The sequence below is a fragment of the Rhipicephalus microplus genome, unplaced genomic scaffold, assembly GCF_043290135.1.
Source record: "Rhipicephalus microplus isolate Deutch F79 unplaced genomic scaffold, USDA_Rmic scaffold_46, whole genome shotgun sequence".
NCBI lineage: Eukaryota > Metazoa > Arthropoda > Arachnida > Ixodida > Ixodidae > Rhipicephalus > Rhipicephalus microplus.
In genome coordinates, this window is record NW_027464619.1 from 2,928,660 (window position 1) to 3,000,748 (window position 72,089).

A 72,089-nucleotide genomic window follows, 5' to 3' on the forward strand; every position below is an offset into this window, starting at 1 on the left:
TGTTGAAAAACACTACATCTTACTAAGTGACATTGTTTAATGCGGTTTTACGATGGTTGATATGTCAACCTAACCTAACATTCGCACTTGTATCTAGAGATGCTCAATTACACTGTTTCGTTCACAATTACGATATTTGCTTGACCTCACAGTTTCTCACCAACTTATTACAGTACAGAACGCTGTATCTCGCTAAATGGCATCGTTCTTTAAGGTTTCACGATACTTGCATGCGCTTTACCGAGAATGTCACAACATAGCAGTTTCGCACTTGTAACGGTACAACACGCAGTATTTGGCTTGTTCATGCCGCTTTGTGTGCTTTCACAACATTTCACCTATTGCAGTTACGTACATGCAATAAAACAACGCTATCTCGTTAGATGACGTTGTTTTTGGTAGTTTCAAGACGCTACCTAGCTTAAACTAACATAACTCAACCTAACATAACCTTCGCACTTCTATCGTTAGAAAACGTTTTACTCGCTACTTTACATTGCTTTCTACAACAATACGACGGTTTCAAGCGCTTTCACAATAGATATCACAGTTCCCAACTTGTAAAGGTGAAAAACACTGCATCTCACTAATTGACATTGTTTAATGAAGTTTTACGACGGTTCATACCTTAACCTAACGTAACTTAACCTAACCTAACCTAACCTTACCTAACCTAACCTAACCTAACCCAACCCAACCCAACCTAACCTAACCTAACCTAACCTAAACTAACCTAACACAACCTAACCTAACCTAACCTAACCCAACCCAACCCAACCCAACCTAACCTAACCTAAGCTAACCTAACCAAACCTAACCTAACTTAACCTAACCTAACGTAACCTAACCTAACCTAACCTATTCTAACGTAACCTAACCTTTCCTGACCTAACCTAACCTAACGTAACCTAACCTAACCTAACCTAACATAACATAACGTAACCTAACCTAACCTAACCTAACCTAACCTAACGTAACCTAACCTAACCTTACCCAACCTAACCCAACCCAACCCAACCCAAACCAACAACACCCAACCCAACCTAACCTAACCTAACCTAACCTTACCTAACCTAACCAAATTATCCTAACCTAACCTAACCTAACCTAACGTAACCTAACCTAACCTAACGTAACCTAACCTAACCTAACGTAACCTAACCTAACCTAACCCAACCTAACATAACCTAACCTAACCTAACCTAACCCAACTCAACCCAACCTAACCTAATCTAACCTAACCTAACCTAACCTAACCTAACAAAACCTAACCTAACCTAACCTAACCTAACCTAACGACGGTTGCAAGCGCTTTCACATTAGATATCGCAGTTCCCGACTTTTAATAGTGAAAAACACTGCATCTCACTAATTGACATTGTTTAATGCGGTTTTACGACGGTTCATATCCTAACTTAACCTAACATTCGCACTTGTATCTAAAAACGCTCTATTACACTGTTTTGTTCACAATTACCATATTTGCATAACCTCACAGTTTTTCACCAACTTATTGCAGTACAGAACGTTGTATCTCGCTAAATGACATTGTTCTTTAAGGTTTCACGATGCTTGCATGCGCTTTAACAAGAATATCACAATATAGCAGTTTCGCACTTGTAACGGTAGAACACGCAGTATTTGGCTTGTTCATGCCGTTTTGTGTGCTTTCACAACATTTCACCTATCGCAGTTTAATACTCGCTATAAAACAACACTATCTCGTTAGATGACGTCGTTTTTAGTAGTTTCACGACGCTACCTAGCTTAAACTAACCTAACCTAACCTAACCTTCGCACTTCTATCGTTAGAAAACGTTTTACTCGCAACTTTACAATGTTTTCTACAAGATTACGACGGTTTCATGCGCTTTCACATTAGATATCGTAGTTCCCGACTTGTAATCTTGAAAAACACTACATCTCACTAAGTGACTGTTTAATGCGGTTTTACGACGGTTGATATGTCAACCTAACCTAACATTCGCACTTGTATCTAAAGACGCTCAATTACACTGTTTCGTTCACAATTACGATATTTGCTTGACCTCACAGTTTCTCACCAACTTATTACAGTACAGAACGCTGTATCTCGCTAAATGACATCGTTTTTTAGGGTTTCACGATACTTGCATGCGCTTTACCGAGAATGTCAAAACATAGCAGTTTCGCACTTGTAACGGTACAACACGCAGTATTTGGCTTGTTCATGCCGTTTTGTGTGCTTTCACATTTTACCTAGCGCAGTTTCGTACTCGCAATAAAACAACACTATCCCGTTAGATGACGTCGTTTTTGGTGGTTTCACGACGCTACCTAGCTTAAACTAACATAACTCAACCTAACATAACCTTCGCACTTCTATCGTTAGAAAACGTTTTACTCGCTACTTTACATTGCTTTCTACAACATTACGACGGTTTCAAGCGCTTTCACATTAGATATCGCAGTTCCCAACTTGTAATGGTGAAAAACACTGCATCTCACTAAGTGACATTGTTTATTGCGGTTTTACGACGGTTCATACCTTAACCTAACGTAACCTAACCTAACCTAACCCAACCTAACCTAACATAACCTAACCTAACCTAACCTAACCAAACCTAACCTAACGTAACCTAACCTAACCTAACCTAACCTAACCTAACGACGTTTGCAAGCGCTTTCACATTAGATATCGCAGTTCCCGACTTGTAATGGTGAAAAACACTGCATCTCACTAAGTGACATTGTTTAATGCGGTTTTACGACGGTTCATATCTTAACCTAACCTAACATTCGTACTTGTATTGAAAAACGCTCTATTACACTGTTTCGTTCACAATTACGATATTTGCATAACCTCACAGTTTTTCACCAACTTATTGCAGTACAGAACGCTGTATCTCGCTAAATGACATTGTTCTTTAAGGTTTCACGATGCTTGCATGCGCTTTAACGAGAATATCACAATATAGCAGTTTCGCACTTGTAACGGTAGAACACGCAGTATTTGGCTTGTTCATGCCGTTTTGTGTGCTTTCACAACATTTCACCTATCGCAGTTTAATACTCGCAATAAAACAACACTATCTCATTAGATGACGTCGTTTTTGGTAGTTTCACGACGCTACCTAGCCTAAACTAACCTAATCTAACCTAACCTTCGCACTTCTATCGTTAGAAAACGTTTTACTCGCAACTTTACAATGTTTTCTACAAGATTACGACGGTTTCATGCGCTTTCACATTAGATATCGTAGTTCCCGACTTGTAATGTTGAAAAACACTACATCTTACTAAGTGACATTGTTTAATGCGGTTTTACGATGGTTGATATGTCAACCTAACCTAACATTCGCACTTGTATCTAGAGATGCTCAATTACACTGTTTCGTTCACAATTACGATATTTGCTTGACCTCACAGTTTCTCACCAACTTATTACAGTACAGAACGCTGTATCTCGCTAAATGACATCGTTCTTTAAGGTTTCACGATACTTGCATGCGCTTTACCGAGAATGTCACAACATAGCAGTTTCGCAGTTGTAACGGTACAACACGCAGTATTTGGCTTGTTCATGCCGTTTTGTGTGCTTTCACAACATTTTACCTATCGCAGTTTCGTACTCGCAATAAACAACACTATCTCGTTAGATGACGTCGTTTTTGGTGGTTTCACGACGCTACCTAGCATAAACTAACATAACTCAACCTAACATAACCTTCGCACTTCTATCGTTAGAAAACGTTTTACTCGCTACTTTACATTGCTTTCTACAACATTACGACGGTTTCAAGCGCTTTCACATTAGATATCGCAGTTCCCAACTTGTAAAGGTGAAAAACACTGCATCTCACTAAGTGACATTGTTTAATGCGGTTTCAGCGCGGTTCATATCTTAACCTAACCTAACCTAACCTAACCTAACCCAACCTAACCTAACCTAACCTAACCTAACCAAACCTAACCTAACCTAACCTAACCTAACCTAACCTAACCTAACCTAACCTAACGACGTTTGCAAGCGCTTTCACATTAGATATCGCAGTTCCCGACTTGTAAAGGTGAAAAACACTGCATCTCACTAAGTGACATTGTTTAATGCGGTTTTACGACGGTTCATATCTTAACCTAACCTAACATTCGTACTTGTATGGAAAAACGCTCTATTACACTGTTTCGTTCACAATTACGATATTTGCATAACCTCACAGTTTTTCACCAACTTATTGCAGTACAGAACGCTGTATCTCGCTAAATGACATCGTTCTTTAAGGTTTCACGATGGTTGCATGCGTTTTAACGAGAATATCACATTATAGCAGTTTCGCACTTGTAACGGTACAACACGCAGTATCTGGCTTGTTCAAGCCGTTTTGTGTGCTTTCACAACATTTCACCTATTGCAGTTACGTACATGCAATAAAACAACGCTATCTCGTTAGATGACGTTGTTTTTGGTAGTTTCAAGACGCTACCTAGCTTAAACTAACATAACTCAACCTAACATAACCTTCGCACTTCTATCGTTAGAAAACGTTTTACTCGCTACTTTACATTGCTTTCTACAACAATACGACGGTTTCAAGCGCTTTCACATTAGATATCACAGTTCCCAACTTGTAAAGGTGAAAAACACTGCATCTCACTAAGTGACATTGTTTAATGCGGTTTTACGACGGTTCATACCTTAACCTAACGTAACCTAACCTAACCTAACCTAACCTTACCTAACCTAACCTAACCTAACCTAACCCAACCCAACCCAACCCAACCTAACCTAACCTAACCTAACCTAAACTAACCTAACCCAACCTAACCTAACCTAACCTAACCCAACCCAACCCAACCCAACCTAACCTAACCTAAGCTAACCTAACCAAACCTAACCTAACTTAACCTAACCTAACGTAACCTAACCTAACCTAACCTATTCTAACGTAACCTAACCTTTCCTGACCTAACCTAACCTAACGTAACCTAACCTAACCTAACCTAACATAACCTAACGTAACCTAACCTAACCTAACGTAACCCAACCTAACCTAACCTAACCTAACCCAACCTAACCCAACCCAACCCAACCCAAACCAACAACACCCAACCCAACCTAACCTAACCTAACCTAACCTTACCTAACCTAACCAAATTATCCTTACCTAACCTAACCTAACCTAACGTAACCTAACCTAACCTAACCTAACCTAACGTAACCTAACCTAACCTAACGTAACCTAACCTAACCTAACGTAACCTAACCTAACCTAACCTAACCCAACCTAACCTAACCTAACCTAACCTAACCCAACTCAACCCAACCTAACCTAATCTAACCTAACCTAACCTAACCTAACAAAACCTAACCTAACCTAACCTAACCTAACGACGGTGTCAAGCGCTTTCACATTAGATATCGCAGTTCCCGACTTTTAATGGTGAAAAACACTGCATCTCACTAATTGACATTGTTTAATGCGGTTTTACGACGGTTCATATCTTAACCTAACCTAACATTCGCACTTGTATCTAAAACCGCTCTATTACACTGTTTTGTTCACAATTACCATATTTGCATAACCTCACAGTTTTTCACCAACTTATTGCAGTACAGAACGTTGTATCTCGCTAAATGACATTGTTCTTTAGGTTTCACGATGCTTGCATGCGCTTTAACGAGAATATCACAATATAGCAGTTTCGCACTTGTAACGGTAGAACACGCAGTATTTGGCTTGTTCATGCCGTTTTGTGTGCTTTCACAACATTTCACCTATCGCAGTTTAATACTCGCTATAAAACAACACTATCTCGTTAGATGACGTCGTTTTCGGTAGTTTCACGACGCTACCTAGCTTAAACTAACCTAACCTAACCTAACCTTCGCACTTCTATCGTTAGAAAACGTTTTACTCGCAACTTTACAATGTTTTCTACAAGATTACGACGGTTTCATGCGCTTTCACATTAGATATCGTAGTTCCCGACTTGTAATGTTGAAAAACACTACATCTCACTAAGTGACATTGTTTAATGCGGTTTTACGACGGTTGATATGTCAACCTAACCTAACATTCGCACTTGTATCAAAAGACGCTCAATTACACTGTTTCGTTCACAATTACGATATTTGCTTGACCTCACAGTTTCTCACCAACTTATTACAGTACAGAACGCTGTATCTCGCTAAATGACATCGTTCTTTAAGGTTTCACGATACTTGCATGCGCTTTACCGAGAATGTCAAAACATAGCAGTTTCGCACTTGTAACGGTACAACACGCAGTATTTGGCTTGTTCATGCCGTTTTGTGTGCTTTCACATTTTACCTATCGCAGTTTCGTACTCGCAATAAAACAACACTATCTCGTTAGATGACGTCGTTTTTGGTGGTTTCCCGACGCTACCTAGCTTAAACTAACATAACTCAACCTAACATAACCTTCGCACTTCTATCGTTAGAAAACGTTTTACTCGCTACTTTACATTGCTTTCTACAACATTACGACGGTTTCAAGCGCTTTCACATTAGATATCGCAGTTCCCAACTTGAAATGGTGAAAAACACTGCATCTCACTAAGTGACATTGTTTAAGGCGGTTTTACGACGGTTCATACCTTAACCTAACGTAACCTAACCTAACCTCACCTAACCTTACCTAACCTAACCTAACCTAACCTAACCCAACCCAACCCAACCTAACCTAACCTAACCTAAACTAACCTAACCCAACCTAACCTAACCTAACCTAACCTAACCCAACCCAACCCAACCCAACCTAACCTAACCTAAGCTAACCTAACCAAACCTAACCAAACCTAACCTAACCTAACTTAACCTAACCTAACGTAACCTAACCTAACCTAACCTATTCTAACGTAACCTAACATTACCTGACATAACCTAACCTAACGTAACCTAACCTAACCTAACCTAACATAACCTAATGTAACCTAACCTAACCTAACCTAACGTAACCTAACCTAACCTAACCCAACCTAACCCAACCCAACCCAACCCAACAACACCCAACCCAACCTAACCTAACCTAACCTAACCTTACCTAACCTAACCAAATTATCCTTACCTAACCTAACCTAACCTAACGTAACCTAACCTAACCTAACCTAACCTAACCCAACCTAACCTAACCTAACCTAACCCAACTCAACCCAACCTAACCTAATCTAACCTAACCTAACCTAACCTAACCTAACAAAACCTAACCTAACCTAACCTAACCTAACGACGGTTGCAAGCGCTTTCACATTAGATATCGCAGTTCCCGACTTTTAATGGTGAAAAACACGGCATCTCACTAATTGACATTGTTTAATGCGGTTTTACGACGGTTCATATCTTAACCTAACCTAACATTCGCACTTGTATCTAAAAACGCTCTATTACACTGTTTTGTTCACAATTACCATATTTGCATAACCTCACAGTTTTTCACCAACTTATTGCAGTACAGAACGTTGTATCTCGCTAAATGACATTGTTCTTTAAGGTTTCACGATGCTTGCATGCGCTTTAACGAGAATATCACAATATAGCAGTTTCGCACTTGTAACGGTAGAACACGCAGTATTTGGCTTGTTCATGCCGTTTTGTGTGCTTTCACAACATTTCACCTATCGCAGTTTAATACTCGCTATAAAACAACACTATCTCGTTAGATGACGTCGTTTTTGGTAGTTTCACGACGCTACCTAGCTTAAACTAACCTAACCTAACCTAACCTTCGCACTTCTATCGTTATAAAACGTTTTACTCGCAACTTTACAATGTTTTCTACAAGATTACGACGGTTTCATGCGCTTTCACATTAGATATCGTAGTTCCGGACTTGTAATGTTGAAAAACACTACATCTCACTAAGTGACATTGTTTACTGCGGTTTTACGACGGTTGATATGTCAACCTAACCTAACACTCGCACTTGTATCTAAAGACGCTCAATTACACTGTTTCGTTCACAATTACGATATTTGCTTGACCTCACAGTTTCTCACCAGCTTATTACAGTACAGAACGCTGTATCTCGCTAAATGACATCGTTCTTTAAGGTTTCACGATACTTGCATGCGCTTTACCGAGAATGTCAAAACATAGCAGTTTCGCACTTGTAAAGGTACAACACGCAGTATTTGGCTTGTTCATGCCGTTTTGTGTGCTTTCACATTTTACCTATCGCAGTTTCGTACTCGCAATAAAACAACACTATCTCGTTAGATGACGTCGTTTTTGGTGGTTTCACGACGCTACCTAGCTTAAACTAACATAACTCAACCTAACATAACCTTCGCACTTCTATCGTTAGAAAACGTTTTACTCGCTACTTTACATTGCTTTCTACAACATTACGACGGTTTCAAGCGCTTTCACATTAGATATCGCAGTTCCCAACTTGTAAAGGTGAAAAACACTGCATCTCACGAAGTGACATTGTTTATTGCGGTTTTACGGCGGTTCATACCTTAACCTAACGTAACCTAACCTAACCTAACCCAACCTAACCTAACATAACCTAACCTAACCTAACCAAACCTAACCTAACGTAACCTAACCTAACCTAACCTAACCTAACCTGACGACGTTTGCAAGCGCTTTCACATTAGATATCGCAGTTCCCGACTTGTAATGGTGAAAAACACTGCATCTCACTAAGTGACATTGTTTAATGCGGTTTTACGACGGTTCATATCTTAACCTAACCTAACATTCGTATTTGTATTGAAAAACGCTCTATTACACTGTTTCGTTCACAATTACGATATTTGCATAACCTCACAGTTTTTCACCAACTTATTGCAGTACAGAACGCTGTATCTCGCTAAATGGCATTGTTCTTTAAGGTTTCACGATGCTTGCATGCGCTTTAACGAGAATATCACAATATAGCAGTTTCGCACTTGTAACGGTAGAACACGCAGTATTTGGCTTGTTCATGCCGTTTTGTGTGCTTTCACAACATTTCACCTATCGCAGTTTAATACTCGCAATAAAACAACACTATCTCTTTAGATGACGTCGTTTTTGGTAGTTTCACGACGCTACCTAGCCTAAACTAACCTAACCTAACCTAACCTAACCTTCGCACTTCTATCGTTAGAAAACGTTTTACTCGCAACTTTACAATGTTTTCTACAAGATTACGATGGTTTCATGCGCTTTCACATTAGATATCGTAGTTCCCGACTTGTAATGTTGAAAAACACTACATCTCACTAAGTGACATTGTTTAATGCGGTTTTACGATGGTTGATATGTCAACCTAACCTAACATTCGCACTCGTATCTGAAGACGCTCAATTACACTGTTTCGTTCACAATTACAATATTTGCTTGACCTCACAGTTTCTCACCAACTTATTACAGTACAGAACGCTGTATCTCGCTAAATGACATCGTTCTTTAAGGTTTCACGATACTTGCATGCGCTTTACTGAGAATGTCACAACATAGCAGTTTCGCACTTGTAACGGTACAACACGCAGTATTTGGCTTGTTCATGCCGTTTTGTGTGCTTTCACAACATTTTACCTATCGCAGTTTCGTACTCGCAATAAACAACACTATCTCGTTAGATGACGTCGTTTTTGGTGGTTTCACGACACTACCTAGCTTAAACTAACATAACTCAACCTAACATAACCTTCGCACTTCTATCGTTAGAAAACGTTTTACTCGCTACTTTACATTGCTTTCTACAACATTACGACGGTTTCAAGCGCTTTCACATTAGATATCGCAGTTCCCAACTTGTAAAGGTGAAAAACACTGCATCTCACTAAGTGACATTGTTTAATGCGGTTTTAGCGCGGTTCATATCTTAACCTAACCTAACCTAACCCAACCTAACCTAACCCAACCTAACCTAACCCAACCTAACCTACATAACCTAACCTAATAACCTAACCAAACCTAACCTAACGTAACCTAACCTAACCTAACCTAACGACGTTTGCAAGCGCTTTCACATTAGATATCGCAGTTCCCGACTTGTAATGGTGAAAAACACTGCATCTCACTAAGTGACATTGTTTAATGCGGTTTTACGACGGTTCATATCTTAACCTAACCTAACATTAGTACTTGTATGGAAAAACGCTCTATTACACTGTTTCGTTCACAATTACGATATTTGCATAACCTCACAGTTTTTCACCAACTTATTGCAGTACAGAACGCTGTATCTCGCTAAATGACATCGTTCTTTAAGGTTTCACGATGCTTGCATGCGCTTTAACAAGAATATCACATTATAGCAGTTTCGCACTTGTAACGGTACAACACGCAGTATCTGGCTTGTTCAAGCCGTTTTGTGTACTTTCACAACATTTCACCTATTGCAGTTACGTACATGCAATAAAACAACACTATCTCGTTAGATGACGTCCTTTTTGGTGGTCTCACGACGCTACATAGCTTAAACTAACATAACTCAAGCTAACCTTCGCACTTCTATCGTTAGAAAACGTTTTACTCGCAACTTTACAATGTTTTCTACAAGATTACGACGGTTTCATGCGCTTTCACATTAGATATCGTAGTTCCCGACTTGTAATGATGAAAAACACTACATCTCACTAAGTGACATTGTTTAATGCGGTTTTACGACGGTTGATATCTCAACCTAACCTAACATTCGCACTTGTATCTAAATACGCTCAATTACACTGTTTCGTTCACAATTACGATATTTGCTTGACCTCACAGTTTCTCACCAACTTATTACAGTTCAGAACGCTGTATCTCGCTAAATGACATCGTTCTTTAAGGTTTCACGATACTTGCATGCGCTTTAACGAGAATATCACATTAAAGCAGTTTCGCACTTGTAACGGCACAAGACGCAGTATCTGGCTAGTTCATGCCATTTTGTGTGCTTTCCCAATATTTCACCTATCGCAGTTTCGTACTCGCAATAAAACAACACTATCTCGTTAGATGACATAGTTTTTGGTGGTTTCACGACGCTACCTAGCTCAAACTAACCAAACCTTCGCACTTCTATCGTTAGAAAACGTTTTATTCACTACTTTACAATGCTTTCTACAAGATTACGACGGTTTCATGCGCTTTCACATTAGATATCGCAAATCCCAACTTGTAAAGGTCAAAAACACTGCATCTCACAAAGTGACATTGTTTATTGCGGTTTTACGACGGTTCATACCTTAACCTAACGTAACCTAACCTAACCTAACCTAACCTTACCTAACCTAACCTAACCTAACCCAACCCAACCCAACCTAACCTAACCTAACCTAACCTAAACTAACCTAACCCAACCTAACCTAACCTAACCTAACCTAACCCAACCCAACCCAACCCAACCTAACCTAACCTAAGCTAACCTAACCAAACCTAACCAAACCTAACCTAACCTAACTTAACCTAACCTAACGTAACCTAACCTAACCTAACCTATTCTAACGTAACCTAACCTTACCTGACCTAACCTAACCTAACGTAACCTAACCTAACCTAACATAACCTAACGTAACCTAACCTAACCTAACCTAACCTAACCTAACGTAACCTAACCTAACCTAACCCAACCTAACCCAACCCAACCCAACCCAACCCAACAACACCCAACCCAACCTAACCTAACCTAACCTAACCTTACCTAACCTAACCTAACCTAACGTAACCTAACCTAACCTAACCTAACGTAACCTAACCTAACCTAACCTAACCTAACCCAACCTAACCTAACCTAACCTAACCCAACTCAACCCAACCTAACCTAATCTAACCTAACCTAACCTAACCTAACCTAACCTAACAAAACCTAACCTAACCTAACCTAACCTAATTTAACCTAACGACGGTTGCAAGCGCTTTCACATTAGATATCGCAGTTCCCGACTTTTAATGGTGAAAAACACTGCATCTCACTAATTGACATTGTTTAATGCGGTTTTACGACGGTTCATATCTTAACCTAACCTAACATTCGCACTTGTATCTAAAAACGCTCTATTGCACTGTTTTGTTCACAATTACCATATTTGCATAACCTCACAGTTTTTCACCAACTTATTGCAGTACAGAACGTTGTATCTCGCTAAATGACATTGTTCTTTAAGGTTTCACGATGCTTGCATGCGCTTTAACGAGAATATCACAATATAGCAGTTTCGCACTTGTAACGGTAGAACACGCAGTATTTGGCTTGTTCATGCCGTTTTGTGTGCTTTCACAACATTTCACCTATCGCAGTTTAATACTCGCTATAAAACAACACTATCTCGTTAGATGACGTCGTTTTTGGTAGTTTCACGACGCTACCTAGCTGAAACTAACCTAACCTAACCTAACCTTCGCACTTCTATCGTTAGAAAACGTTTTACTCGCAACTTTACAATGTTTTCTACAAGATTACGACGGTTTCGAGCGCTTTCACATTAGATATCGTAGTTCCCGACTTGTAATGTTGAAAAACACTACATCTCACTAAGTGACATTGTTTAATGCGGTTTTACGACGGTTGATATGTCAACCTAACCTTACATTCGCACTTGTATCTAAAGACGCTCAATTACACTGTTTCGTTCACAATTACGATATTTGCTTGACCTCACAGTTTCGCACCAACTTATTACAGTACAGAACGCTGTATCTCGCTAAATGACATCGTTCTTTAAGGTTTCACGATACTTGCATGCGCTTTACCGAGAATGTCAAAACATAGCAGTTTCGCACTTGTAACGGTACAACACGCAGTATTTGGCTTGTTCATGCCGTTTTGTGTGCTTTCACATTTTACCTATCGCAGTTTCGTACTCGCAATAAAACAACACTATCTCGTTAGATGACGTCGTTTTTGGTGGTTTCACGACGCTACCTAGCTTAAACTAACATAACTCAACCTAAGATAACCTTCGCACTTCTATCGTTAGAAAACGTTTTACTCGCAACTTTACAATGTTTTCTACAAGATTACGACGGTTTCATGCGTTTTCACATTAGATATCGTAGTTCCCGACTTGTAATGTTGAAAAACACTACATCTCACTAAGTGACATTGTTTAATGCGGTTTTACGATGGTTGATATGTCAACCTAACCTACCATTCGCACTTGTATCTAAAGACGCTCAATTACACTGTTTCGTTCACAATTACGATATTTGCTTGACCTCACAGTTTCTCACCAACTTATTACAGTACAGAACGCTGTATCTCGCTAAATGACATCGTTCTTTAGGTTTCACGATACTTGCATGCGCTTTACCGAGAATGTCACAACATAGCAGTTTCGCACTTGTAACGGTACAACACGCAGTATTTGGCTTGTTCATGCCGTTTTGTGTGCTTTCACAACATTTTACCTATCGCAGTTTCGTACTCGCAATAAACAACACTATCTCGTTGGATGACGTCGTTTTTGGTGGTTTCACGACGCTACCTAGTTCAAACTAACCGAACCTTAGCACTTCTATCGTTAGAAAACGTTTTATTCGCTACTTTACATTGTTTTCTACAAGATTACGACGGTTTCATGCGCTTCACATTAGATATCGCAGTTCCCAACTTGTAAAGGTGAAAAACACTGCATCTCACTAAGTGACATTGTTTATTGCGGTTTTACGACGGTTCATACCTTAACCTAACGTAACCTAACCTAACCTAACCCAACCTAACCTAACATAACCTAACCTAACCTAACCTAACCAAACCTAACCTAACCTAACCTAACCTTACCTAACCTAACCAAATTATCCTTACCTAACCTAACCTAACCTAACGTAACCTAACCTAACCTAACCTAACGTAACCTAACCTAACCTAACGTAACCTAACCTAACCTAACCTAACCTAACCCAACCTAACCTAACCTAACCTAACCTAACCCAACTCAACCCAACCTAACCTAATCTAACCTAACCTAACCTAACCTAACCTAACCTAACTTAACCTAACGACGGTTGCAAGCGCTTTCACATTAGATATCGCAGTTCCCGACTTTTAATGGTGAAAAACACTGCATCTCACTAATTGACATTGTTTAATGCGGTTTTACGACGGTTCATATCTTAACCTAACATTCGCACTTGTATCTAAAAACGCTCTATTACACTGTTTTGTTCACAATTACCATATTTGCATAACCTCACAGTTTTTCACCAACTTATTGCAGTACAGAACGTTGTATCTCGCTAAATGACATTGTTCTTTAAGGTTTCACGATGCTTGCATGCGCTTTAACAAGAATATCACAATATAGCAGTTTCGCACTTGTAACGGTAGAACACGCAGTATTTGGCTTGTTCATGCCGTTTTGTGTGCTTTCACAACATTTCACCTATCGCAGTTTTGTACTCGCAATAAAACAACACTATCTCGTTAGATGACGTCGTTTTTGGTGGTTTCACGACGCTACCTAGCTTAAACTAACATAACTCAACCTAACATAACCTTCGCACTTCTATCGTTAGAAAACGTTTTACTCGCTACTTTACATTGCTTTCTACAACATTACGACGGTTTCAAGCGCTTTCACATTAGATATCGCAGTTCCCAACTTGTAATGGTGAAAAACACTGCATCTCACTAAGTGACATTGTTTATTGCGGTTTTACGACGGTTCATACCTTAACCTAACGTAACCTAACCTAACCTAACCCAACCTAACCTAACATAACCTAACCTAACCTAACCTAACCAAACCTAACCTAACGTAACCTAACCTAACCTAACCTAACCTAACCTAACGACGTTTGCAAGCGCTTTCACATTAGATATCGCAGTTCCCGACTTGTAATGGTGAAAAACACAGCATCTCACTAAGTGACATTGTTTAATGCGGTTTTACGACGGTTCATATCTTAACCTAACCTAACATTCGTACTTGTATTGAAAAACGCTCTATTACACTGTTTCGTTCACAATTACGATATTTGCGTAACCTCGCAGTTTTTCACCAACTTATTGCAGTACAGAACGCTGTATCTCGCTAAATGACATTGTTCTTTAAGGTTTCACGATACTTGCATGCGCTTTACCGAGAATGTCACAACATAGCAGTTTCGCACTTGTAACGGTACAACACGCAGTATTTGGCTTGTTCATGCCGTTTTGTGTGCTTTCACAACATTTTACCTATCGCAGTTTTGTACTCGCAATAAACAACACTATCTCGTTAGATGACGTCGTTTTTGGTGGTTTCACGACGCTACCTAGCTTAAACTAACATAACTCAACCTAACCTTCGCACTTCTATCGTTAGAAAACGTTTTACTCGCTACTTTACATTGCTTTCTACAACATTACGACGGTTTCAAGCGCTTTCACATTAGATATCGCAGTTCCCAACTTGTAAAGGTGAAAAACACTGCATCTCACTAAGTGACATTGTTTAATGCGGTTTTAGCGCGGTTCATACCTTAACCTAACGTAACCTAACCTAACCTAACCTAACCTTACCTAACCTAACCTAACCTAACCCAACCCAACCCAACCCAACCTAACCTAACCTAACCTAAACTAACCTAACCCAACCTAACCTAACCTAACCTAACCCAACCCAACCCAACCCAACCTAACCTAACCTAAGCTAACCTAACCAAACCTAACCTAACCTAACCTAACCTAACGTAACCTAACCTAACCTAACCTATTCTAACGTAACCTAACCTTTCCTGACCTAACCTAACCTAACGTAACCTAACCTAACCTAACCTAACCTAACATAACCTAACGTAAACTAACCTAACCTAACCTAACCTAACCTAACGTAACCTAACCTAACCTAACCCAACCTAACCCAACCCAACCCAACCCAAACCAACAACACCCAACCCAACCTAACCTAACCTAACCTAACCTAACCTACCCTAACCTAACCTAACCCAACCTAACCTAACCTAACCTAACCTAACCCAACTCAACCCAACCTAACCTAATCTAACCTAACCTAACCTAACCTAACCTAACAAAACCTAACCAAACCTAACCTAACCTAACCTAACGACGGTTGCAAGCGCTTTCACGTTAGATATCGCAGTTCCCGACTTTTAATGGTGAAAAACACTGCATCTCACTAATTGACATTGTTTAATGCGGTTTTACGACGGTTCATATCTTAACCTAACCTAACATTCGCACTTGTATCTAAAACCGCTCTATTACACTGTTTTGTTCACAATTACCATATTTGCATAACCTCACAGTTTTTCACCAACTTATTGCAGTACAGAACGTTGTATCTCGCTAAATGACATTGTTCTTTAAGGTTTCACGATGCTTGCATGCGCTTTAACGAGAATATCACAATATAGCAGTTTCGCACTTGTAACGGTAGAACACGCAGTATTTGGCTTGTTCATGCCGTTTTGTGTGCTTTCACAACATTTCACCTATCGCAGTTTAATACTCGCCATAAAACAACACTATCTCGTTAGATGACGTCGTTTTTGGTGGTTTCACGACGCTACCTAGCTTAAACTAACATAACTCAACCTAACCTTCGCACTTCTATCGTTAGAAAACGTTTTACTCGCTACTTTACATTGCTTTCTACAACATTACGACGGTTTCAAGCGCTTTCACATTAGATATCGCAGTTCCCAACTTTTAAAGGTGAAAAACACTGCATCTCACTAAGTGACATTGTTTATTGCGGTTTTACAACGGTTCATACCTTAACCTAACGTAACCTAACCTAACCTAACCCAACCTAACCTAACATAACCTAACCTAACCTAACCTAACCTAACCAAACCTAACCTAACGTAACCTAACCTAACCTAACCTAACCTAACCTAACGACGTTTGCAAGCGCTTTCACATTAGATATCGCAGTTCCCGACTTGTAATGGTGAAAAACACTGCATCTCAATAAGTGACATTGTTTAATGCGGTTTTACGACGGTTCATATCTTAACCTAACCTAACATTCGTACTTGTATTGAAAAACGCTCTATTACACTGTTTCGTTCACAATTACGATATTTGCATAACCTCACAGTTTTTCACCAACTTATTGCAGTACAGAACGCTGTATCTCGCTAAATGACATCGTTCTTTAAGGTTTCACGATGCTTGCATGCGCTTTAACGAGAATATCACATTATAGCAGTTTCGCACTTGTAACGGTACAACACGCAGTATCTGGCTTGTTCAAGCCGTTTTGTGTACTTTCACAACATTTCACCTATTGCAGTTTCGTACATGCAATAAAACAACACTATCTCGTTAGATGACGTCCTTTTTGGTGGTCTCACGACGCTACATAGCTTAAACTAACATAACTCAAGCTAACCTTCGCACTTCTATCGTTAGAAAACGTTTTACTCGCAACTTTACAATGTTTTCTACAAGATTACGACGGTTTCATGCGCTTTCACATTAGATATCGTAGTTCCCGACTTGTAATGTTGAAAAACACTACATCTCACTAAGTGACATTGTTTAATGCGGTTTTACGACGGTGTATATCTCAACCTAACCTAACATTCGCACTTGCATTAAAAACGCTCTATTACACTGTTTCGTTCACAATTAGGATATTTGCATAACCTCACAGTTTTTCACCAACTTATTGCAGTACAGAACGCTGTATCTCGCTAAATGACATCGTTCTTTAAGGTTTCACGATGCTTGCATGAGCTTTAACGAGAATATCACAACATAGCAGTTTCGCACTTGTAACGGTACAACACGCAGTATTTGGCTTGTTCATGCCGTTTTGTGTGCTATCACAACATTTCACCTATCGCAGTTTCGTACTCGCAATAAAACAACACTATCTCGTTAGATGACGTTGTTTTTGGTAGTTTCACGACGCTACCTAGCTTAAACTAACATAACTCAACCTAACATAACCTTCGCACTTCTATCGTTAGAAAACGTTTTACTCGCTACTTTACATTGCTTTCTACAACATTACGACGGTTTCAAGCGCTTTCACTATAGATATCACAGTTCCCAACTTGTAAATGTGAAAAACACTGCATCTCACTAAGTGACATTGTTTAATGCGGTTTTACGACGGTTCATACCTTAACCTAACGTAACCTAACCTAACCTAACCTTACCTAACCTAACCTAACCTAACCTAACCCAACCCAACCCAACCTAACCTAACCTAACCTAACCTAAACTAACCTAACCCAACCTAACCTAACCTAACCTAACCTAACCCAACCCAACCCAACCTAACCTAACCTAAGCTAACCTAACCAAACCTAACCTAACCTAACTTAACCTAACCTAACGTAACCTAACCTAACCTATTCTAACGTAACCTAACCTTACCTGACCTAACCTAACCTAACGTAACCTAACCTAACCTAACATAACCTAACGTAACCTAACCTAACCTAATTTAACGTAACCTAACCTAACCTAACCCAACCTAACCCAACCCAACCCAACAACACCCAACCCAACAACACCCAACCCAACCTAACCTAACCTAACCTTACCTAACCTAACCAAATTATCCTTACCTAACCTAACCTAACCTAACGTAACCTAACCTAACCTAACCTAACGTAACCTAACCTAACCTAACCTAACCTAACCTAACCCAACCTAACCTAACCTAACCTAACCTAACCCAACTCAACCCAACCTAACCTAATCTAACCTAACCTAACCTAACCTAACCTAACAAAACCTAACCTAACCTAACCTAACCTAACGACGTTTGCAAGCGCTTTCACATTATATATCGCAGTTCCCGACTTGTAATGGTGAAAAACACTGCATCTCACTAAGTGACATTGTTTAATGCGGTTTTACGACGGTTCATATCTTAACCTAACCTAACATTCGTACTTGTATTGAAAAACGCTCTATTACACTGTTTCGTTCACAATTACGATATTTGCATAACCTCAACGTTGTGCACCAACTTATTGCAGTACAGAACGCTGTATCTCGCTAAATGACATTGTTCTTTAGGGTTTCACGATGCTTGCATGCGCTTTAACGAGAATATCACAATATAGCAGTTTCGCACTTGTAACGGTAGAACACGCAGTATTTGGCTTGTTCATGCCGTTTTGTGTGCATTCACATTTCACCTATCGCAGTTTAATACTCGCAATAAAACAACACTATCTCGTTAGATGACGTCGTTTTTGGTGGTTTCACGACGCTACCTAGCTTAAACTAACGTAACTCAACCTAACATAACCTTCGCACTTCTATCGTTAGAAAACGTTTTACTCGCTACTTTACATTGCTTTCTGGAACATTACGACGGTTTCAAGCGCTTTCACATTAGATATCGCAGTTCCCAACTTGTAAAGGTGAAAAACACTGCATCTCACTAAGTGACATTGTTTAATGCGGTTTTACGACGGTTCATACCTTAACCTAACGTAACCTAACCTAACCTAACCCAACCTAACCTAACATAACCTAACCTAACCTAACCTAACCAAACCTAACCTAACGTAACCTAACCTAACCTAACCTAACCTAACCTAACGACGTTTGCAAGCGCTTTCACATTAGATATCGCAGTTGCCGACTTGTAATGGTGAAAAACACTGCATCTCACTTAGTGACATTGTTTAATGCGGTTTTACGACGGTTCATATCTTAACCTAACCTAACATTCGTACTTGTATTGAAAAACGCTCTATTACACTGTCTCGTTCACAATTACGATATTTGCATAGCCTCACAGTTTTTCACCAACTTATTGCAGTACAGAACGCTGTATCTCGCTAAATGACATTGTTCTTTAAGGTTTCACGATGCTTGCATGCGCTTTAACGAGAATATCACAATAAAGCAGTTTCGCACTTGTAACGGCACAAGACGCAGTATCTGGCTAGTTCATGCCATTTTGTGTGCTTTCCCAATATTTCACCTATCGCAGTTTCGTACTCGCAATAACACAACACTGTCTCGTTAGATGACATCGTTTTTGGTGGTTTCACGACGCTACCTAGCTCAAACTAACCGAACCTTCGCACTTCTATCGTTAGAAAACGTTTTATTCGCTACTTTACAATGTTTTCTACAAGATTACGACGGTTTCATGCGCTTTCACATTAGATATCGCAGTTCCCGACTTGTAATGGTGAAAAACACAGCATCTCACTAAGTGACATTGTTTAATGCGGTTTTAGCGCGGTTCATATCTTAACCTAACCTAACCTTACCTAACCCGACCTAACCTAACCTACCCTAACCAATCCTTACCTAACATACCCTAACCTGACCTAACCTAACCTAACCTAACCAAACCTAACCTAACCTAACCTAACCTAACGACGGTTTCATGCGCTTTCACATTAGATATCGCAGTTCCCGACTTGTAATGGTGAAAAACACAGCATCTCACTAAGTGACATTGTTTAATGCGGTTTTAGCGCGGTTCATATCTTAACCTAACCTAACCTTACCTAACCCAACCTAACCTAACCTAACCTAACCAAACCTTACCTAACATCCCTAACCTAACCTAACCTAACCTAACCTAACCAAACCTAACCTAACCTAACCTAACGTAACCTAACCTAACCTAACCTAACGACGTTTGCAAGCGCTTTCACATTAGATATCGCAGTTCCCGACTTGTAATGGTGAAAAACACTGCATCTCACTAAGTGACATTGTTTAATGCGGTTTTACGACGGTTCATATCTTAACCTAACCTAACATTCGCACTTCCATTAAAAACGCTCTATTACACTGTTTCGTTCACAATTAGGATATTTGCATAACCTCACAGTTTTTCACCAACTTATTGCAGTACAGAACGCTGTATCTCGCTAAATGACATCGTTCTTTAAGGTTTCACGATGCTTGCATGCGCTTTAACGAGAATATCACAACATAGCAGTTTCGCACTTGTAACGGTACAACACGCAGTATTTGGCTTGTTCATGCCGTTTTGTGTGCTTTCACAACATTTCACCTATCGCAGTTTCGTACTCGCAATAAAACAACACTATCTCGTTAGATGACGTTGTTTTGGTAGTTTCACGACGCTACCTAGCTTAAACTAACATAACTCAACCTAACATAACCTTCGCACTTCTATCGTTAGAAAACGTTTTACTCGCTACTTTACATTGCTTTCTACAACATTACGACGGTTTCAAGCGCTTTCACATTACATATCACAGTTCCCAACTTGTAAAGGTGAAAAACACTGCATCTCACTAAGTGACATTGTTTAATGCGGTTTTACGACGGTTCATACCTTAACCTAACGTAACCTAACCTAACCTAACCTAACCCAACCCAACCCAACCTAACCTAACCTAACCTAACCTAAACTAACCTAACCCAACCTAACCTAACCTAACCTAACCCAACCCAACCCAACCCAACCTAACCTAACCTAAGCTAACCTAACCAAACCTAACCAAACCTAACCTAACCTAACTTAACCTAACCTAACGTAACCTAACCTAACCTAACCTATTCTAACGTAACCTAACCTTACCTGACCTAACCTAACCTAACGTAACCTAACCTAACCTAACATAACCTAACGTAACCTAACCTAACCTAACCTAACCTAACGTAACCTAACCTAACCTAACCCAACCTAACCCAACCCAACCCAACCCAACAACACCCAACCCAACAACACCCAGCCCAACCTAACCTAACCTAACCTTACCTAACCTAACCAAATTATCCTTACCTAACCTAACCTAACCTAACGTAACCTAACCTAACCTAACCTAACCTAACGTAACCTAACCTAACCTAACCTAACCTAACCTAACCCAACCTAACCTAACCTAACCTAACCCAACTCAACCCAACCTAACCTAATCTAACCTAACCTAACCTAACCTAACAAAACCTAACCTAACCTAACCTAACAACGGCTGCAAGCGCTTTCACATTAGATATCGCAGTTGCCGACTTTTAATGGTGAAAAACACTGCATCTCACTAATTGACATTGTTTAATGCGGTTTTACGACGGTTCATATCTTAACCTAACCTAACATTCGCACTTGTATCTAAAAACACATTATTACACTGTTTTGTTCACAATTACGATATTTGCATAACCTCACGGTTTTTCACCAACTTATTGCAGTACAGAACGTTGTATCTCGCTAAATGACATATTTCTTTAAGGTTTCATGATGCTTGCATGCGCTTTAACGAGAATATCATAATATAGCAGTTTCGCACTTGTAACGGTAGAACACGCAGTATTTGGCTTGTTCATGCCGTTTTGTGTGCTTTCACAACATTTCACCTATCGCAGTTTAATACTCGCTATAAAACAACACTATCTCGTTAGATGACGTCGTTTTTGGTAGTTTCACGACGCTACCTAGCTTAAAGTAACCTAACCTAACCTTACCTTCGCACTTCTATCGTTAGAAAACGTTTTACTCGCAACTTTACAATGTTTTCTACAAGATTACGACGGTTTCATGCGCTTTCACATTAGATATCGTAGTTCCCGACTTGTAATGTTGGAAAACACTACATCTCACTAAGTGACATTGTTTAATGCGGTTTTACGACGGTTGATATGTCAACCTAACCTAACATTCGCACTTGTATCTAAAGACGCTCAATTACACTGTTTCGTTCACAATTACGATATTTGCTTGACCTCACAGTTTCTCACCAACTTATTACAGTACAGAACGCTGTATCTCGCTAAATGACATCGTTCTTTAAGGTTTCACGATACTTGCATGCGCTTTACCGAGAATGTCAAAACAGCAGTTTCGCACTTGTAACGGTACAACACGCAGTATTTGGCTTGTTCATGCCGTTTTGTGTGCTTTCACAACATTTTACCTATCGCAGTTTCGTACTCGCAATAAAACAACACTATCTCGTTAGATGACGTCGTTTTTGGTGGTTTCACGACGCTACCTAGCTTAAACTAACATAACCTAACATAAGCTTCGCACTTCTATCGTTAGAAAACGTTTTACTCGCTACTTTACATTGCTTTCTGCAACATTACGACGGTTTCAAGCGCTTTCACATTAGATATCGCAGTTCCCAACTTGTAAAGGTGAAAAACACTGCATCTCACTAAGTGACATTGTTTATTGCGGTTTTACGACGGTTCATACCTTAACCTAACGTAACCTAACCTAACCTAACCTAACCTAACCTAACCTAACCTAACCAAACCTAACCTAACGTAACCTAACCTAACCTAACCTAACCTAACCTAACCTAACCTAACGACGTTTGCAAGCGCTTTCACATTAGATATCGCAGTTCCCGACTTGTAATGGTGAAAAACACTGCATCTCACTAAGTGACATTGTTTAGTGCGGTTTTACGACGGTTCATATCTTAACCTAACCTAACATTCGTACTTGTATTGAAAAACGCTCTATTACACTGTTTCGTTCACAATTACGATATTTGCATAACCTCACAGTTTTTCACCAACTTATTGCAGTACAGAACGCTGTATCTCGCTAAATGACATTGTTCTTTAAGGTTTCACGATGCTTGCATGCGCTTTAACGAGAATATCACAATATAGCAGTTTCGCACTTGTAACGGTAGAACACGCAGTATTTGGCTTGTTCATGCCGTTTTGTGTACTTTCACAACATTTCACCTATTGCAGTTTCGTACATGCAATAAAACAACACTATCTCGTTAGATGACGTCCTTTTTGGTGGTCTCACGACGCTACATAGCTTAAACTAACATAACTCAAGTTAACCTTCGCACTTCTATCGTTAGAAAACGTTTTACTCGCAACTTTACAATGTTTTCTACAAGACTACGACGGTTTCATGCGCTTTCACATTAGATATCGTAGTTCCCGACTTGTAATGTTGAAAAACACTACATCTCACTAAGTGACATTGTTTAATGCGGTTTTACGATGGTTGATATGTCAACCTAACCTAACATTCGTACTTGTATTGAAAAACGCTCTATTACACTGTTTCGTTCACAATTACGATATTTGCATAACCTCACAGTTTTTCACCAACTTATTGCAGTACAGAACGCTGTATCTCGCTAAATGACATCGTTCTTTAAGGTTTCACGATGCTTGCATGCGCTTTAACGAGAATATCACATTATAGCAGTTTCGCACTTGTAACGGTACAACACGCAGTATCTGGCTTGTTCAAGCCGTTTTGTGTACTTTCACAACATTTCACCTATTGCAGTTTCGTACATGCAATAAAACAACACTATCTCGTTAGATGACGTCCTTTTTGGTGGTCTCACGACGCTACATAGCTTAAACTAACATAACTCAAGCTAACCTTCGCACTTCTATCGTTAGAAAACGTTTTACTCGCAACTTTACAATGTTTTCTACAAGATTACGACGGTTTCATGCGCTTTCACATTAGATATCGTAGTTCCCGACTTGTAATGTTGAAAAACACTACATCTCACTAAGTGACATTGTTTAATGCGGTTTTACGACGGTTGATATCTCAACCTAACCTAACATTCGCACTTGTATGTAAATACGCTCAATTACACTGTTTCGTTCACAATTACGATATTTGCTTGACCTCACAGTTTCTCACCAACTTATTACAGTACAGAACGCTGTATCTCGCTAAATGACATCGTTCTTTAAGGTTTCACGATACTTCCATGCGCTTTAACGAGAATATCACAATAAAGCAGTTTCGCACTTGTAACGGCACAAGACGCAGTATCTGGCTAGTTCATGCCATTTTGTGTGCTTTCCCAATATTTCACCTATCGCAGTTTCGTACTCGCAATAAAACAACACTATCTCGTTAGATGACATCGTTTTTGGTGGCTTCACGACGCTACCTAGCTCAAACTAACCGAACCTTCGCACTTCTATCGTTAGAAAACGTTTTATTCGCTACTTTACAATGTTTTCTACAAGATTACGACGGTTTCATGCGCTTTCACATTAGATATCGCAGTTCCCGACTTTTAATGGTGAAAAACACAGCATCTCACTAAGTGACATTGTTTAATGCGGTTTTAGCGCGGTTCATATCTTAACTTAACCTAACCTTACCTAACCCAACCTAACCTAACCTAACCTAACCAAACCTTACCTAACATCCCTAACCTAACCTAACCTAACCTAACCAAACCTAACCTAACCTAACCTAACCTAACTCAACCCAACCCAACCTAACCTAACCTAACCTAAACTAACCTAACCCAACCTAACCTAACCTAACCTAACCTAACCCAACTCAACCCAACCTAACCTAATCTAACCTAACCTAACCAAACCTAACCTGACCTAACCTAACCTAACCTAACCTAACCTAACCTAACCTAACGACGGTTGCAAGCGCTTTCACATTAGATATCGCAGTTCCCCACTTTTAATGGAGAAAAACACTGCATCTCACTAATTGACATTGTTTAATGCGGTTTTACGACGGTTCATATCTTAACCTAACCTAACATTCGCACTTGCACAAAAAAACGCTCTATTACACTGTTTCGTTCACAATTAGGATATTTGCATAACCTCACAGTTTTTCACCAACTTATTGCAGTACAGAACGCTGTATCTCGCTAAATGACATCGTTCTTTAAGGTTTCACGATGCTTGCATGCGCTTTAACGAGAATATCACAACATAGCAGTTTCGCACTTGTAACGGTACAACACGCAGTATTTGGCTTGTTCATGCCGTTTTGTGTGCTTTCACAACATTTCACCTATCGCAGTTTTGTACTCGCGATAAAACAACACTATCTCGTTAGATGACATCGTTTTTGGTGGCTTCACGACGCTACCTAGCTCAAACTAACCGAACCTTCGCACTTCTATCGTTAGAAAACGTTTTATTCGCTACTTTACAATGTTTTCTACAAGATTACGACGGTTTCATGCGCTTTCACATTAGATATCGCAGTTCCCGACTTTTAATGGTGAAAAACACAGCATCTCACTAAGTGACATTGTTTAATGCGGTTTTAGCGCGGTTCATATCTTAACCTAACCTAACCTTACCTAACCCAACCTAACCTAACCTAACCTAACCAAACCTTACCTAACATCCCTAACCTAACCTAACCTAACCTAACCAAACCTAACCTAACCTAACCTAACCTAACTCAACCCAACCCAACCTAACCTAACCTAACCTAACCTAAACTAACCTAACCCAACCTAACCTAACCTAACCTAACCTAACCCAACTCAACCCAACCTAACCTAATCTAACCTAACCTAACCAAACCTAACCTGACCTAACCTAACCTAACCTAACCTAACCTAACGACGGTTGCAAGCGCTTTCACATTAGATATCGCAGTTCCCCACTTTTAATGGTGAAAAACACTGCATCTCACTAATTGACATTGTTTAATGCGGTTTTACGACGGTTCATATCTTAACCTAACCTAACATTCGCACTTGCACAAAAAAACGCTCTATTACACTGTTTCGTTCACAATTAGGATATTTGCATAACCTCACAGTTTTTCACCAACTCATTGCAGTACAGAACGATGTATCTCGCTAAATGACATCGTTCTTTAAGGTTTCACGATGCTTGCATGCGCTTTAACGAGAATATCACAACATAGCAGTTTCGCACTTGTAACGGTACAACACGCAGTATTTGGCTTGTTCATGCCGTTTTGTGTGCTTTCACAACATTTCACCTATCGCAGTTTTGTACTCGCAATAAAACAACACTATCTCGTTAGATGACGTTGTTTTTGGTAGTTTCACGACGCTACCTAGCTTAAACTAACATAACTCAACCTAACATAACCTTCGCACTTCTATCGTTAGAAAACGTTTTACTCGCTACTTTACATTGCTTTCTACAACATTACGACGGTTTCAAGCGCTTTCACATTAGATATCACAGTTCCCAACTTGTAAAGGTGAAAAACACTGCATCTCACTAAGTGACATTGTTAATTGCGGTTTTACGACGGTTCATACCTTAACCTAACGTAACCTAACCTAACCTAACCTTACCAAACCTAACCTAACCTAACCTAACCCAACCCAACCCAACCTAACCTAACCTAACCTAACCTAAACTAACCTAACCCAACCTAACCTAACCTAACCTAACCTAACCCAACCCAACCCAACCCAACCTAACCTAACCTAAGCTAACCAAACCAAACCTAACCTAACCTAACCTAACCTAACTTAACCTAACCTAACGTAACCTAACCTAACCTAACCTATTGTAACGTAACCTAACCTTACCTAACGTAACCTAACCTAACCTAACATAACATAACGTAACCTAACCTAACCTAACCTAACGTAACCTAACCTAACCTAACCCAGCCTAACCCAACCCAACCCAACCCAACAACACCCAACCCAACAACACCCAACCCAACCTAACCTAACCTAACCTTACCTAACCTAACCAAATTATCCTTACCTAACCTAACCTAACCTAACCTAACCTAACGTAACCTAACCTAACCTAACCTAACCTAACCCAACCTAACCTAACCTAACCTAACCCAACTCAACCCAACCTAACCTAATCTAACCTAACCTAACCTAACCTAACCTAACAAAACCTAACCTAACCTAACCTAACGACGGTTGCAAGCGCTTTCACATTAGATATCGCAGTTCCCGACTTTTAATGGTGAAAAACACTGCATCTCACTAAGTGACATTGTTTAGTGCGGTTTTACGACGGTTCATATCTTAACCTAACCTAACATTCGTACTTGTATTGAAAAACGCTCTATTACACTGTTTCGTTCACAATTAGGATATTTGCATAACCTCACAGTTTTTCACCAACTTATTGCAGTACAGAACGCTGTATCTCGCTAAATGACATCGTTCTTTAAGGTTTCACGATGCTTGCATGCGCTTTAACGAGAATATCACAACATAGCAGTTTCGCACTTGTAACGGTACAACACGCAGTATTTGGCTTGTTCATGCCGTTTTGTGTGCTTTCACAACATTTCACCTATCGCAGTTTAATACTCGCAATAAAACAACACTATCTCGTTAGATGACGTTGTTTTTGTTAGTTTCACGACGCTACCTAGCTTAAACTAACATAACTCAACCTAACATAACCTTCGCACTTCTATCGTTAGAAAACGTTTTACTCGCTACTTTACATTGCTTTCTACAACATTACGACGGTTTCAAGCGCTTTCACATTAGATATCACAGTTCCCAACTTGTAAAGGTGAAAAACACTGCATCTCACTAAGTGACATTGTTAATTGCGGTTTTACGACGGTTCATACCTTAACCTAACGTAACCTAACCTAACCTAACCTTACCAAACCTAACCTAACCTAACCTAACCCAACCCAACCCAACCTAACCTAACCTAACCTAACCTAAACTAACCTAACCCAACCTAACCTAACCTAACCTAACCTAACCCAACCCAACCCAACCCAACCTAACCTAACCTAAGCTAACCAAACCAAACCTAACCAAACCTAACCTAACCTAACTTAACCTAACCTAACGTAACCTAACCTAACCTAACCTATTGTAACGTAACCTAACCTTACCTAACGTAACCTAACCTAACCTAACATAACATAACGTAACCTAACCTAACCTAACCTAACGTAACCTAACCTAACCTAACCCAGCCTAACCCAACCCAACCCAACAACACCCAACCCAACAACACCCAACCCAACCTAACCTAACCTAACCTTACCTAACCTAACCAAATTATCCTTACCTAACCTAACCTAACCTAACCTAACGTAACCTAACCTAACCTAACCTAACCTAACCCAACCTAACCTAACCTAACCTAACCCAACTCAACCCAACCTAACCTAATCTAACCTAACCTAACCTAACCTAACAAAACCTAACCTAACCTAACCTAACGACGGTTGCAAGCGCTTTCACATTAGATATCGCAGTTCCCGACTTTTAATGATGAAAAACACTGCATCTCACTAAGTGACATTGTTTAGTGCGGTTTTACGACGGTTCATATCTTAACCTAACCTAACATTCGTACTTGTATTGAAAAACGCTCTATTACACTGTTTCGTTCACAATTACGATATTTGCATAACCTCACAGTTTTTCACCAACTTATTGCAGTACAGAACGCTGTATCTCGCTAAATGACATTGTTCTTTAAGGTTTCACGATGCTTGCATGCGCTTTAACGAGAATATCACAATATAGCAGTTTCGCACTTGTAACGGTAGAACACGCAGTATTTGGCTTGTTCATGCCGTTTTGTGTGCTTTCACATTTCACCTATCGCAGTTTAATACTCGCAATAAAACAACACTATCTCTTTAGATGACGTCGTTTTTGGTAGTTTCACGACGCTACCTAGCCTAAACTAACCTAACCTAACCTTCGCACTTCTATCGTTAGAAAACGTTTTACTCGCAACTTTACAATGTTTTCTACAAGATTACGATGGTTTCATGCGCTTTCACATTAGATATCGTAGTTCCCGACTTGTAATGTTGAAAAACACTACATCTCACTAAGTGACATTGTTTAATGCGGTTTTACGATGGTTGATATGTCAACCTAACCTAACATTCGCACTTGTATCTAAAGACGCTCAATTACACTGTTTCGTTCACAATTACGATATTTGCTTGACCTCACAGTTTCTCACCAACTTATTACAGTACAGAACGCTGTATCTCGCTAAATGACATCGTTCTTTAAGGTTTCACGATACTTGCATGCGCTTTACCGAGAATGTCACAACATAGCAGTTTCGCACTTGTAACGGTACAACACGCAGTATCTGGCTTGTTCAAGCCGTTTTGTGTACTTTCACAACATTTCACCTATCGCAGTTTCGTACTCGCAATAAAACAACACTATCTCGTTAGATGACATCGTTTTTGGTGGCTTCACGACGCTACCTAGCTCAAACTAACCGAACCTTCGCACTTCTATCGTTAGAAAACGTTTTATTCGCTACTTTACAATGTTTTCTACAAGATTACGACGGTTTCATGCGCTTTCACATTAGATATCGCAGTTCCCGACTTTTAATGGTGAAAAACACAGCATCTCACTAAGTGACATTGTTTAATGCGGTTTTAGCGCGGTTCATATCTTAACTTAACCTAACCTTACCTAACCCAACCTAACCTAACCTAACCTAACCAAACCTTACCTAACATCCCTAACCTAACCTAACCTAACCTAACCAAACCTAACCTAACCTAACCTAACCTAACTCAACCCAACCCAACCTAACCTAACCTAACCTAAACTAACCTAACCCAACCTAACCTAACCTAACCTAACCTAACCCAACTCAACCCAACCTAACCTAATCTAACCTAACCTAACCAAACCTAACCTGACCTAACCTAACCTAACCTAACCTAACCTAACCTAACGACGGTTGCAAGCGCTTTCACATTAGATATCGCAGTTCCCCACTTTTAATGGAGAAAAACACTGCATCTCACTAATTGACATTGTTTAATGCGGTTTTACGACGGTTCATATCTTAACCTAACCTAACATTCGCACTTGCACAAAAAAACGCTCTATTACACTGTTTCGTTCACAATTAGGATATTTGCATAACCTCACAGTTTTTCACCAACTTATTGCAGTACAGAACGCTGTATCTCGCTAAATGACATCGTTCTTTAAGGTTTCACGATGCTTGCATGCGCTTTAACGAGAATATCACAACATAGCAGTTTCGCACTTGTAACGGTACAACACGCAGTATTTGGCTTGTTCATGCCGTTTTGTGTGCTTTCACAACATTTCACCTATCGCAGTTTTGTACTCGCGATAAAACAACACTATCTCGTTAGATGACATCGTTTTTGGTGGCTTCACGACGCTACCTAGCTCAAACTAACCGAACCTTCGCACTTCTATCGTTAGAAAACGTTTTATTCGCTACTTTACAATGTTTTCTACAAGATTACGACGGTTTCATGCGCTTTCACATTAGATATCGCAGTTCCCGACTTTTAATGGTGAAAAACACAGCATCTCACTAAGTGACATTGTTTAATGCGGTTTTAGCGCGGTTCATATCTTAACCTAACCTAACCTTACCTAACCCAACCTAACCTAACCTAACCTAACCAAACCTTACCTAACATCCCTAACCTAACCTAACCTAACCTAACCAAACCTAACCTAACCTAACCTAACCTAACTCAACCCAACCCAACCTAACCTAACCTAACCTAACCTAAACTAACCTAACCCAACCTAACCTAACCTAACCTAACCTAACCCAACTCAACCCAACCTAACCTAATCTAACCTAACCTAACCAAACCTAACCTGACCTAACCTAACCTAACCTAACCTAACCTAACGACGGTTGCAAGCGCTTTCACATTAGATATCGCAGTTCCCCACTTTTAATGGTGAAAAACACTGCATCTCACTAATTGACATTGTTTAATGCGGTTTTACGACGGTTCATATCTTAACCTAACCTAACATTCGCACTTGCACAAAAAAACGCTCTATTACACTGTTTCGTTCACAATTAGGATATTTGCATAACCTCACAGTTTTTCACCAACTCATTGCAGTACAGAACGATGTATCTCGCTAAATGACATCGTTCTTTAAGGTTTCACGATGCTTGCATGCGCTTTAACGAGAATATCACAACATAGCAGTTTCGCACTTGTAACGGTACAACACGCAGTATTTGGCTTGTTCATGCCGTTTTGTGTGCTTTCACAACATTTCACCTATCGCAGTTTTGTACTCGCAATAAAACAACACTATCTCGTTAGATGACGTTGTTTTTGGTAGTTTCACGACGCTACCTAGCTTAAACTAACATAACTCAACCTAACATAACCTTCGCACTTCTATCGTTAGAAAACGTTTTACTCGCTACTTTACATTGCTTTCTACAACATTACGACGGTTTCAAGCGCTTTCACATTAGATATCACAGTTCCCAACTTGTAAAGGTGAAAAACACTGCATCTCACTAAGTGACATTGTTAATTGCGGTTTTACGACGGTTCATACCTTAACCTAACGTAACCTAACCTAACCTAACCTTACCAAACCTAACCTAACCTAACCTAACCCAACCCAACCCAACCTAACCTAACCTAACCTAACCTAAACTAACCTAACCCAACCTAACCTAACCTAACCTAACCTAACCCAACCCAACCCAACCCAACCTAACCTAACCTAAGCTAACCAAACCAAACCTAACCAAACCTAACCTAACCTAACTTAACCTAACCTAACGTAACCTAACCTAACCTAACCTATTGTAACGTAACCTAACCTTACCTAACGTAACCTAACCTAACCTAACATAACATAACGTAACCTAACCTAACCTAACCTAACGTAACCTAACCTAACCTAACCCAGCCTAACCCAACCCAACCCAACCCAACAACACCCAACCCAACAACACCCAACCCAACCTAACCTAACCTAACCTTACCTAACCTAACCAAATTATCCTTACCTAACCTAACCTAACCTAACCTAACCTAACGTAACCTAACCTAACCTAACCTAACCTAACCCAACCTAACCTAACCTAACCTAACCCAACTCAACCCAACCTAACCTAATCTAACCTAACCTAACCTAACCTAACCTAACAAAACCTAACCTAACCTAACCTAACGACGGTTGCAAGCGCTTTCACATTAGATATCGCAGTTCCCGACTTTTAATGGTGAAAAACACTGCATCTCACTAAGTGACATTGTTTAGTGCGGTTTTACGACGGTTCATATCTTAACCTAACCTAACATTCGTACTTGTATTGAAAAACGCTCTATTACACTGTTTCGTTCACAATTAGGATATTTGCATAACCTCACAGTTTTTCACCAACTTATTGCAGTACAGAACGCTGTATCTCGCTAAATGACATCGTTCTTTAAGGTTTCACGATGCTTGCATGCGCTTTAACGAGAATATCACAACATAGCAGTTTCGCACTTGTAACGGTACAACACGCAGTATTTGGCTTGTTCATGCCGTTTTGTGTGCTTTCACAACATTTCACCTATCGCAGTTTAATACTCGCAATAAAACAACACTATCTCGTTAGATGACGTTGTTTTTGTTAGTTTCACGACGCTACCTAGCTTAAACTAACATAACTCAACCTAACATAACCTTCGCACTTCTATCGTTAGAAAACGTTTTACTCGCTACTTTACATTGCTTTCTACAACATTACGACGGTTTCAAGCGCTTTCACATTAGATATCACAGTTCCCAACTTGTAAAGGTGAAAAACACTGCATCTCACTAAGTGACATTGTTAATTGCGGTTTTACGACGGTTCATACCTTAACCTAACGTAACCTAACCTAACCTAACCTTACCAAACCTAACCTAACCTAACCTAACCCAACCCAACCCAACCTAACCTAACCTAACCTAACCTAAACTAACCTAACCCAACCTAACCTAACCTAACCTAACCTAACCCAACCCAACCCAACCCAACCTAACCTAACCTAAGCTAACCAAACCAAACCTAACCAAACCTAACCTAACCTAACTTAACCTAACCTAACGTAACCTAACCTAACCTAACCTATTGTAACGTAACCTAACCTTACCTAACGTAACCTAACCTAACCTAACATAACATAACGTAACCTAACCTAACCTAACCTAACGTAACCTAACCTAACCTAACCCAGCCTAACCCAACCCAACCCAACAACACCCAACCCAACAACACCCAACCCAACCTAACCTAACCTAACCTTACCTAACCTAACCAAATTATCCTTACCTAACCTAACCTAACCTAACCTAACGTAACCTAACCTAACCTAACCTAACCTAACCCAACCTAACCTAACCTAACCTAACCCAACTCAACCCAACCTAACCTAATCTAACCTAACCTAACCTAACCTAACAAAACCTAACCTAACCTAACCTAACGACGGTTGCAAGCGCTTTCACATTAGATATCGCAGTTCCCGACTTTTAATGATGAAAAACACTGCATCTCACTAAGTGACATTGTTTAGTGCGGTTTTACGACGGTTCATATCTTAACCTAACCTAACATTCGTACTTGTATTGAAAAACGCTCTATTACACTGTTTCGTTCACAATTACGATATTTGCATAACCTCACAGTTTTTCACCAACTTATTGCAGTACAGAACGCTGTATCTCGCTAAATGACATTGTTCTTTAAGGTTTCACGATGCTTGCATGCGCTTTAACGAGAATATCACAATATAGCAGTTTCGCACTTGTAACGGTAGAACACGCAGTATTTGGCTTGTTCATGCCGTTTTGTGTGCTTTCACATTTCACCTATCGCAGTTTAATACTCGCAATAAAACAACACTATCTCTTTAGATGACGTCGTTTTTGGTAGTTTCACGACGCTACCTAGCCTAAACTAACCTAACCTAACCTTCGCACTTCTATCGTTAGAAAACGTTTTACTCGCAACTTTACAATGTTTTCTACAAGATTACGATGGTTTCATGCGCTTTCACATTAGATATCGTAGTTCCCGACTTGTAATGTTGAAAAACACTACATCTCACTAAGTGACATTGTTTAATGCGGTTTTACGATGGTTGATATGTCGACCTAACCTAACATTCGCACTTGTATCTAAAGACGCTCAATTACACTGTTTCGTTCACAATTACGATATTTGCTTGACCTCACAGTTTCTCACCAACTTATTACAGTACAGAACGCTGTATCTCGCTAAATGACATCGTTCTTTAAGGTTTCACGATACTTGCATGCGCTTTACCGAGAATGTCACAACATAGCAGTTTCGCACTTGTAACGGTACAACACGCAGTATTTGGCTTGTTCATGCCGTTTTGTGTGCTTTCACAACATTTTACCTATCGCAGTTTCGTACTCGCAATAAAACAACACTATCTCGTTAGATGACGTCGTTTTTGGTGGTTTCACGACGCTAACTAGCTTAAACTAACATAACTCAACCTAACATAACCTTCGCACTTCTATCGTGAGAAAACGTTTTACTCGCTACTTTACATTGCTTTCTACAACATTACGACGGTTTCAAGCGCTTTCACATTAGATATCGCAGTTCCCAACTTGTAAAGGTGAAAAACACTGCATCTCACTAAGTGACATTGTTTAATGCGGTTTTAGCGCGGTTCATATCTTAACCTAACCTAACCTAACCTAACCTAACCCAACCTAACCTAACATAACCTAACCTAACCTAACCTAACCTAACCTAACCTAACGACGTTTGCAAGCGCTTTCACATTAGATATCGCAGTTCCCGACTTGTAATGGTGAAAAACACTGCATCTCACTAAGTGACATTGTTTAATGCGGTTTTACGACGGTTCATATCTTAACCTAACCTAACATTCGTACTTGTATTGAAAAACGCTCTATTACACTGTTTCGTTCACAATCAGGATATTTGCATAACCTCACAGTTTTTCACCAACTTATTGCAGTACAGAACGCTGTATCTCGCTAAAGGACATCGTTCTTTAAGGTTTCACGATGCTTGCATGCGCTTTAACAAGAATATCACATTATAGCAGTTTCGCACTTGTAACGGTACAACACGCAGTATCTGGCTTGTTCAAGCCGTTTTGTGTACTTTCACAACATTTCACCTATTGCAGTTACGTACATGCAATAAAACAACACTATCTCGTTAGATGACGTCCTTTTTGGTGGTCTCACGACGCTACATAGCTTAAACTAACATAACTCAAGCTAACCTTCGCACTTCTATCGTTAGAAAACGTTTTACTCGCAACTTTACAATGTTTTCTACAAGATTACGACGGTTTCATGCGCTTTCACATTAAATATCGTAGTTCCCGACTTGTAATGTTGAAAAACACTACATCTCACTAAGTGACATTGTTTAATGCGGTTTTACGACGGTTGATATCTCAACCTAACCTAACATTCGTACTTGTATCTAAATACGCTCAATTACACTGTTTCGTTCACAATTACGATATTTGCTTGACCTCACAGTTTCTCACCAACTTATTACAGTACAGAACGCTGTATCTCGCTAAATGACATCGTTCTTTTAGGTTTCACGATACTTGCATGCGCTTTACCGAGAATGTCACAACATAGCAGTTTCGCACTTGTAACGGTACAACACGCAGTATTTGGCTTGTTCATGCCGTTTTGTGTGCTTTCACAACATTTTACCTATCGCAGTTTCGTACTCGCAATAAAACAACACTATCTCGTTAGATGACGTTCTTTTTGGTGGTCTCACGACGCTACATAGCTTAAACTAACATAACTCAAGCTAACCTTCGCACTTCTATCGTTAGAAAACGTTTTACTCGCAACTTTACAATGTTTTCTACAAGATTACGACGGTTTCATGCGCTTTCACATTAGATATCGTAGTTCCCGACTTGTAATGTTGAAAAACACTACATCTCACTAAGTGACATTGTTTAATGCGGTTTTACGACGGTTGATATCTCAACCTAACCTAACATTCGCACTTGTATCTAAATACGCTCAATTACACTGTTTCGTTCACAATTACGGTATTTGCTTGACCTCACAGTTTCTCACCAACTTATTACAGTACAGAACGCTGTATCTCGCTAAATGACATCGTTCTTTAAGGTTTCAAGATACTTGCATGCGCTTCAACGAGAATATCACAACATAGCAGTTTCGCACTTGTAACGGTACAACACGCAGTATTTGGCTTGTTCATGCCGTTTTGTGTGCTTTCACAACATTTCACCTATCGCAGTTTTGTACTCGCAATAAAACAACACTATCTCGTTAGATGACGTTGTTTTTGGTAGTTTCACGACGCTACCTAGCTTAAACTAACATAACTCAACCTAACATAACCTTCGCACTTCTATCGTTAGAAAACGTTTTACTCGCTACTTTACATTGCTTTCTACAACATTACGACGGTTTCAAGCGCTTTCCCATTAGATATCACAGTTCCCAACTTGTAAAGGTGAAAAACACTGCATCTCACTAAGTGACATTGTTTATTGCGGTTTTACGACGGTTCATACCTTAACCTAACGTAACCTAACCTAACCTAACCTAACCTTACCTAACCTAACCTAACCTAACCCAACTCAACCCAACCTAACCTAATCTAACCTAACCTAACCTAACCTTACAAAACCTAACCTAACCTAACCTAACGACGGTTGCAAGCGCTTTCACATTAGACATCGCAGTTCCCGACTTTTAATGGTGAAAAACACTGCATCTCACTAATTGACATTGTTTAATGCGGTTTTACGACGGTTCATATCTTAACCTAACCTAACATTCGCACTTGTATCTAAAAACGCTTTATTACACTGTTTTGTTCACAATTACGATATTTGCATAACCTCACAGTTTTTCACCAACTTATTGCAGTACAGAACGTTGTATCTCGCTAAATGACATATTTCTTTAAGGTTTCACGATGCTTGCATGCGCTTTAACGAGAATATCACAATATAGCAGTTTCGCACTTGTAACGGTAGAACACGCAGTATTTGGCTTGTTCATGCCGTTTTGTGTGCTTTCACAACATTTCACCTATCGCAGTTTAATACTCGCTATAAAACAACACAATCTCGTTAGATGACGTCGTTTTTGGTAGTTTCACGACGCTACCTAGCTTAAACTAACCTAACCTAACCTAACCTTCGCACTTCTATCGTTAGAAAACGTTTTACTCGCAACTTTACAATGTTTTCTACAAGATTACGACGGTTTCATGCGCTTTCACATTAGATATCGTAGTTCCCGACTTGTAATGTTGAAAAACACTACATCTCACTAAGTGACATTGTTTAATGCGGTTTTACGACGGTTGATATGTCAACCTAACCTAACATTCGCACTTGTATCTAAAGACGCTCAATTACACTGTTTCGTTCACAATTACGATATTTGCTTGACCTCACAGTTTCTCACCAACTTATTACAGTACAGAACGCTGTATCTCGCTAAATGACATCGTTCTTTAAGGTTTCACGATACTTGCATGCGCTTTACCGAGAATGTCAAAACATAGCAGTTTCGCACTTGTAACGGTACAACACGCAGTATTTGGCTTGTTCATGCCGTTTTGTGTGCTTTCACAACATTTTACCTATCGCAGTTTCGTACTCGCAATAAAACAACACTATCTCGTTAGATGACGTCGTTTTTGGTGGTTTCACGACGCTACCTAGCTTAAACTAACATAACCTAACATAACCTTCGCACTTCTATCGTTAGAAAACGTTTTACTCGCTACTTTACATTGCTTTCTACAACATTACGACGGTTTCAAGCGCTTTCACATTAGATATCGCAGTTCCCAACTTGTAAAGGTGAAAAACACTGCATCTCACTAAGTGACATTGTTTAATGCGGTTTTAGCGCGGTTCATATCTTAACCTAACCTAACCTAACCTAACCTAACCCAACCTAACCTAACATAACCTAACCTAACCTAACCTAACCAAACCTAACCTAACGTAACCTAACCTAACCTAACCTAACGACGTTTGCAAGCGCTTTCACGTTAGATATCGCAGTTCCCGACTTGTAATGGTGAAAAACACTGCATCTCACTAAGTGACATTGTTTAATGCGGTTTTACGACGGTTCATATCTTAACCTAACCTAACATTCGTACTTGTATTGAAAAACGCTCTATTACACTGTTTCGTTCACAATTAGGATATTTGCATAACCTCACAGTTTCTCACCAACTTATTGCAGTACAGAACGCTGTATCTCGCTAAAGGACATCGTTCTTTAAGGTTTCACGATGCTTGCATGCGCTTTAACAAGAATATCACATTATAGCAGTTTCGCACTTGTAACGGTACAACACGCAGTATCTGGCTTGTTCAAGCCGTTTTGTGTACTTTCACAACATTTCACCTATTGCAGTTACGTACATGCAATAAAACAACACTATCTCGTTAGATGACGTTCTTTTTGGTGGTCTCACGACGCTACATAGCTTAAACTAACATAACTCAAGCTAACCTTCGCACTTCTATCGTTAGAAAACGTTTTACTCGCAACTTTACAATGTTTTCTACAAGATTACGACGGTTTCATGCGCTTTCACATTAGATATCGTAGTTCCCGACTTGTAATGTTGAAAAACACTACATCTCACTAAGTGACATTGTTTAATGCGGTTTTACGACGGTTGATATCTCAACCTAACCCAACATTCGCACTTGTATCTAAATACGCTCAATTACACTGTTTCGTTCACAATTACGGTATTTGCTTGACCTCACAGTTTCTCACCAACTTACTACAGTACAGAACGCTGTATCTCGCTAAATGACATCGTTCTTTAAGGTTTCAAGATACTTGCATGCGCTTCAACGAGAATATCACAACATAGCAGTTTCGCACTTGTAACGGTACAACACGCAGTATTTGGCTTGTTCATGCCGTTTTGTGTGCTTTCACAACATTTCACCTATCGCAGTTTCGTACTCGCAATAAAACAACACTATCTCGTTAGATGACGTTGTTTTTGGTAGTTTCACAACGCTACCTAGCTTAAACTAACATAACTCAACCTAACATAACCTTCGCACTTCTATCGTTAGAAAACGTTTTACTCGCTACTTTACATTGCTTTCTACAACATTACGACGGTTTCAAGCGCTTTCCCATTAGATATCACAGTTCCCAACTTGTAAAGGTGAAAAACACTGCATCTCACTAAGTGACATTGTTTAATGCGGTTTTACGACGGTTCATACCTTAACCTAACGTAACCTAACCTAACCTAACCTAACCTTACCTTACCTAACCTAACCTAACCTAACCAACCCAACCCAACCTAACCTAACCTAACCTAACCTAACCTAACCCAACCTAACCTAACCTAACCTAACCTAACCCAACCCAACCCAACCCAACCTAACCTAACCTAAGCTAACCAAACCAAACCTAACCAAACCTAACCTAACCTAACTTGACCTAACCTAACGTAACCTAACCTAACCTAACCTATTGTAACGTAACCTAACCTTACCTAACGTAACCTAACCTAACCTAACATAACATAACGTAACCTAACCTAACCTAACCTAACGTAACCTAACCTAACCTAACCCAGCCTAACCCAACCCAACCCAACAACACCCAACCCAACAACACCCAACCCAACCTAACCTAACCTAACCTTACCTAACCTAACCAAATTATCCTTACCTAACCTAACCTAACCTAACCTAACCTAACCTAACGTAACCTAACCTAACCTAACCTAACCTAACCCAACCTAACCTAACCTAACCTAACCCAACTCAACCCAACCTAACCTAATCTAACCTAACCTAACCTAACCTAACAAAACCTAACCTAACCTAACCTAACGACGGTTGCAAGCGCTTTCACATTAGATATCGCAGTTCCCGACTTTTAATGGTGAAAAACACTGCATCTCACTAAGTGACATTGTTTAGTGCGGTTTTACGACGGTTCATATCTTAACCTAACCTAACATTCGTACTTGTATTGAAAAACGCTCTATTACACTGTTTCGTTCACAATTACGATATTTGCATAACCTCACAGTTTTTCACCAACTTATTGCAGTACAGAACGCTGTATCTCGCTAAATGACATTGTTCTTTAAGGTTTCACGATGCTTACATGCGCTTTAACGAGAATATCACAATATAGCAGTTTCGCACTTGTAACGGTAGAACACGCAGTATTTGGCTTGTTCATGCCGTTTTGTGTGCTTTCACATTTCACCTATCGCAGTTTAATACTCGCAATAAAACAACACTATCTCTTTAGATGACGTCGTTTTTGGTAGTTTCACGACGCTACCTAGCCTAAACTAACCTAACCTAACCTTCGCACTTCTATCGTTAGAAAACGTTTTACTCGCAACTTTACAATGTTTTCTACAAGATTACGATGGTTTCATGCGCTTTCACATTAGATATCGTAGTTCCCGACTTGTAATGTTGAAAAACACTACATCTCACTAAGTGACATTGTTTAATGCGGTTTTACGATGGTTGATATGTCAACCTAACCTAACATTCGCACTTGTATCTAAAGACGCTCAATTACACTGTTTCGTTCACAATTACGATATTTGCTTGACCTCACAGTTTCTCACCAACTTATTACAGTACAGAACGCTGTATCTCGCTAAATGACATCGTTCTTTAAGGTTTCACGATACTTGCATGCGCTTTACCGAGAATGTCACAACATAGCAGTTTCGCACTTGTAACGGTACAACACGCAGTATTTGGCTTGTTCATGCCGTTTTGTGTGCTTTCACAACATTTTACCTATCGCAGTTTCGTACTCGCAATAAAACAACACTATCTCGTTAGATGACGTCGGTTTTGGTGGTTTCACGACGCTAACTAGCTTAAACTAACATAACTCAACCTAACATAACCTTCGCACTTCTATCGTGAGAAAACGTTTTACTCGCTACTTTACATTGCTTTCTACAACATTACGACGGTTTCAAGCGCTTTCACATTAGATATCGCAGTTCCCAACTTGTAAAGGTGAAAAACACTGCATCTCACTAAGTGACATTGTTTAATGCGGTTTTAGCGCGGTTCATATCTTAACCTAACCTAACCTAACCTAACCTAACCCAACCTAACCTAACATAACCTAACCTAACCTAACCTAACCAAACCTAACCTAACGTAACCTAACCTAACCTAACCTAACCTAACCTAACGACGTTTGCAAGCGCTTTCACATTAGATATCGCAGTTCCCGACTTGTAATGGTGAAAAACTGCATCTCACTAAGTGACATTGTTTAATGCGGTTTTACGACGGTTCATATCTTAACCTAACCTAACATTCGTACTTGTATTGAAAAACGCTCTATTACACTGTTTCGTTCACAATCAGGATATTTGCATAACCTCACAGTTTTTCACCAACTTATTGCAGTACAGAACGCTGTATCTCGCTAAAGGACATCGTTCTTTAAGGTTTCACGATGCTTGCATGCGCTTTAACAAGAATATCACATTATAGCAGTTTCGCACTTGTAACGGTACAACACGCAGTATCTGGCTTGTTCAAGCCGTTTTGTGTACTTTCACAACATTTCACCTATTGCAGTTACGTACATGCAATAAAACAACACTATCTCGTTAGATGACGTCCTTTTTGGTGGTCTCACGACGCTACATAGCTTAAACTAACATAACTCAAGCTAACCTTCGCACTTCTATCGTTAGAAAACGTTTTACTCGCAACTTTACAATGTTTTCTACAAGATTACGACGGTTTCATGCGCTTTCACATTAAATATCGTAGTTCCCGACTTGTAATGTTGAAAAACACTACATCTCACTAAGTGACATTGTTTAATGCGGTTTTACGACGGTTGATATCTCAACCTAACCTAACATTCGTACTTGTATCTAAATACGCTCAATTACACTGTTTCGTTCACAATTACGATATTTGCTTGACCTCACAGTTTCTCACCAACTTATTACAGTACAGAACGCTGTATCTCGCTAAATGACATCGTTCTTTTAGGTTTCACGATACTTGCATGCGCTTTACCGAGAATGTCACAACATAGCAGTTTCGCACTTGTAACGGTACAACACGCAGTATTTGGCTTGTTCATGCCGTTTTGTGTGCTTTCACAACATTTTACCTATCGCAGTTTCGTACTCGCAATAAAACAACACTATCTCGTTAGATGACGTTCTTTTTGGTGGTCTCACGACGCTACATAGCTTAAACTAACATAACTCAAGCTAACCTTCGCACTTCTATCGTTAGAAAACGTTTTACTCGCAACTTTACAATGTTTTCTACAAGATTACGACGGTTTCATGCGCTTTCACATTAGATATCGTAGTTCCCGACTTGTAATGTTGAAAAACACTACATCTCACTAAGTGACATTGTTTAATGCGGTTTTACGACGGTTGATATCTCAACCTAACCTAACATTCGCACTTGTATCTAAATACGCTCAATTACACTGTTTCGTTCACAATTACGGTATTTGCTTGACCTCACAGTTTCTCACCAACTTATTACAGTACAGAACGCTGTATCTCGCTAAATGACATCGTTCTTTAAGGTTTCAAGATACTTGCATGCGCTTCAACGAGAATATCACAACATAGCAGTTTCGCACTTGTAACGGTACAACACGCAGTATTTGGCTTGTTCATGCCGTTTTGTGTGCTTTCACAACATTTCACCTATCGCAGTTTTGTACTCGCAATAAAACAACACTATCTCGTTAGATGACGTTGTTTTTGGTAGTTTCACGACGCTACCTAGCTTAAACTAACATAACTCAACCTAACATAACCTTCGCACTTCTATCGTTAGAAAACGTTTTACTCGCTACTTTACATTGCTTTCTACAACATTACGACGGTTTCAAGCGCTTTCCCATTAGATATCACAGTTCCCAACTTGTAAAGGTGAAAAACACTGCATCTCACTAAGTGACATTGTTTATTGCGGTTTTACGACGGTTCATACCTTAACCTAACGTAACCTAACCTAACCTAACCTAACCTTACCTAACCTAACCTAACCTAACCCAACTCAACCCAACCTAACCTAATCTAACCTAACCTAACCTAACCTTACAAAACCTAACCTAACCTAACCTAACGACGGTTGCAAGCGCTTTCACATTAGACATCGCAGTTCCCGACTTTTAATGGTGAAAAACACTGCATCTCACTAATTGACATTGTTTAATGCGGTTTTACGACGGTTCATATCTTAACCTAACCTAACATTCGCACTTGTATCTAAAAACGCTTTATTACACTGTTTTGTTCACAATTACGATATTTGCATAACCTCACAGTTTTTCACCAACTTATTGCAGTACAGAACGTTGTATCTCGCTAAATGACATATTTCTTTAAGGTTTCACGATGCTTGCATGCGCTTTAACGAGAATATCACAATATAGCAGTTTCGCACTTGTAACGGTAGAACACGCAGTATTTGGCTTGTTCATGCCGTTTTGTGTGCTTTCACAACATTTCACCTATCGCAGTTTAATACTCGCTATAAAACAACACAATCTCGTTAGATGACGTCGTTTTTGGTAGTTTCACGACGCTACCTAGCTTAAACTAACCTAACCTAACCTAACCTTCGCACTTCTATCGTTAGAAAACGTTTTACTCGCAACTTTACAATGTTTTCTACAAGATTACGACGGTTTCATGCGCTTTCACATTAGATATCGTAGTTCCCGACTTGTAATGTTGAAAAACACTACATCTCACTAAGTGACATTGTTTAATGCGGTTTTACGACGGTTGATATGTCAACCTAACCTAACATTCGCACTTGTATCTAAAGACGCTCAATTACACTGTTTCGTTCACAATTACGATATTTGCTTGACCTCACAGTTTCTCACCAACTTATTACAGTACAGAACGCTGTATCTCGCTAAATGACATCGTTCTTTAAGGTTTCACGATACTTGCATGCGCTTTACCGAGAATGTCAAAACATAGCAGTTTCGCACTTGTAACGGTACAACACGCAGTATTTGGCTTGTTCATGCCGTTTTGTGTGCTTTCACAACATTTTACCTATCGCAGTTTCGTACTCGCAATAAAACAACACTATCTCGTTAGATGACGTCGTTTTTGGTGGTTTCACGACGCTACCTAGCTTAAACTAACATAACCTAACATAACCTTCGCACTTCTATCGTTAGAAAACGTTTTACTCGCTACTTTACATTGCTTTCTACAACATTACGACGGTTTCAAGCGCTTTCACATTAGATATCGCAGTTCCCAACTTGTAAAGGTGAAAAACACTGCATCTCACTAAGTGACATTGTTTAATGCGGTTTTAGCGCGGTTCATATCTTAACCTAACCTAACCTAACCTAACCTAACCCAACCTAACCTAACATAACCTAACCTAACCTAACCTAACCAAACCTAACCTAACGTAACCTAACCTAACCTAACCTAACGACGTTTGCAAGCGCTTTCACGTTAGATATCGCAGTTCCCGACTTGTAATGGTGAAAAACACTGCATCTCACTAAGTGACATTGTTTAATGCGGTTTTACGACGGTTCATATCTTAACCTAACCTAACATTCGTACTTGTATTGAAAAACGCTCTATTACACTGTTTCGTTCACAATTAGGATATTTGCATAACCTCACAGTTTCTCACCAACTTATTGCAGTACAGAACGCTGTATCTCGCTAAAGGACATCGTTCTTTAAGGTTTCACGATGCTTGCATGCGCTTTAACAAGAATATCACATTATAGCAGTTTCGCACTTGTAACGGTACAACACGCAGTATCTGGCTTGTTCAAGCCGTTTTGTGTACTTTCACAACATTTCACCTATTGCAGTTACGTACATGCAATAAAACAACACTATCTCGTTAGATGACGTTCTTTTTGGTGGTCTCACGACGCTACATAGCTTAAACTAACATAACTCAAGCTAACCTTCGCACTTCTATCGTTAGAAAACGTTTTACTCGCAACTTTACAATGTTTTCTACAAGATTACGACGGTTTCATGCGCTTTCACATTAGATATCGTAGTTCCCGACTTGTAATGTTGAAAAACACTACATCTCACTAAGTGACATTGTTTAATGCGGTTTTACGACGGTTGATATCTCAACCTAACCCAACATTCGCACTTGTATCTAAATACGCTCAATTACACTGTTTCGTTCACAATTACGGTATTTGCTTGACCTCACAGTTTCTCACCAACTTACTACAGTACAGAACGCTGTATCTCGCTAAATGACATCGTTCTTTAAGGTTTCAAGATACTTGCATGCGCTTCAACGAGAATATCACAACATAGCAGTTTCGCACTTGTAACGGTACAACACGCAGTATTTGGCTTGTTCATGCCGTTTTGTGTGCTTTCACAACATTTCACCTATCGCAGTTTCGTACTCGCAATAAAACAACACTATCTCGTTAGATGACGTTGTTTTTGGTAGTTTCACAACGCTACCTAGCTTAAACTAACATAACTCAACCTAACATAACCTTCGCACTTCTATCGTTAGAAAACGTTTTACTCGCTACTTTACATTGCTTTCTACAACATTACGACGGTTTCAAGCGCTTTCCCATTAGATATCACAGTTCCCAACTTGTAAAGGTGAAAAACACTGCATCTCACTAAGTGACATTGTTTAATGCGGTTTTACGACGGTTCATACCTTAACCTAACGTAACCTAACCTAACCTAACCTAACCTAACCTTACCTAACCTAACCTAACCTAACCAACCCAACCCAACCTAACCTAACCTAACCTAACCTAACCTAACCCAACCTAACCTAACCTAACCTAACCTAACCCAACCCAACCCAACCCAACCTAACCTAACCTAAGCTAACCAAACCAAACCTAACCAAACCTAACCTAACCTAACTTGACCTAACCTAACGTAACCTAACCTAACCTAACCTATTGTAACGTAACCTAACCTTACCTAACGTAACCTAACCTAACCTAACATAACATAACGTAACCTAACCTAACCTAACCTAACGTAACCTAACCTAACCTAACCCAGCCTAACCCAACCCAACCCAACAACACCCAACCCAACAACACCCAACCCAACCTAACCTAACCTAACCTTACCTAACCTAACCAAATTATCCTTACCTAACCTAACCTAACCTAACCTAACCTAACCTAACGTAACCTAACCTAACCTAACCTAACCTAACCCAACCTAACCTAACCTAACCTAACCCAACTCAACCCAACCTAACCTAATCTAACCTAACCTAACCTAACCTAACAAAACCTAACCTAACCTAACCTAACGACGGTTGCAAGCGCTTTCACATTAGATATCGCAGTTCCCGACTTTTAATGGTGAAAAACACTGCATCTCACTAAGTGACATTGTTTAGTGCGGTTTTACGACGGTTCATATCTTAACCTAACCTAACATTCGTACTTGTATTGAAAAACGCTCTATTACACTGTTTCGTTCACAATTACGATATTTGCATAACCTCACAGTTTTTCACCAACTTATTGCAGTACAGAACGCTGTATCTCGCTAAATGACATTGTTCTTTAAGGTTTCACGATGCTTGCATGCGCTTTAACGAGAATATCACAATATAGCAGTTTCGCACTTGTAACGGTAGAACACGCAGTATTTGGCTTGTTCATGCCGTTTTGTGTGCTTTCACATTTCACCTATCGCAGTTTAATACTCGCAATAAAACAACACTATCTCTTTAGATGACGTCGTTTTTGGTAGTTTCACGACGCTACCTAGCCTAAACTAACCTAACCTAACCTTCGCACTTCTATCGTTAGAAAACGTTTTACTCGCAACTTTACAATGTTTTCTACAAGATTACGATGGTTTCATGCGCTTTCACATTAGATATCGTAGTTCCCGACTTGTAATGTTGAAAAACACTACATCTCACTAAGTGACATTGTTTAATGCGGTTTTACGATGGTTGATATGTCAACCTAACCTAACATTCGCACTTGTATCTAAAGACGCTCAATTACACTGTTTCGTTCACAATTACGATATTTGCTTGACCTCACAGTTTCTCACCAACTTATTACAGTACAGAACGCTGTATCTCGCTAAATGACATCGTTCTTTAAGGTTTCACGATACTTGCATGCGCTTTACCGAGAATGTCACAACATAGCAGTTTCGCACTTGTAACGGTACAACACGCAGTATTTGGCTTGTTCATGCCGTTTTGTGTGCTTTCACAACATTTTACCTATCGCAGTTTCGTACTCGCAATAAAACAACACTATCTCGTTAGATGACGTCGGTTTTGGTGGTTTCACGACGCTAACTAGCTTAAACTAACATAACTCAACCTAACATAACCTTCGCACTTCTATCGTGAGAAAACGTTTTACTCGCTACTTTACATTGCTTTCTACAACATTACGACGGTTTCAAGCGCTTTCACATTAGATATCGCAGTTCCCAACTTGTAAAGGTGAAAAACACTGCATCTCACTAAGTGACATTGTTTAATGCGGTTTTAGCGCGGTTCATATCTTAACCTAACCTAACCTAACCTAACCTAACCCAACCTAACCTAACATAACCTAACCTAACCTAACCTAACCAAACCTAACCTAACGTAACCTAACCTAACCTAACCTAACCTAACCTAACGACGTTTGCAAGCGCTTTCACATTAGATATCGCAGTTCCCGACTTGTAATGGTGAAAAACTGCATCTCACTAAGTGACATTGTTTAATGCGGTTTTACGACGGTTCATATCTTAACCTAACCTAACATTCGTACTTGTATTGAAAAACGCTCTATTACACTGTTTCGTTCACAATCAGGATATTTGCATAACCTCACAGTTTTTCACCAACTTATTGCAGTACAGAACGCTGTATCTCGCTAAAGGACATCGTTCTTTAAGGTTTCACGATGCTTGCATGCGCTTTAACAAGAATATCACATTATAGCAGTTTCGCACTTGTAACGGTACAACACGCAGTATCTGGCTTGTTCAAGCCGTTTTGTGTACTTTCACAACATTTCACCTATTGCAGTTACGTACATGCAATAAAACAACACTATCTCGTTAGATGACGTCCTTTTTGGTGGTCTCACGACGCTACATAGCTTAAACTAACATAACTCAAGCTAACCTTCGCACTTCTATCGTTAGAAAACGTTTTACTCGCAACTTTACAATGTTTTCTACAAGATTACGACGGTTTCATGCGCTTTCACATTAAATATCGTAGTTCCCGACTTGTAATGTTGAAAAACACTACATCTCACTAAGTGACATTGTTTAATGCGGTTTTACGACGGTTGATATCTCAACCTAACCTAACATTCGTACTTGTATCTAAATACGCTCAATTACACTGTTTCGTTCACAATTACGATATTTGCTTGACCTCACAGTTTCTCACCAACTTATTACAGTACAGAACGCTGTATCTCGCTAAATGACATCGTTCTTTTAGGTTTCACGATACTTGCATGCGCTTTACCGAGAATGTCACAACATAGCAGTTTCGCACTTGTAACGGTACAACACGCAGTATTTGGCTTGTTCATGCCGTTTTGTGTGCTTTCACAACATTTTACCTATCGCAGTTTCGTACTCGCAATAAAACAACACTATCTCGTTAGATGACGTTCTTTTTGGTGGTCTCACGACGCTACATAGCTTAAACTAACATAACTCAAGCTAACCTTCGCACTTCTATCGTTAGAAAACGTTTTACTCGCAACTTTACAATGTTTTCTACAAGATTACGACGGTTTCATGCGCTTTCACATTAGATATCGTAGTTCCCGACTTGTAATGTTGAAAAACACTACATCTCACTAAGTGACATTGTTTAATGCGGTTTTACGACGGTTGATATCTCAACCTAACCTAACATTCGCACTTGTATCTAAATACGCTCAATTACACTGTTTCGTTCACAATTACGGTATTTGCTTGACCTCACAGTTTCTCACCAACTTATTACAGTACAGAACGCTGTATCTCGCTAAATGACATCGTTCTTTAAGGTTTCAAGATACTTGCATGCGCTTCAACGAGAATATCACAACATAGCAGTTTCGCACTTGTAACGGTACAACACGCAGTATTTGGCTTGTTCATGCCGTTTTGTGTGCTTTCACAACATTTCACCTATCGCAGTTTCGTACTCGCAATAAAACAACACTATCTCGTTAGATGACGTTGTTTTTGGTAGTTTCACGACGCTACCTAGCTTAAACTAACATAACTCAACCTAACATAACCTTCGCACTTCTATCGTTAGAAAACGTTTTACTCGCTACTTTACATTGCTTTCTACAACATTACGACGGTTTCAAGCGCTTTCCCATTAGATATCACAGTTCCCAACTTGTAAAGGTGAAAAACACTGCATCTCACTAAGTGACATTGTTTATTGCGGTTTTACGACGGTTCATACCTTAACCTAACGTAACCTAACCTAACCTAACCTAACCTTACCTAACCTAACCTAACCTAACCCAACTCAACCCAACCTAACCTAATCTAACCTAACCTAACCTAACCTTACAAAACCTAACCTAACCTAACCTAACGACGGTTGCAAGCGCTTTCACATTAGATATCGCAGTTCCCGACTTTTAATGGTGAAAAACACTGCATCTCACTAATTGACATTGTTTAATGCGGTTTTACGACGGTTCATATCTTAACCTAACCTAACATTCGCACTTGTATCTAAAAACGCTTTATTACACTGTTTTGTTCACAATTACGATATTTGCATAACCTCACAGTTTTTCACCAACTTATTGCAGTACAGAACGTTGTATCTCGCTAAATGACATATTTCTTTAAGGTTTCACGATGCTTGCATGCGCTTTAACGAGAATATCACAATATAGCAGTTTCGCACTTGTAACGGTAGAACACGCAGTATTTGGCTTGTTCATGCCGTTTTGTGTGCTTTCACAACATTTCACCTATCGCAGTTTAATACTCGCTATAAAACAACACTATCTCGTTAGATGACGTCGTTTTTGGTAGTTTCACGACGCTACCTAGCTTAAACTAACCTAACCTAACCTAACCTTCGCACTTCTATCGTTAGAAAACGTTTTACTCGCAACTTTACAATGTTTTCTACAAGATTACGACGGTTTCATGCGCTTTCACATTAGATATCGTAGTTCCCGACTTGTAATGTTGAAAAACACTACATCTCACTAAGTGACATTGTTTAATGCGGTTTTACGACGGTTGATATGTCAACCTAACCTAACATTCGCACTTGTATCTAAAGACGCTCAATTACACTGTTTCGTTCACAATTACGATATTTGCTTGACCTCACAGTTTCTCACCAACTTATTACAGTACAGAACGCTGTATCTCGCTAAATGACATCATTAAAGACACAGCGCAAACAACGGCAGGAAGAAAGGAAGAGACAGGACAGAGCGCTGACCAAGCTCTCAAGATTTAGTTTTTTACATAGCTTCTTGGCTTTTGACCTAACCTGCTGAAGGGAAACATTTTCCTTTAAGGTGAAAGCTGAAGATATCGCTACCTCAGCTTTTGATATAAACGTGCACTCTTTTAAAACTAGGAAGCCCCCTTCTTTATCGGACGGTAACACAGCCAAAGCGTTAGTTCTCAAGAAGGACACCGTCTGCCGAACTCGAAAGTCATTCTCCCTCTGACCGCACTTTACCAATACATCAACACCTTCAGACACGCACCTGTCAGCGTCTGCCTCCGGAGCCAGTTCAGACACTTGTCTCACCAAGGTTAGCAGTTCAGGCGCAGTCTTTACAGGTTGTATGGCGAACTTCGGTCCTTTGTTCAGAACTTTGCGAATGCCGTCCGGAAGAGACACATCCCCGAGGGTCTTGACACCGTCGACGTTTGCCCTTGTACACTTAGGTTCAGAAGCACGAAGTTCAGCTAAAGTTTGCATCCACATAAACTCAGCTGTTGAATCCGCCAGGCTCCTGAATTCTCTCCATTTTCTAATTGGTCGAGGTTGTATATTTGGGCCATGAAAATGGAGACCAATTAGAAAATGGAGAGAATTCAGGAGCCTGGCGGATTCAACAGCTGAGTTTATGTGGATGCAAACTTTAGCTGAACTTCGTGCTTCTGAACCTAAGTGTACAAGGGCAAACGTCGACGGTGTCAAGACCCTCGGGGATGTGTCTCTTCCGGACGGCATTCGCAAAGTTCTGAACAAAGGACCGAAGTTCGCCATACAACCTGTAAAGACTGCGCCTGAACTGCTAACCTTGGTGAGACAAGTGTCTGAACTGGCTCCGGAGGCAGACGCTGACAGGTGCGTGTCTGAAGGTGTTGATGTATTGGTAAAGTGCGGTCAGAGGGAGAATGACTTTCGAGTTCGGCAGACGGTGTCCTTCTTGAGAACTAACGCTTTGGCTGTGTTACCGTCCGATAAAGAAGGGGGCTTCCTAGTTTTAAAAGAGTGCACGTTTATATCAAAAGCTGAGGTAGCGATATCTTCAGCTTTCACCTTAAAGGAAAATGTTTCCCTTCAGCAGGTTAGGTCAAAAGCCAAGAAGCTATGTAAAAAACTAAATCTTGAGAGCTTGGTCAGCGCTCTGTCCTGTCTCTTCCTTTCTTCCTGCCGTTGTTTGCGCTGTGTCTTTAATCATGTATTTGAACCAACTCGCCCAAGCTTTAACCTTAGCAAGTTTCATTAAATGACATCGTTCTTTAAGGTTTCACGATACTTGCATGCGCTTTACCGAGAATGTCAAAACATAGCAGTTTCGCACTTGTAACGGTACAACACGCAGTATTTGGCTTGTTCATGCCGTTTTGTGTGCTTTCACAACATTTTACCTATCGCAGTTTCGTACTCGCAATAAAACAACACTATCTCGTTAGATGACGTCGTTTTTGGTGGTTTCACGACGCTACCTAGCTTAAACTAACATAACCTAACATAACCTTCGCACTTCTATCGTTAGAAAACGTTTTACTCGCTACTTTACATTGCTTTCTACAACATTACGACGGTTTCAAGCGCTTTCACATTAGATATCGCAGTTCCCAACTTGTAAAGGTGAAAAACACTGCATCTCACTAAGTGACATTGTTTATTGCGGTTTTACGACGGTTCATACCTTAACCTAATGTAACCTAACCAAACCTAACCTAACCCAACCTAACCTAACATAACCTAACCTAACTTAACCTAACCTAACCTAACCTAACCAAACCTAACCTAACGTAACCTAACCTAACCTAACCTAACCTAACCTAACCTAACCTAACGACGTTTGCAAGCGCTTTCACATTAGATATCGCAGTTCCCGACTTGTAATGGTGAAAAACACTGCATCTCACTAAGTGACATTGTTTAGTGCGGTTTTACGACGGTTCATATCTTAACCTAACCTAACATTCGTACTTGTATTGAAAAACGCTCTATTACACTGTTTCGTTCACAATTACGATATTTGCATAACCTCACAGTTTTTCACCAACTTATTGCAGTACAAAACGCTGTATCTCGCTAAATGACATTGTTCTTTAAGGTTTCACGATGCTTGCATGCGCTTTAACGAGAATATCACAATATAGCAGTTTATTACTTGTAACGGTAGAACACGCAGTATTTGGCTTGTTCATGCCGTTTTGTGTGCTTTCACAACATTTCACCTATCGAAGTTTAATACTCGCAATAAAACAACACTATCTCTTTAGATGACGTCGTTTTTGGTAGTTTCACGACGCTACCTAGCCTAAACTAACCTAACCTAACCTTCGCACTTCTATCGTTAGAAAACGTTTTACTCGCAACTTTACAATGTTTTCTACAAGATTACGATGGTTTCATGCGCTTTCACATTAGATATCGTAGTTCCCGACTTGTAATGTTGAAAAACACTACATCTCACTGAGTGACATTGTTTAATGCGGTTTTACGATGGTTGATATGTCAACCTAACCTAACATTCGCACTTGTATCTAAAGACGCTCAATTACACTGTTTCGTTCACAATTACGATATTTGCTTGACCTCACAGTTTCTCACCAACTTATTACAGTACAGAACGCTGTATCTCGCTAAATGACATCGTTCTTTAAGGTTTCACGATACTTGCATGCGCTTTACCGAGAATGTCACAACATAGCAGTTTCGCACTTGTAACGGTACAACACGCAGTATTTGGCTTGTTCATGCCGTTTTGTGTGTTTTCACAACATTTTACCTATCGCAGTTTCGTACTCGCAATAAAACAACACTATCTCGTTAGATGACGTTCTTTTTGGTGGTCTCACGACGCTACATAGCTTAAACTAACATAACTCAAGCTAACCTTCGCACTTCTATCGTTAGAAAACGTTTTACTCGCAACTTTACAATGTTTTCTACAAGATTACGACGGTTTCGTGCGCTTTCACATTAGATATCGTAGTTCCCGACTTGTAAAGGTGAAAAACACTGCATCTCACTAAGTGACATTGTTTAATGCGGTTTTAGCGCGGTTCATATCTTAACCTAACCTAACCTAACCTAACCTAACCCAACCTAACCTAACATAACCTAACCTAACCTAACCTAACCAAACCTAACCTAACGTAACCTAACCTAACCTAACCTAACGACGTTTGCAAGCGCTTTCACGTTAGATATCGCAGTTCCCGACTTGTAATGGTGAAAAACACTGCATCTCACTAAGTGACATTGTTTAATGCGGTTTTACGACGGTTCATATCTTAACCTAACCTAACATTCGTACTTGTATTGAAAAACGCTCTATTACACTGTTTCGTTCACAATTAGGATATTTGCATAACCTCACAGTTTTTCACCAACTTATTGCAGTACAGAACGCTGTATCTCGCTAAAGGACATCGTTCTTTAAGGTTTCACGATGCTTGCATGCGCTTTAACAAGAATATCACATTATAGCAGTTTCGCACTTGTAACGGTACAACACGCAGTATCTGGCTTGTTCAAGCCGTTTTGTGTACTTTCACAACATTTCACCTATTGCAGTTACGTACATGCAATAAAACAACACTATCTCGTTAGATGACGTTCTTTTTGGTGGTCTCACGACGCTACATAGCTTAAACTAACATAACTCAAGCTAACCTTCGCACTTCTATCGTTAGAAAACGTTTTACTCGCAACTTTACAATGTTTTCTACAAGATTACGACGGTTTCGTGCGCTTTCACATTAGATATCGTAGTTCCCGACTTGTAATGTTGAAAAACACTACATCTCACTAAGTGACATTGTTTAATGCGGTTTTACGACGGTTGATATCTCAACCTAACCTAACATTCGCACTTGTATCTAAATACGCTCAATTACACTGTTTCGTTCACAATTACGGTATTTGCTTGACCTCACAGTTTCTCACCAACTTACTACAGTACAGAACGCTGTATCTCGCTAAATGACATCGTTCTTTAAGGTTTCAAGATACTTGCATGCGCTTCAACGAGAATATCACAACATAGCAGTTTCGCACTTGTAACGGTACAACACGCAGTATTTGGCTTGTTCATGCCGTTTTGTGTGCTTTCACAACATTTCACCTATCGCAGTTTCGTACTCGCAATAAAACAACACTATCTCGTTAGATGACGTTGTTTTTGGTAGTTTCACAACGCTACCTAGCTTAAACTAACATAACTCAACCTAACATAACCTTCGCACTTCTATCGTTAGAAAACGTTTTACTCGCTACTTTACATTGCTTTCTACAACATTACGACGGTTTCAAGCGCTTTCCCATTAGATATCACAGTTCCCAACTTGTAAAGGTGAAAAACACTGCATCTCACTAAGTGACATTGTTTAATGCGGTTTTACGACGGTTCATACCTTAACCTAACGTAACCTAACCTAACCTAACCTAACCTAACCTTACCTAACCTAACCTAACCTAACCAACCCAACCCAACCTAACCTAACCTAACCTAACCTAAACTAACCTAACCCAACCTAACCTAACCTAACCTAACCTAACCCAACCTAACCCAACCCAACCCAACCTAACCTAACCAAAGCTAACCTAACCTAACCTAACCAAACCTAACCTAACCTAACTTAACCTAACCTAACGTAACCTAACCTAACCTAACCTATTCTAACGTAACCTAACCTTACCTGACCTAACCTAACCTAACGTAACCTAACCTAACCTAACATAACCTAACGTAACCTAACCTAACCTACGTAACCTAACCTAACCTAACCCAACCTAACCCAACCCAACCCAACCCAACAACACCCAACCCAACCTAACCTAACCTGACCTAACCTTACCTAACCTAACCAAATTATCCTTACCTAACCTAACCTAACCTAACGTAACCTAACCTAACCTAACCTAACGTAACCTAACCTAACCTAACCTAACCCAACCTAACCTAACCTAACCTAACCTAACCCAACTCGACCCAACCTAACCTAATCTAATCTAACCTAACCTAACCTAACCTAACCTAACCAAACCTAACCTAACCTAACCTAACCTAACGACGGTTGCAAGCGCTTTCACATTAGATATCGCAGTTCCCCACTTTTAATGGTGAAAAACACTGCATCTCACTAATTGACATTGTTTAATGCGGTGTTACGACGGTGTATGTCTCAACCTAACCTAACATTCGCACTTGTATCTAAGTACGCTCAATTACACTGTTTCGTTCACAATTACGATATTTGCTTGACCTCACAGTTTCTCACCAACTTATTACAGTACAGAACGCTGTATCTCGCTAAATGACATCGTTCTTTAAGGTTTCACGATACTTGCATGCGCTTTAACGAGAATATCACAATAAAGCAGTTTCGCACTTGTAACGGCACAAGACGCAGTATCTGGCTAGTTCATGCCATTTTGTGTGCTTTCCCAATATTTCACCTATCGCAGTTTCGTACTCGCAATAAAACAACACTATCTCGTTAGATGACATCGTTTTTGGTGGCTTCACGACGCTACCTAGCTCAAACTAACCGAACCTTCGCACTTCTATCGTTAGAAAACGTTTTATTCGCTACTTTACAATGTTTTCTACAAGATTACGACGGTTTCATGCGCTTTCACATTAGATATCGCAGTTCCCGACTTGTAATGGTGAAAAACACAGCATCTCACTAAGTGACATTGTTTAATGCAGTTTTAGCGCGGTTCATATCTTAACCTAACCTAACCTTACCTAACCCAACCTAACCTAACCTAACCTAACCAAACCTTACCTAACATCCCTAACCTAACCTAACCTAACCTAACCTAACCTAACCAAACCTAACCTAACCTAACCTAACCTAACGTAACCTAACCTAACCTAACCTAACCTAACCTAACGACGTTTGCAAGCGCTTTCACATTAGATATCGCAGTTCCCGACTTGTAATGGTGAAAAACACTGCATCTCACTAAGTGACATTGTTTAGTGCGGTTTTACGACGGTTCATATCTTAACCTAACCTAACATTCGCACTTGCATTAAAAAACACTCTATTACACTGTTTCGTTCACAATTAGGATATTTGCATAACCTCACAGTTTTTCACCAACTTATTGCAGTACAGAACGCTGTATCTCGCTAAATGACATCGTTCTTTAAGGTTTCACGATGCTTGCATGCGCTTTAACGAGAATATCACAACATAGCAGTTTCGCACTTGTAACGGTACAACACGCAGTATTTGGCTTGTTCATGCCGTTTTGTGTGCTTTCACAACATTTTACCTATCGCAGTTTCGTACTCGCAATAAAACAACACTATCTCGTTAGATGACGTTGTTTTTGGTAGTTTCACGACGCTACCTAGCTTAAACTAACATAACTCAACCTAACATAACCTTCGCACTTCTATCGTTAGAAAACGTTTTACTCGCTACTTTACATTGCTTTCTACAACATTACGACGGTTTCAAGCGCTTTCCCATTAGATATCACAGTTCCCAACTTGTAAAGGTGAAAAACACTGCATCTCACTAAGTGACATTGTTTATTGCGGTTTTACGACGGTTCATACCTTAACCTAACGTAACCTAACCTAACCTAACCTAACCTTACCTAACCTAACCTAACCTAACCCAACTCAACCCAACCTAACCTAATCTAACCTAACCTAACCTAACCTTACAAAACCTAACCTAACCTAACCTAACGACGGTTGCAAGCGCTTTCACATTAGATATCGCAGTTCCCGACTTTTAATGGTGAAAAACACTGCATCTCACTAATTGACATTGTTTAATGCGGTTTTACGACGGTTCATATCTTAACCTAACCTAACATTCGCACTTGTATCTAAAAACGCTTTATTACACTGTTTTGTTCACAATTACGATATTTGCATAACCTCACAGTTTTTCACCAACTTATTGCAGTACAGAACGTTGTATCTCGCTAAATGACATATTTCTTTAAGGTTTCACGATGCTTGCATGCGCTTTAACGAGAATATCACAATATAGCAGTTTCGCACTTGTAACGGTAGAACACGCAGTATTTGGCTTGTTCATGCCGTTTTGTGTGCTTTCACAACATTTCACCTATCGCAGTTTAATACTCGCTATAAAACAACACTATCTCGTTAGATGACGTCGTTTTTGGTAGTTTCACGACGCTACCTAGCTTAAACTAACCTAACCTAACCTAACCTTCGCACTTCTATCGTTAGAAAACGTTTTACTCGCAACTTTACAATGTTTTCTACAAGATTACGACGGTTTCATGCGCTTTCACATTAGATATCGTAGTTCCCGACTTGTAATGTTGAAAAACACTACATCTCACTAAGTGACATTGTTTAATGCGGTTTTACGACGGTTGATATGTCAACCTAACCTAACATTCGCACTTGTATCTAAAGACGCTCAATTACACTGTTTCGTTCACAATTACGATATTTGCTTGACCTCACAGTTTCTCACCAACTTATTACAGTACAGAACGCTGTATCTCGCTAAATGACATCGTTCTTTAAGGTTTCACGATACTTGCATGCGCTTTACCGAGAATGTCAAAACATAGCAGTTTCGCACTTGTAACGGTACAACACGCAGTATTTGGCTTGTTCATGCCGTTTTGTGTGCTTTCACAACATTTTACCTATCGCAGTTTCGTACTCGCAATAAAACAACACTATCTCGTTAGATGACGTCGTTTTTGGTGGTTTCACGACGCTACCTAGCTTAAACTAACATAACCTAACATAACCTTCGCACTTCTATCGTTAGAAAACGTTTTACTCGCTACTTTACATTGCTTTCTACAACATTACGACGGTTTCAAGCGCTTTCACATTAGATATCGCAGTTCCCAACTTGTAAAGGTGAAAAACACTGCATCTCACTAAGTGACATTGTTTATTGCGGTTTTACGACGGTTCATACCTTAACCTAATGTAACCTAACCTAACCTAACCTAACCCAACCTAACCTAACATAACCTAACCTAACTTAACCTAACCTAACCTAACCTAACCAAACCTAACCTAACGTAACCTAACCTAACCTAACCTAACCTAACCTAACCTAACCTAACCTAACCTAACGACGTTTGCAAGCGCTTTCACATTAGATATCGCAGTTCCCGACTTGTAATGGTGAAAAACACTGCATCTCACTAAGTGACATTGTTTAGTGCGGTTTTACGACGGTTCATATCTTAACCTAACCTAACATTCGTACTTGTATTGAAAAACGCTCTATTACACTGTTTCGTTCACAATTACGATATTTGCATAACCTCACAGTTTTTCACCAACTTATTGCAGTACAAAACGCTGTATCTCGCTAAATGACATTGTTCTTTAAGGTTTCACGATGCTTGCATGCGCTTTAACGAGAATATCACAATATAGCAGTTTATTACTTGTAACGGTAGAACACGCAGTATTTGGCTTGTTCATGCCGTTTTGTGTGCTTTCACAACATTTCACCTATCGAAGTTTAATACTCGCAATAAAACAACACTATCTCTTTAGATGACGTCGTTTTTGGTAGTTTCACGACGCTACCTAGCCTAAACTAACCTAACCTAACCTTCGCACTTCTATCGTTAGAAAACGTTTTACTCGCAACTTTACAATGTTTTCTACAAGATTACGATGGTTTCATGCGCTTTCACATTAGATATCGTAGTTCCCGACTTGTAATGTTGAAAAACACTACATCTCACTGAGTGACATTGTTTAATGCGGTTTTACGATGGTTGATATGTCAACCTAACCTAACATTCGCACTTGTATCTAAAGACGCTCAATTACACTGTTTCGTTCACAATTACGATATTTGCTTGACCTGACAGTTTCTCACCAACTTATTACAGTACAGAACGCTGTATCTCGCTAAATGACATCGTTCTTTAAGGTTTCAAGATACTTGCATGCGCTTCAACGAGAATATCACAACATAGCAGTTTCGCACTTGTAACGGTACAACACGCAGTATTTGGCTTGTTCATGCCGTTTTGTGTGCTTTCACAACATTTCACCTATCGCAGTTTCGTACTCGCAATAAAACAACACTATCTCGTTAGATGACGTTGTTTTTGGTAGTTTCACAACGCTACCTAGCTTAAACTAACATAACTCAACCTAACATAACCTTCGCACTTCTATCGTTAGAAAACGTTTTACTCGCTACTTTACATTGCTTTCTACAACATTACGACGGTTTCAAGCGCTTTCCCATTAGATATCACAGTTCCCAACTTGTAAAGGTGAAAAACACTGCATCTCACTAAGTGACATTGTTTAATGCGGTTTTACGACGGTTCATACCTTAACCTAACGTAACCTAACCTAACCTAACCTAACCTAACCTTACCTAACCTAACCTAACCTAACCAACCCAACCCAACCTAACCTAACCTAACCTAACCTAAACTAACCTAACCCAACCTAACCTAACCTAACCTAACCTAACCCAACCTAACCCAACCCAACCCAACCTAACCTAACCAAAGCTAACCTAACCTAACCTAACCAAACCTAACCTAACCTAACTTAACCTAACCTAACGTAACCTAACCTAACCTAACCTATTCTAACGTAACCTAACCTTACCTGACCTAACCTAACCTAACGTAACCTAACCTAACCTAACATAACCTAACGTAACCTAACCTAACCTACGTAACCTAACCTAACCTAACCCAACCTAACCCAACCCAACCCAACCCAACAACACCCAACCCAACCTAACCTAACCTGACCTAACCTTACCTAACCTAACCAAATTATCCTTACCTAACCTAACCTAACCTAACGTAACCTAACCTAACCTAACCTAACGTAACCTAACCTAACCTAACCTAACCCAACCTAACCTAACCTAACCTAACCTAACCCAACTCGACCCAACCTAACCTAATCTAATCTAACCTAACCTAACCTAACCTAACCTAACCAAACCTAACCTAACCTAACCTAACCTAACCTAACGACGGTTGCAAGCGCTTTCACATTAGATATCGCAGTTCCCCACTTTTAATGGTGAAAAACACTGCATCTCACTAATTGACATTGTTTAATGCGGTGTTACGACGGTGTATGTCTCAACCTAACCTAACATTCGCACTTGTATCTAAGTACGCTCAATTACACTGTTTCGTTCACAATTACGATATTTGCTTGACCTCACAGTTTCTCACCAACTTATTACAGTACAGAACGCTGTATCTCGCTAAATGACATCGTTCTTTAAGGTTTCACGATACTTGCATGCGCTTTAACGAGAATATCACAATAAAGCAGTTTCGCACTTGTAACGGCACAAGACGCAGTATCTGGCTAGTTCATGCCATTTTGTGTGCTTTCCCAATATTTCACCTATCGCAGTTTCGTACTCGCAATAAAACAACACTATCTCGTTAGATGACATCGTTTTTGGTGGCTTCACGACGCTACCTAGCTCAAACTAACCGAACCTTCGCACTTCTATCGTTAGAAAACGTTTTATTCGCTACTTTACATTGCTTTCTACAACATTACGACGGTTTCAAGCGCTTTCCCATTAGATATCACAGTTCCCAACTTGTAAAGGTGAAAAACACTGCATCTCACTAAGTGACATTGTTTATTGCGGTTTTACGACGGTTCATACCTTAACCTAACGTAACCTAACCTAACCTAACCTTACCTAACCTAACCTAACCTAACCTAACCCAACCCAACCCAACCTAACCTAACCTAACCTAACCTAAACTAACCTAACCCAACCTAACCTAACCTAAACTAACCTAACCCAACCCAACCCAACCCAACCTAACCTAACCTAAGCTAACCTAATCAAACCTAACCTAACCTAACTTAACCTAACCTAACGTAACCTAACCTAACCTAACCTATTCTAACGTAACCTAACCTTACCTGACCTAACCTAACCTAACGTAACCTAACCTAACCTAACATAACCTAACGTAACCTAACCTAACCTAACCTAACCTAACGTAACCTAACCTAACCTAACCCAACCTAACCCAACCCAACCCAACCCAACAACACCCAACCCAACCTAACCTAACCTAACCTTACCTAACCTAACCAAATTATCCTAACCTAACCTAGCCTAACCTAACGTAACCTAACCTAACCTAACCTAACGTAACCTAACCTAACCTAACGTAACCTAACCTAACCTAACCTAACCTAACCTAACCCAACCTAACCTAACCTAACCTAACCTAACCCAACTCAACCCAACCTAACCTAATCTAACCTAACCTAACCTAACCTAACCTAACAAAACCTAACCTAACCTAACCTAACCTAACCTAACGACGTTTGCAAGCGCTTTCACATTAGATATCGCAGTTCCCGACTTGTAATGGTGAAAAACACTGCATCTCACTAAGTGACATTGTTTAATGCGGTTTTACGACGGTTCATATCTTAACCTAACCTAACATTCGTACTTGTATTGAAAAACGCTCTATTACACTGTTTCGTTCACAATTACGATATTTGCATAACCTCAACGTTGTGCACCAACTTATTACAGTACAGAGCGCTGTATCTCGCTAAATGACATCGTTCTTTAAGGTTTCAAGATACTTGCATGCGCTTCAACGAGAATATCACAACATAGCAGTTTCGCACTTGTAACGGTACAACACGCAGTATTTGGCTTGTTCATGCCGTTTTGTGTGCTTTCACAACATTTCACCTATCGCAGTTTCGTACTCGCAATAAAACAACACTATCTCGTTAGATGACGTTGTTTTTGGTAGTTTCACGACGCTACCTAGCTTTAACTAACATAACTCATCCTAACATAACCTTCGCACTTCTATCGTTAGAAAACGTTTTACTCGCTACTTTACATTGCTTTCTACAACATTACGACGGTTTCAAGCGCTTTCCCATTAGATATCACAGTTCCCAACTTGTAAAGGTGAAAAACACTGCATCTCACTAAGTGACATTGTTTATAGCGGTTTTACGACGGTTCATACCTTAACCTAACGTAACCTAACCTAACCTAACCTAACCTTACCTAACCTAACCTAACCTAACCTAACCAACCCAACCCAACCTAACCTAACCTAACCTAAACTAACCTAACCCAACCTAACCTAACCTAACCTAACCTAACCCAACCTAACCCAACCCAACCCAACCTAACCTAACCAAAGCTAACCTAACCTAACCTAATCAAACCTAACCTAACCTAACTTAACCTAACCTAACGTAACCTAACCTAACCTAACATATTCTAACGTAACCTAACCTAACCTGACCTAACCTAACCTAACGTAACCTAACCTAACCTAACATAACCTAACGTAACCTAACCTAACCTAACGTAACCTAACCTAACCGAACCCAACCTAACCCAACCCAACCCAACCCAACAACACCCAACCCAACCTAACCTAACCTAACCAAATTATCCTTACCTAACCTAACCTAACCTAACGTAACCTAACCTAACCTAACCCAACCTAACCTAATCTAACCTAACCTAACCTAACCTAACCTAACCTAACCTAACCTAACGACGGTTGCAAGCGCTTTCACATTAGATTTCGCAGTTCCCCACTTTTAATGGTGAAAAACACTGCATCTCACTAATTGACATTGTTTAATGCGGTTTTACGACGGTTCATATCTTAACCTAACCTAACATTCGCACTTGTATCTAAAAACGCTCTATTACACTGTTTTGTTCACAATTACGATATTTGCATAACCTCACAGTTTTTCACCAACTTATTGCAGTACAGAACGCTGTATCTCGCTAAATGACATTGTTCTTTAAGGTTTCACGATGCTTGCATGCGCTTTAACGAGAATATCACAATATAGCAGTTTCGCACTTGTAACAGTAGAACACGCAGTATTTGGCTTGTTCATGCCGTTTTGTGTGCTTTCACAACATTTCACCTATCGCAGTTTAATACTCGCTATAAAACAACACTATCTCGTTAGATGACGTCGATTTGGTAGTTTCACGACGCTACCTAGCTTAAACTAACCTAACCTAACCTAACCTTCGCACTTCTATCGTTAGAAAACGTTTTACTCGCAACTTTACAATGTTTTCTACAAGATTACGACGGTTTCATGCGCTTTCACATTAGATATCGTAGTTCCCGACTTGTAATGTTGAAAAACACTACATCTCACTAAGTGACATTGTTTAATGCGGTTTTACGACGGTTGATATATCAACCTAACCTAACATTCGCACTTGTATCTAAAGACGCTCAATTACACTGTTTCGTTCACAATTACGATATTTGCTTGACCTCACAGTTTCTCACCAACTTATTACAGTACAGAGCGCTGTATCTCGCTAAATGACATCGTTCTTTAAGGTTTCAAGATACTTGCATGCGCTTCAACGAGAATATCACAACATAGCAGTTTCGCACTTGTAACGGTACAACACGCAGTATTTGGCTTGTTCATGCCGTTTTGTGTGCTTTCACAACATTTCACCTATCGCAGTTTGGTACTCGCAATAAAACAACACTATCTCGTTAGATGACGTTGTTTTTGGTAGTTTCACGACGCTACCTAGCTTAAACTAACATAACTCAACCTAACATAACCTTCGCACTTCTATCGTTAGAAAACGTTTTACTCGCTACTTTACATTGCTTTCTACAACATTACGACGGTTTCAAGCGCTTTCCCATTAGATATCACAGTTCCCAACTTGTAAAGGTGAAAAACACTGCATCTCACTAAGTGACATTGTTTAATGCGGTTTTACGACGGTTCATACCTTAACCTAACGTAACCTAACCTAACCTAACCTAACCTTACCTAACCTAACCTAACCTAACCTAACCAACCCAACCCAACCTAACCTAACCTAACCTAAACTAACCTAACCCAACCTAACCTAACCTAACCTAACCTAACCCAACCTAACCCAACCCAACCCAACCTAACCTAACCAAAGCTAACCTAACCTAACCTAACCAAACCTAACCTAACCTAACTTAACCTAACCTAACGTAACCTAACCTAACCTAACCTATTCTAACGTAACCTAACCTAACCTGACCTAACCTAACCTAACGTAACCTAACCTAACCTAACATAACCTAACGTAACCTAACCTAACCTAACGTAACCTAACCTAACCGAACCCAACCTAACCCAACCCAACCCAACCCAACAACACCCAACCCAACCTAACCCAACCTAACCAAATTATCCTTACCTAACCTAACCTAACCTAACGTAACCTAACCTAACCTAACCTAACGTAACCTAACCTAACGTAACCTAACCTAACCCATCCTAACCTAACCTAACCTAACCTAACCCAACTCAACCCAACCTAACCTAATCTAACCTAACCTAACCTAACCTAACCTAACCAAACCTAACCTAACCTAACCTAACCTAACGACGGTTGCAAGCGCTTTCACATTAGATATCGCAGTTCCCCACTTTTAATGGTGAAAAACACTGCATCTCACTAATTGACATTGTTTAATGCGGTTTTACGACGGTTTATATCTTAACCTAACCTAACATTCGCACTTGTATCTAAAAACGCTCTATTACACTGTTTTGTTCACAATTACGATATTTGCATAACCTCACAGTTTTTCACCAACTTATTGCAGTACAGAACGCTGTATCTCGCTAAATGACATTGTTCTTTAAGGTTTCACGATGCTTGCATGCGCTTTAACGAGAATATCACAATATAGCAGTTTCGCACTTGTAACGGTAGAACACGCAGTATTTGGCTTGTTCATGCCGTTTTGTGTGCTTTCACAACATTTCACCTATCGCAGTTTAATACTCGCTATAAAACAACACTATCTCGTTAGATGACGTCGTTTTTGGTAGTTTCACGACGCTACCTAGCTTAAACTAACCTAACCTAACCTAACCTTCGCACTTCTATCGTTAGAAAACGTTTTACTCGCTACTTTACATTGCTTTCTACAACATTACGACGGTTTCAAGCGCTTTCACATTAGATATCGCAGTTCCCAACTTGTAAAGGTGAAAAACACTGCATCTCACTAAGTGACATTGTTTAATGCGGTTTTACGACGGTGTATATCTCAACCTAACCTAACATTCGCACTTGTATCTAAGTACGCTCAATTACACTGTTTCGTTCACAATTACGATATTTGCTTGACCTCACAGTTTCTCACCAACTTATTACAGTACAGAACGCTGTATCTCGCTAAATGACATCGTTCTTTAAGGTTTCACGATACTTGCATGCGCTTTAACGAGAATATCACAATAAAGCAGTTTCGCACTTGTAACGGCACAAGACGCAGTATCTGGCTAGTTCATGCCATTTTGTGTGCTTTCCCAATATTTCACCTATCGCAGTTTCGTACTCGCATTAAAACAACACTATCTCGTTAGATGACATCGTTTTTGGTGGCTTCACGACGCTACCTAGCTCAAACTAACCGAACCTTCGCACTTCTATCGTTAGAAAACGTTTTATTCGCTACTTTACAATGTTTTCTACAAGATTACGACGGTTTCATGCGCTTTCACATTAGATATCGCTAGTTCCCGACTTGTAATGGTGAAAAACACAGCATCTCACTAAGTGACATTGTTTAATGCAGTTTTAGCGCGGTTCATATCTTAACCTAACCTAACCTTACCTAACCCAACCTAACCTAACCTAACCTAACCAAACCTTACCTAACATCCCTAACCTAACCTAACCTAACCTAACCTAACCTAACCAAACCTAACCTAACCTAACGTAACCTAACCTAACCTAACCTAACCTAACGACGTTTGCAAGCGCTTTCACATTAGATATCGCAGTTCCCGACTTGTAATGGTGAAAAACACTGCATCTCACTAAGTGACATTGTTTAATGCGGTTTTACGACGGTTCATATCTTAACCTAACCTAACATTCGCACTTGCATTAAAAAACGCTCTATTACACTGTTTCGTTCACAATTAGGATATTTGCATAACCTCACAGTTTTTCACCAACTTATTGCAGTACAGAACGCTGTATCTCGCTAAATGACATCGTTCTTTAAGGTTTCACGATGCTTGCATGCGCTTTAACGAGAATATCACAACATAGCAGTTTCGCACTTGTAACGGTACAACACGCAGTATTTGGCTTGTTCATGCCGTTTTGTGTGCTTTCACAACATTTCACCTATCGCAGTTTCGTACTCGCAATAAAACAACACTATCTCGTTAGATGACGTTGTTTTTGGTAGTTTCACGACGCTACCTAGCTTAAACTAACATAACTCAACCTAACATAACCTTCGCACTTCTATCGTTAGAAAACGTTTTACTCGCTACTTTACATTGCTTTCTACAACATTACGACGGTTTCAAGCGCTTTCACATTAGATATCACAGTTCCCAACTTGTAAAGGTGAAAAACACTGCATCTCACTAAGTGACATTGTTTAATGCGGTTTTACGACGGTTGATATATCAACCTAACCTAACATTCGCACTTGTATCTAAAGACGCTCAATTACACTGTTTCGTTCACAATTACGATATTTGCTTGACCTCACAGTTTCTCACCAACTTATTACAGTACAGAACGCTGTATCTCGCTAAATGACATCGTTCTTTAAGGTTTCACGATACTTGCATGCGCTTTACCGAGAATATCACAATATAGCAGTTTCGCACTTGTAAGGGTAGAACACGCAGTATTTGGCTTGTTCATGCCGTTTTGTGTGCTTTCACAACATTTCACCTATCGCAGTTTAATACTCGCAATAAAACAACACTATCTCGTTAGATGACGTCGTTTTTGGTGGTTTCACGACGCTACGTAGCTTAAACTAACATAACTCAACCTAACATAACCTTCGCACTTCTATCGTTAGAAAACGTTTTACTCGCTACTTTACATTGCTTTCTACAACATTACGACGGTTTCAAGCGCTTTCACATTAGATATCGCAGTTCCCAACTTGTAAAGGTGAAAAACACTGCATCTCACTAAGTGACATTGTTTAATGCGGTTTTACGACAGTTCATACCTTAACCTAACGTAACCTAACCTAACCTAACCCAACCTAACCTAACATAATCTAACATAACCTAACCTAACCTAACCTAACCAAACCTAACCTAACGTAACCTAACCTAACCTAACCTAACCTAACCTAACGACGTTTGCAAGCGCTTTCACATTAGATATCGCAGTTCCCGACTTGTAATGGTGAAAAACACTGCATCTCACTAAGTGACATTGTTTAATGCGGTTTTACGACGGTTCATATCTTAACCTAACCTAACATTCGTACTTGTATTGAAAAACGCTCTATTACACTGTTTCGTTCACAATTACGATATTTGCTTGACCTCACAGTTTCTCACCAACTTATTACAGTACAGAACGCTGTATCTCGCTAAATGACATCGTTCTTTTAGGTTTCACGATACTTGCATGCGCTTTACCGAGAATGTCACAACATAGCAGTTTCGCACTTGTAACGGTACAACACGCAGTATTTGGCTTGTTCATGCCGTTTTGTGTGCTTTCACAACATTTTACCTATCGCAGTTTCGTACTCGCAATAAAACAACACTATCTCGTTAGATGACGTTCTTTTTGGTGGTCTCACGACGCTACATAGCTTAAACTAACATAACTCAAGCTAACCTTCGCACTTCTATCGTTAGAAAACGTTTTACTCGCAACTTTACAATGTTTTCTACAAGATTACGACGGTTTCATGCGCTTTCACATTAGATATCGTAGTTCCCGACTTGTAATGTTGAAAAACACTACATCTCACTAAGTGACATTGTTTAATGCGGTTTTACGACGGTTGATATCTCAACCTAACCTAACATTCGCACTTGTATCTAAATACGCTCAATTACACTGTTTCGTTCACAATTACGATATTTGCTTGACCTCACAGTTTCTCACCAACTTATTACAGTACAGAGCGCTGTATCTCGCTAAATGACATCGTTCTTTAAGGTTTCAAGATACTTGCATGCGCTTCAACGAGAATATCACAACATAGCAGTTTCACACTTGTAACGGTACAACACGCAATATTTGGCTTGTTCATGCCGTTTTGTGTGCTTTCACAACATTTCACCTATCGCAGTTTGGTACTCGCAATAAAACAACACTATCTCGTTAGATGACGTTGTTTTTGGTAGTTTCACGACGCTACCTAGCTTAAACTAACATAACTCAACCTAACATAACCTTCGCACTTCTATCGTTAGAAAACGTTTTACTCGCTACTTTACATTGCTTTCTACAACATTACGACGGTTTCAAGCGCTTTCCCATTAGATATCACAGTTCCCAACTTGTAAAGGTGAAAAACACTGCATCTCACTAAGTGACATTGTTTAATGCGGTTTTACGACGGTTCATACCTTAACCTAACGTAACCTAACCTAACCTAACCTAACCTTACCTAACCTAACCTAACCTAACCTAACCAACCCAACCCAACCTAACCTAACCTAACCTAAACTAACCTAACCCAACCTAACCTAACCTAACCTAACCTAACCCAACCTAACCCAACCCAACCCAACCTAACCTAACCAAAGCTAACCTAACCTAACCTAACCAAACCTAACCTAACCTAACTTAACCTAACCTAACGTAACCTAACCTAACCTAACCTATTCTAACGTAACCTAACCTAACCTGACCTAACCTAACCTAACGTAACCTAACCTAACCTAACATAACCTAACGTAACCTAACCTAACCTAACGTAACCTAACCTAACCGAACCCAACCTAACCCAACCCAACCCAACCCAACAACACCCAACCCAACCTAACCCAACCTAACCAAATTATCCTTACCTAACCTAACCTAACCTAACGTAACCTAACCTAACCTATCCTAACGTAACCTAACCTAACCTAACCTAACCTAACCCATCCTAACCTAACCTAACCTAACCTAACCCAACTCAACCCAACCTAACCTAATCTAACCTAACCTAACCTAACCTAACCTAACCAAACCTAACCTAACCTAACCTAACCTAACGACGGTTGCAAGCGCTTTCACATTAGATATCGCAGTTCCCCACTTTTAATGGTGAAAAACACTGCATCTCACTAATTGACATTGTTTAATGCGGTTTTACGACGGTTCATATCTTAACCTAACCTAACATTCGCACTTGTATCTAAAAACGCTCTATTACACTGTTTTGTTCACAATTACGATATTTGCATAACCTCACAGTTTTTCACCAACTTATTGCAGTACAGAACGCTGTATCTCGCTAAATGACATTGTTCTTTAAGGTTTCACGATGCTTGCATGCGCTTTAACGAGAATATCACAATATAGCAGTTTCGCACTTGTAACAGTAGAACACGCAGTATTTGGCTTGTTCATGCCGTTTTGTGTGCTTTCACAACATTTCACCTATCGCAGTTTAATACTCGCTATAAAACAACACTATCTCGTTAGATGACGTCGATTTGGTAGTTTCACGACGCTACCTAGCTTAAACTAACCTAACCTAACCTAACCTTCGCACTTCTATCGTTAGAAAACGTTTTACTCGCAACTTTACAATGTTTTCTACAAGATTACGACGGTTTCATGCGCTTTCACATTAGATATCGTAGTTCCCGACTTGTAATGTTGAAAAACACTACATCTCACTAAGTGACATTGTTTAATGCGGTTTTACGACGGTTGATATATCAACCTAACCTAACATTCGCACTTGTATCTAAAGACGCTCAATTACACTGTTTCGTTCACAATTACGATATTTGCTTGACCTCACAGTTTCTCACCAACTTATTACAGTACAGAGCGCTGTATCTCGCTAAATGACATCGTTCTTTAAGGTTTCAAGATACTTGCATGCGCTTCAACGAGAATATCACAACATAGCAGTTTCGCACTTGTAACGGTACAACACGCAGTATTTGGCTTGTTCATGCCGTTTTGTGTGCTTTCACAACATTTCACCTATCGCAGTTTGGTACTCGCAATAAAACAACACTATCTCGTTAGATGACGTTGTTTTTGGTAGTTTCACGACGCTACCTAGCTTAAACTAACATAACTCAACCTAACATAACCTTCGCACTTCTATCGTTAGAAAACGTTTTACTCGCTACTTTACATTGCTTTCTACAACATTACGACGGTTTCAAGCGCTTTCCCATTAGATATCACAGTTCCCAACTTGTAAAGGTGAAAAACACTGCACTCACTAAGTGACATTGTTTAATGCGGTTTTACGACGGTTCATACCTTAACCTAACGTAACCTAACCTAACCTAACCTAACCTTACCTAACCTAACCTAACCTAACCTAACCAACCCAACCCAACCTAACCTAACCTAACCTAAACTAACCTAACCCAACCTAACCTAACCTAACCTAACCTAACCCAACCTAACCCAACCCAACCCAACCTAACCTAACCAAAGCTAACCTAACCTAACCTAACCAAACCTAACCTAACCTAACTTAACCTAACCTAACGTAACCTAACCTAACCTGACCTATTCTAACGTAACCTAACCTAACCTGACCTAACCTAACCTAACGTAACCTAACCTAACCTAACATAACCTAACGTAACCTAACCTAACCTAACGTAACCTAACCTAACCGAACCCAACCTAACCCAACCCAACCCAACCCAACAACACCCAACCCAACCTAACCCAACCTAACCAAATTATCCTTACCTAACCTAACCTAACCTAACGTAACCTAACCTAACCTAACCTAACGTAACCTAACCTAACCTAACCTAACCTAACCCATCCTAACCTAACCTAACCTAACCTAACCCAACTCAACCCAACCTAACCTAATCTAACCTAACCTAACCTAACCTAACCTAACCAAACCTAACCTAACCTAACCTAACGACGGTTGCAAGCGCTTTCACATTAGATATCGCAGTTCCCCACTTTTAATGGTGAAAAACACTGCATCTCACTAATTGACATTGTTTAATGCGGTTTTACGACGGTTCATATCTTAACCTAACCTAACATTCGCACTTGTATCTAAAAACGCTCTATTACACTGTTTTGTTCACAATTACGATATTTGCATAACCTCACAGTTTTTCACCAACTTATTGCAGTACAGAACGCTGTATCTCGCTAAATGACATTGTTCTTTAAGGTTTCACGATGCTTGCATGCGCTTTAACGAGAATATCACAATATAGCAGTTTCGCACTTGTAACGGTAGAACACGCAGTATTTGGCTTG